This window comes from Antechinus flavipes, chromosome 2 (genome assembly GCF_016432865.1).
Source record: "Antechinus flavipes isolate AdamAnt ecotype Samford, QLD, Australia chromosome 2, AdamAnt_v2, whole genome shotgun sequence".
In the NCBI taxonomy this organism is placed as follows: domain Eukaryota; kingdom Metazoa; phylum Chordata; class Mammalia; order Dasyuromorphia; family Dasyuridae; genus Antechinus; species Antechinus flavipes.
This window is the reverse complement of record NC_067399.1, coordinates 139,118,525-139,190,613: the sequence shown is the minus strand read 5'-3', so window position 1 is coordinate 139,190,613 and position 72,089 is coordinate 139,118,525. Positions and strand designations below refer to the sequence as shown.

Here is a 72,089-nt window from a genome sequence, read left to right as displayed (position 1 = left end):
TGCACAGTTTGATAACTTTTGGGGCATAATTCCAGATTGCTCTCCAGAATGGTTGGATTTGTTCACAACTCCACCAACAATGCACCAGTGTCCCAGTTTTCCCATATCTCCTCCAACATTCATCATTATTTTTTCCTGTCATCTTATCCATAATACATTTTAAATAAATATGGGATCTTAATATTAAAGGTCATATAATTTTAAAAAATTGAATAGAAGCAAATCATGTATCTCTCATAGATATGGGTAGAAGTTATATTGTGTGTATAAATTTTTTATTGTAAATTGTGTGTGTAAAATATTTTTATTTTCAACTACAGGTTTACCCTCTCCCTTTAAATCCTTCCCCATCCATTGAGAAGGCAAGAAATGATAACCATTATAAATATGAAGTCATATAAAACAAATTTCCACGTTAGCCATGTTCTGAAAAAAAATAAAGAACAAGAAAAGCAAGAAAAAGTAAACTTCAATCTGCAGTGAGTCTGTCAATTTTCTATCTGGAGGTAATTAGCATTCTGTAAAATGAATCCATTAGAGTTATGGTGGATCATTGAATTGATCAGAATTACTAAGTCTTTCACAATTATTGCTCTTCCTGTACAGATTATTCTCCTGGTTTTCTTTACTTCTTTGCATAAATTCATATAAGTCTTTCTGGGTTTTTCTGAAATCATCCCCTTTGTCATTTCTTATACAAGAGTGTCAACAGGACCTACATGTCTCCTTGAATCAATCAAATCCATTATGTGAAAGACTGGGTTAGGTCTTATGCAATTTGCATAAAAGGGAAAAGTTATCTCAGAATTAAGTTAGTGATTCTGACTTTCTGGATTCTAGATACTGGAGCAAGCATGGAACAAAGAAAAGACTAGGACATAAAAGAAGAAAGTTCTTGATTCTAAGAGAGAACAGTCCAGACAGAAAAAAGTTCCACCAAAATACTGGCTCTTTCTTCTCCATTCTTTCCTTTTTTAATATTAGTTTTTGTTGATATTTTGTTTCTTATATCATTCTGTATGCCATATATGCCTCTGCCTTCCTCTCTCAGAGAGCCATTCTATAAAATAATTTTTTTAGAGAGGAAAAAAATCATCACAATATATTGAAAAAATCCAAAATTATGTACAACATGTAACATCTGTGGACCTCTCACTTCTACAAAAGGACACAGTGAGAATGTCCTCTCATATCTCTTCATTTGAGTCTGTTAAGGACCATGTCTAAGCATGAAGGGGTGGGTCAGTTCTCTGAAAGCCCCTACAGCTGTGAATTACAACACACTTGAAGGAATTGCAAATCATCCTTTAGTAAAGTAGACGTTGCTTGTGAATTGGGAATGAAATAAATGAAAGGCAAGAGAGAAGAGGAGGGAGGTCAGAGAATCCAACTGCCTCTCAGTCTCCTTGTATCATTATCATCCTCTCACATGAAGGGATCTAATCTGCTATTCAGAATTAGATCCCCAGCAGCCACTAGTAGATGACTCCAGTAACACAAGATCCTTATAATTTGCAATACTTTTTCCCTTGACATTGTACTTCTGGAGTTTTACAATCATGTTCTTTAGAGTTTTCTTTGGGGGATCTCTTTCTGAAGATGATCAATTTATTCTTTCAGTGACTATTCCCCCCTCTGTTTCTAAAATGTTTGGGACAGTTTTTCTTGATAATCTTTTGAAGAGTGCTATCCAGGCTCTTTTTTAGTCATGGCTTTTAGGTAAGCCAATAATTTTTAAATTGTCTCTTCTGCATCTATTTTCCATGTTAGCTGTATTTTACATTTTCTTCCATTTTTTTTCATTCTTTTTAGTTTGTTTTATTTTTGTTGTCTCATAGAGTCATAGCTTCCATTTGCCCTATTTTAATTTTTATTGTGTGATTTTTCTTCAGCTACTTTTTGTTTTTCTTTTTCCATTTCATTAATTTTACTTTTGAAGGTGGTGTTTCCTTCAGTGGATTTTTTTTTTTTTTTGTATTTGGCCAATTGTATTTTTTTAAGTAATTGCCTTCCTTTTTCAAACTATTGACTCTCTTGCTTGTATTTCATTTCTTTTCTCATTTTTCTTTCTAACTCTCTTATTTGCTTTTTAAAGTCTTTTTTTTTTTTTTTGAGCAACTCTAATTTGGGCTTCAGACTAATTCATATCATATCAAGAGAGATGTCCTCTGGAGATATCTTGTCCTCTTTTAAGTTGGTGTTTTGGTCTTCCCTGTCACCATAGTAATTTCCTATGGTCAAGGTTTTTTTTCTGTTTCTTGTTCATTTTTTCCCCTTTTCTCTTGGTATTTCTTCTTTTTTTTTTACTTTCATGGTCAAGCCCTGCCCCTGAAGTAAAAGGGGCATTGTCACAAGCTTATTGTGCAGCTCTGAGCCTTGGCTTTGAGCATAGGGGCCCTTTGTGTTTGCAGGGGGTATCTTTATCTGCTCTTTCCAGAAAAACAACCTGATTTCAAAGAATTTGCTTTCTGAGCTAGGACTGGAGGTTGTCCCACTGGTCTGCTCTTCTGCTGAGCCAGGACTAAGGGTCTTGCTTGATGATTTGCTGTGATTAAGATTCTCTTACTGGCTTTTCTACACTCTTTCTGAACTGGGCTGAACACCCTTTTTACCTCAGTGAAACTGACTTTTCTTGAAGTTTTTCCAATCTTTTGGAAGCTGGAGAGTAGTTTCATTGCATCAGACTCTGTTCAGAAGGTTGGTTTCATGTGGTTTTCGAGGGGAAATTGGGAGAGTTCGAACAGCTTCCTGGCTTCATGCCACCCTCAGAATGTCTTGCCTTAATTTGTACCAGACAAATTTTCATTTTTCCTAGCAGGCTTTTTAAAAAAAATCAAATAGGGAGTTTTTCCTAAGTAATTTATGTTTTCTATTTTGTCAAGCACTGGGTTTTTGAGTTTCCTTGTAATTAAATCTCCCCTGGCTAGTCTGACCTATTGATATCTTTATTCTTCAAACATTATTGAATGATTTTGATGCCTGATATTTTGTAATGTAGTTTGAGGCATTGAAATGCAACATTCCCTTTATCTTTACTTCTTTTCATCATTTCCCTTGGTATTAGATTTGTTGTTTTTTTTTTAAATGAATTTTGTTATTATTTTATCAAATTCTGTAAAGTATATTCTGATAATTTGAAAAGTAGAGCACCAAAGCATAAATTAATTTGGTAGTACTGTCACTTTTATTATATTGTTGTGTCCAAACCTTAAGTACTCGATATCCCTCAAGCTATTAAAGTTGTTTCTTATTTCTTTAAGGAGAAATTGTAATTCAATCTATAAAAGATTGTTTCATGCTTTGGGAGATTAATTTCCATTTTATGTATTCTGTAGTTATTTGGAATGGGATTTCTCTTTCTAGCATTACTTCTTGTATTTTCTTATGTAGAAATGCCATTGATTTTTGAAGACTTATTTTGTGGACTCAAACTTTGCTGAAGTTATTAATTGTCTCAATCTTTGCTGCTTTTCTGGGGTTTTCCAAGCAAACCATTACATCATCAGCAAACAAGGATAGTTTTGTTTACTCTTTACCTTTCTTTACTTCTTGAATCCTTTTTTCTAGTTTTATTGCCATTAATGCCATTTCCAGAACTATATTAAATAATGATAAGAGTGGGCATCCTTTCTACACTCTTGTGTTGACTGGGAAAAATTCTAGGGTATACTAATTGCATATGATACTTGTATTTTAGTTTTTAGAAGGATTTTTTTGTGAAATTTTTAAAAGTCCCTTTATGCCTATACTTTGTATAACTTTTAACATAAAAGAATGTTTTCACCAGCCCTGAAGTCAGGAAGACCTGAGTTCAAATCTGGTCTCAGACACTTAACACTTCTTGTCTGTGTAACCGTTGGCAAGTCACTTAACCCCAGCTGCCTCAGCAAAAAAAAAAAAAAAAAGTTTTACTTTGTTAAAACTTTTTTTCCTACATTGACTGAAATGATCATGTGCTTTTATGTTTTTATTTAATTCAATTATGTTGTTTTCCAGATGTTGCATGTCTATTATTTCATTTGATCATAATGAATAATTTCTTAGAAAAATCACTGTAATCTGTTTGATAGGATTTTATCTAAAATTTGAGTCAATGTTTTATTAGTGATATGGCCTACAGTTTTCTTTCTGGGATTTCTCCCTGGTTTAAGTATTAGGACTATATTTGTCTCTTAAAAAGATTCTGGCAAGGTGCTTTCTTTACTAATTTTTGAATAAATTTGAATAAAAAAGTATAAGTATTAATTTTTCTTTGAGTCCACTAGAATTCTCTTACAAGTTTATCAGAATCAAGAGATTTTTTTTCCCCCTTTGGTATTTCCCTTTACAATTGGAACTATCCTTTTTTTGAGATCAAGTTATTTAAAATTTGTCTGGTCTTCTGACAGTTTGAGTATTCCATATTTTAAGGTATTTCTCTATTTTGTGTTTTCAGCTTTGTTAGCATATAACTGTGCATAATGTTCTCATTATTTTAATTTTTTTCTGGTTTTAACATGATTTCACTTTACTTATTTGCCATTTTATTGATTTGATTTTTCTGTTCTTTTTTTAAAAAATCATATTAGTTAGGAGTTTATCAATTATTGTTCTTTTTAAAGGACCAACTTTTAGTTTTATGATTTACATGGAGCTTTTTTCCTAATATTTATTTCCTCTCTAATTTTTAGTAGCTCATCTTTTGTGCTTATTTTGCATTTGATTTTTTTTTAATTAAAAAAAAATACACCATTCATCTGCTCTTTTTCTGTTTTGTTAATGTATGATTGTAAAGATAAGATTCCCCCCAGGCCTGCTTTAGCTACATCCCAGAAATTTTGACATAATATTTCATTTTTATCATTTTCTTTATATATAGTTATTATTTCTAAGATTTGTTTTTTGACACATTTATTATTCATTATCAAGTCTCCATCTAAGTCTCTACATTTTGTTTGTGGTTCTCCATGCTTTTCTTTCCATAAATATTATAATATAATCAATTTCATTATCTAAATATTTCCAACAAACTGTAAACCACAAAGAGATATATCTCTGCCTATGTGTTAGAATTTCTCAAACTGAGTTTCAGAGCAATTATAACTGAACTCAAAACTTTCATCTGAAATAAAATCACCACAGATACATAAAAAAGAATCCAATGAACCTTAAAGACCATTTCCTAACTTCTAAGTGTACAATGAACTACCATAAGAGTGTTGGACCTTGATAGGTCAAAGAGTCCAATCTTTCTTTTAAAATTGAAGAAACTGAGTCAACGAGAGTTTAGGTGCTTTACCTAAAGTCACAGCCACTTAAATTTTGAGGCAAGATTCGATCTTAGGTCTCTCTGACTTTGGGTCTTATACTCTATTCACTCAGCCACCTGCCTTCCCTTATTCATTTATTCACAGTCAGGAAAGGAAGAAACTATAGGCAATGTGGGAGAGAGAGCTTGTAAAAGAAGAGAGAGGTGAAAGAATGGGAAGTTTCAGTAAGCAGGAAGAATAGGTTTGGGGATTACAAAGTAGAGAAAAAGGCGGAATGACAACAGATTGTGATCAAATAAATGAATTTTAGAGTTCATAAACATGAAAGTAATAAATTTGGGGGGGATAGCAAGATCAAGGACTGGTATGATTATGTCTAAGTATAGTTCAGGAAGTAGCTTGTACCTAACATTGTGTTTAATAAATGTTGAATTAATTCAATAGACTGAAACAAATTACCTTTCTTTCAAACAATTATAGAATTTTTTAAGTTAGAAGAGCTTTTAGATCTAGAATTCTAAATCTGGGGGGGTCCATGGATGAGGTCTATAGGTAATCATTATCACTACCACCATCATCATCATCTATTATAAAATTTGCAAAACATTAAAGATATTATCTCAATCAATCCTCACAATAATGCTAAAAAGTTAGAATTTTTACTAACCCCAATTTACAGATAAGGAAATTGAAGCTGAGGGAAGTTAACTGACTTGCCAAGATCATATAGCCAGTACATGTGAAGCTGGATTTGAATTCAGATCTTCCTGATTCTGTCTAGCAATCTATTCATATTACTAGATTGTGCTGTTTTTTTTTTTTTTTTTTGGGGGGGGGAGGAGGAATTCATGAACTTGGATGGGAAAAATATATGGCATATTTAAACATAATCTATTTCCTTTATAATCCCATTTATTTTATTTTATATATTTGAAAATATTATCTTGAGAAGGCGTCCATAAGCTTTACCAAACTGCCAAAGGGATCCATATCACTTAAAAAAAATTAAGAACTGATGCCTTAAAAGTTATAAGTTCAATTCTTCATTTTAGGGCTGAAAAAACTGAGGTGAAGCAACCTAGCAAAAGTCCTACAACTAGTTCAATAACAAAAACTAGACTAGATGAATGCAGATTAAAACATTATTTTCACTGTTACTTTTTTTCTTTCTTGTGGGTTTCCCTTTTGTTCTAATTTTTTTAAACAATATGACTAATGTGAAAATGTTTAACATGATTGAACATATAACCTATATCAGATGGCTTGCTGTCTTGGGGAAGAGGTATCAGAGAAATTTGAAACTCAACATCTTATAAAAATAAATGTTGAAACTATCTTTCCGTGTAATTGAAAAAAAAAAATACTATTAAGAGGCAGGGAAGGGGGAAAAAGCCTGGATCAGAATAGATCTGATTACCAGTCTCACCTTTTTGATCCTTCCACCTTAATAACAATACTGATGATCGTGAATATCAGCATTGTTATTACATATTCATTTAGACAATTGATTAATTAAATGATTAAAGATTTGATTAAAAGAGTTGGGGAACAGAATTCTGGGAAGATGGCAGAGTAGGTCAGAATTTCAAGCTCGGTAAGTTTCTTCCCCAGAAACAGAATAAATTCATACATCAGGGTGAACATAAACTGGTGAAAAACCAAGAAGATTTGGGAAAGAACAGGGGTTCTCCAGGCACAACCCAATAGCTGAAAAAAAGATCTAAGGCTGGGAATAATCAATGTGAAGTGCACATACCTCCAGCCTAGCACCTCTACCCCGTGGGGCTAGAGTCCCAACAGGAATCACAGAAACCTTCACCTCCCAGACAGCAGGTCTTGAGTCCTGAAAAACTGGGGGAACCTGGGCTGATCAGGAATGCCAGGCCCTACTGTGCTGTTGCCATGTAGCCCTGGGTGAAAAAGAAGCAGCACCCCTGGAATACAGGGGCGGTGGGGCAGGGATGCTGCTGGCTGCTGGCACTTGCAGGAGAAGGAAGTTCTTGGTTTGGAGTTTCAAGGCAACGGGGAGAGCTAAAGTGATGATGGCAGAGACAGGATTCCTACCTTCCACCCCACAATTAAAAGTGCTTACACTAATATTTTTCATTTTTTAAAAATGAGCTGACGAAGGAAAAAACCCAATCTTAGAAACTTGCAATGGGAACAGGGAAGAAGACTGGGATTTATCTTCAGAGGACACTGAAGTTTAAAAAAAAAAAAAAAAAAGTCTTTTGACTTAGAAATGCTTAGTGATTAAAAAAAAAGACTTGCTGCCCTCTAGTGGTGATGGACGACTTATTTTTAGTTGCATGCTAGTTTTAGTTTGAAACACCTGAATCCTTGAAGCAATTTCAATTTAATAGTTTGATAGTTCAATTCTACCAATTAGCTGCCCCCAATAGTTCAATTCCTTTGAAAGGCAATATATAAGTTCATTTTGTGGCTTAGAAAAGGAAAAAAAAAAAAAAAAAGAAAAAGATTACAAAGTATTCAGTCACATGAAAGAATGATCAAAATCATTAACAATGAAGGAAATACAAATCAAAACAACCCTGAGGTTTCATTTCATGTCCTTAAAATCAGCAAAAAATGGCAAGGGTTGATGGTGGAGGGATTGTTGAATGATAAAAATATTAATACATTGTTGGTAGAGTTGCAAAATGGTAAAAACTATTTTAGAAAGTGATTTGGAATTGTGCAAAATACCTAAAATTGATGTATCTTTTGAACCAGATTCCATCACTATACTTTTATCCCCAAAAAGCCCTCATATACATCAAAACATTTATAACAGCATTTTTTATGATAGCAAAGAATTGAAAACAAAATAGATGTCCATAGATTGGGTACTGCTAAATAAATTGTGGTATATAAACGGATGCAGAGAGCAGAGCCACACACACACACACACACACACACACACACACACACACACACACACCAACACTGTAAAACAAAAAAATGAAGTGAATGTAAGAAAATTATAAAGATCAAGTACAACTTGAATGAAGAGATTGGAAAACATTTCAAATCCCTTAATATGGAAGTAAAATAGATATTACACATTGCACATGTTTTCAGAGTTTTTTGATATATTGTTCAGATGTTCTGATTTTTTTTCTTTAAGAAATTTTGTTTTTAGAATGACTCTCCAGGAAGTGAATTAGGAGAAATATTGGAGCTAACTATGATGATATAAAAACAAAAACAGAAACAGGAAACTTCAAAAAAAACTTATTTTTTAAAAGTCAATATAACAAGGAGTGAATCCATGTAGAGAAACAGTTGAGCTCTCCCAACATTCCCCTCCAAACAACTTAAAAAAACAACAAAACCACCAAATCAAATTCAAGAGTGGCCAAGCAAAGGGTCACCATGAGACATCTTCCAGCCTAAAGCATCGATGTTGGAAGGAAAGATCTGTGACATGGGATAGAAGACTGGCCCAGAGTCCATATGACTGAAACACCAGTGGTAGAGACAGAAACAGCAACAGCTTTGAGATGGTAAGGGGACATGGCAAGTGGTCAGAGATTAGAGGGTGTCCCTGTGCTAGCACCAGACACAGGATCAGATGGTGTTTGGCAACACCATTATCTATACCCACTTCTGTGTTACAATGGAAGGATGGGGACAGGCACTTCCAATGGGGGAGTGAAAACCTTGAGGGGTAGTATCACTTTTGGCCTCAAGGGATCAGGGACTTTAAAAACAGTATGATTTTCAGTCCCAAGGGAAGAAGATCCCAGAAGAGTAGTATCAATTCTAAGAGCCCTTTCAGTGTAAGAATGAGAATGAAGATCAAGAGAGCAATTACCATACCTCTCCCTAGATCACACCAACTTGGAAGCACTGAAAACTTCCAATCCTCAGAACTAATTAAAAACAGCAGTACAAAAAAGCCTGACGTTTAAGACAGATCCCACACACAATAAAGAAGGTAGTAAAATGAGCAAACACAACAATAAAAATAACAAGACCTTTAAATGCTACTATGGTAACAGGGAAGATCACAACACAAATTCAAAAGAAGAAAATGGAGTCAAAGAATCTACAAGCAAGGCTTCCAAGGGAAAACTGTGAATGAATACAAACTCAACAAGAATTCTTGGAAGAGTTAAAACATTTTTTTTTCAAAATCAAATAAGAAAAATTAGGCAGAGGAAGGAAACTTTGGAAAACCAACAGCTTAGTAAAAGAGGCATACAAAAGAAATACTGAAGAAAATAACACCTTAAAAGAAACCAAATTGATCAAATGGAAAAAGAGATACAGAATCTCACTGAAGAAAATAATTCTTTAAAAATTAGGATTGGGCAAGAAGAAGCTAATGAAAGGGATGAGGGATAAGGGATAAGAGAGAAAAAAAAGGAAAAATGATTAAAAAAAAAAAAAAGATTTTAAAAAACAAAGGGAGCGGAAGCAAAATAGACCTTAGAGGAGGGATAGAAAAAAAGAGAGAAGAAACAAAAAAAATGGGATGAAGAGAAATGCATAATTAGTGATCATAAATGTCAATGTGAGTGAAATGAACTCCTCCCCTAAAGTGGAAGCAGACAGAAGAATAGATTAGAAAAACAGTATTTTTTTTTAATCAAAAAAAAATCTAAAACTGAAATTACAGAGTTAAAATAAGAGGCTGGTACAAAATCTGCTATTCTTCAGCTGAAATTAACAAAAATGACAGAGCTAACAATCAACCTCTGATGAAGCAAAAGCAAAAAGATAATCTTAATTAAAAGGGATAAGCAGGAAAACAATAGCTTCCTAATGGAAATCATAGATAATGACATATAACATCAATACTAAATATATATAGACTCCAGTTCTAAATATGCATTCCAATACTAAATATGGCATCTTAATTCACAAAGAAAAAGTTAAATGAATTACAGGAGGAAATATACAGTAAAACTATATTGGGGGGGAAAACTTAACTTTTTCCTCTCAGAGACAGATAAATCTCACCTTAAAATAAACAAGAGTTTTAAGGAAAGAAATAGAATCTTGGAAAAGTTAGATATGATAGACCTCTGGAAAAAAACTGAATGATATAGAAAAGAGTATACCTTTTTTATACATGCTTGTATATGGCTCTTATATTAAGACATAAAAACCTTACAACCAAATACAGAAAAGCAGAAGTGTTAAATGCATCCTTTTCACATTATAATGCAAAAAAAATTACATTTAATAAAGGATCATGAAGCATAGATTAAAAGTTAATTAGGAATGAAATGATCTGATCCTAAAGAATAAGTGAGTCAAAGAACAAATGGAAACAATCAATAATTTCATTCATGAAAATGAGTGAGACACTATTACAAAATCTGTGTGATATAGCCAAAGTAGTACATAGGGGAAATTTTATATTTCTAAATGTGTAAATATATAAAAGAGAGAAAAAAAAAATCAATGAATTGGAGATAAAACTAAAAAAAAAAAAAAAAAAAAAAAAAAAAAAAAAAAGCCCTAACTAAAAAAAAGAACAACAAATTAAAAATCTTCAATTAAATACTAAAATGGAAATCCTGAAAATCAAAGGAAAGATTAATAAAATTAAAAGAAAAAACTATTAAAATAAATGAAACTAGAAGCTGAAATTATGGGAAAAAAGTAAATAAACTGTTGGTTAATTTGATTTTAAAAAAGAATGCCAAATTGCTATTGTCAAAAATTAAGAGTGAATGCACTACCAATGAAGAGGAAATTAAAATAAACTATTAGAAGTTATCTTGCTCAAATATTTGCCAGTTAAATGGATAATCTAAATAAAATGGATATTTATAAAAAATATATAAATTATCCCAATTAACAGAAGAAATAGAATACCTTGTCTGAAAAAAAATAAATTAAACAAGCCATCATTAATCTCTCTAAGAAAAAAACTCCCCCAAACCAGATGGATTCATAAGTGAATTCTGCCAAACATTTAAGGAACAATTAATCCCAATGCCATATAAACTATTTGAATAAATAGGTAAAGAAAGAGTCCTACTAAATTCCTTTTATGTTTGAAATGGAGTGCTGATACCTAAACCAGAAACAGCCAAAATAGAGAAAGAAACCATAGACCGATTTCTTTAATGAATAAAGATTCAAAAAATAAATAAAATACTAGCAAGGAGATCATAGCAATACACCACAAAGATCAGACAACAGGATATTTTTACCTTCTGAATCCAATTCTTCCTGTGCAACAAGAGAACTGTTAAGCTCTGCACACATATATTGTATCTAGAATATAATATAACATATTTAACATGTATAAGACTGCTTGCCATCTAGGGGAGGGGGTGGAGGGAGGGAAGGGAAAAGTTGGAACAGAAATGAGTGCAAGGGATAATATTGTAAAAAATTACCCATGCATATGTTCTGTCAATAAAAAGTTATAATAAAAAAAGAAATAAGAATTGTGGATTAATGGAATAAGTTAGATATATAATCCATAGCAGTAAATGACCATAGTACTCCAGTGTTTGATAAACCCTCAAATCCAAACTTTTGGGATAAGAACTCAGCATTTGACAAGGAAAACTGGAAAGCAATTCGGCAGAAATTAGGCATAGACCCAAATCTCATAATACATGACAACATAAGGTCAAAATGGATAGATGATGTAGACAAAAAGAATGATTATCATAAATAAATTTGGGGAGTATGCAAAAATGCACCTATCAGATCTATGAATAAAATAAGTTTATGACCAAATAAAAGACAAAGATTACTGGAAATAAAATAAATAATTTAGATTATATGTGCTTAAAAAAAAAAGTTTTACACAAATACAACCAAAATTAGAAGGAAAACAGTTAACTGAGAAAAATTTTAGAATAAGTTTCTCTGATAAAGGTCTTATTTCACAAATATATAAGCAATTGAGTCATTACAATAAATGGTCAAAGGACACAAATAGACAATTTTCAGAAGAAATCAAAACTATTAAGCTACATGAAAAAGTCCTAGGATGAGAGAAATTAAAACAACCCTGTCTGAGATACTATCTCATTCATACTCCTCCAGATTCGCTAACATGACAGAAAAAGAAAATGATAAGTGCTGGAGAGAATTTGGAAAGATTGGAACACTAATGCACTGTTGGTGGAATTGTAAACTAATCCAACCATTCTGGAGAACAGTTTGGAACTGTGCACAAAAATTCACATACACCCTTTGACCAGCAATACCACTACTAGGTCTGTAACCCAAAGAGATCAAAGAGAAGGGAAAACAACTTATTTGTACAAAAATATAGCAGCTATTTTTTTGAAGGCAAAGAATTGGAAAATTAGGGAACGCCCATCAATTGGGGAATGGCTGACCGAGTCGCAATGTATGATGGTGATGAAATATTGTTGTGCTAAAAGAAATTACAAGCAGGATAGTTTCTGAAAAACCTATGAAGTCTTGATTTGATTTTTCTGCAAAACAAAGTAAGCAGAACCATGACAACACTGTACACAGTAAGAGCAATATTAAAAATATGATCAACTTTGAAAGACTTAGCTATTCTGGTCAAGACAATAATCAAAGTGATTCTAAAGGACCCATGACAAAAATACTATCCACCTCCAGAGAACTGATGAATTTTTAATGTAGATTGAAGCTTATTTTAAAATTTTTTATTGCTTTCTCTTGTAACATGGCTAATATGGACATGTTTAAAATCAAAATACTTGCTTTCTCAAGGAGGTAGAAAGGATAGGAGAAAGGGAAAGAATTTTGAACAGCTTACAAAATGAGTAAATTTTTTACACTAAACAGGTTAATATTTAACAAAACAAGGAAAATTTTTTAAAAAAAGAAAAATTTTAAATTTCAAAAGTTAATATAAAATTAGAAAAATCAGACATGACTCAAATGAAGAGATGACACTGCCCGAACATGCATTGCATGTCAGACTTGTTAATGTATTGCTTCAGTTGTGACATCCATTTCCCCATTTTTGTCTTTAAAAAAATGATATTATCTCTGGGAGAAGGGGGGGAATGCTGGAGATAACTATAATGATGGAGAAAAAAGATACTAAAGAAATTTTATTTTAAAAAAATAATTAAAACATGTATGGAAGTTTAATGACTTTTGGAGTAATTTTCTAAATTGTTTTCCAGAAATGGTTTTATCATAGCTCTGTAATAATGTACCTCTTTTCCCATAGTCCTTCCAATATGTCATTTTCCTTTTGTCACCTTTGCCAATGTAATGAAGGCAAAGAAATAATCTCAGAAGTCTTTTTGTTTGACATCTTAAGTATTAATAGTTTTTTTCATATAGCTACTGACAGCTTGGATTTCTTCCTTTCAAAACAATGTTACTAATCTTTTGACCAATATTAAAATCCTAATATTAAATTGATCTACAAGATCTGAGAAAGCCCTATTTCAAAATGCTTTTGAAAAAAGCAAGAGATTGTTTTTACAAACAGAATATAGAGGAAAGGAAAAGTCTCCAGGACCTGTCATCAGGCAGCACGTGATCAATTGAGTCACTGATCTCATGTGCCAATTCCAAAATTCCAGGTTTGCTTACAATGGGTGTAGCAGCTGCCTTCTTCTGAACAACAGTTAGAAGATTGAATACAGGGACAGTAATTCTGCAAATGGCAGGATCAAGGCCCCACACCTCAAAAACAGGTTGTACTAGGCAGGGAGCAATGAGCACCTCTTGTCAACTTTCTCTTAAGCAACAGAAGAACCCAAATCACATAATATAGTGAGATTGGAAATTTCCACCCAAGTTTTTCCCTGACTTTTTCCATTTGTGCTAGGTTGCCTCAACTGAATGACAGTAATTCTGTTTTTGAAGTCAAAAGACAATGATTAAGCTTCCATTCACTAGTGTAGTAGGGTTTAAAATTTCCATAAACTAGCAATGTTTTATTTATCTAAATCATTATGACACTAAACTGCCTTTACATGCCAGGAATTGGCTGAAAAATGTCTTTCCTTTGCTTAGTTGCACAGACTGGATTGACAGTCACTTGAAAACAAATACCAGTTAACAAGTCCTTTGAACAGCATCTTTATTAAAGCCTTGAAGAGAAAAAAAAAAATCACTTAAACCTAGTTAGGACAGAAAAAAGTCTTGAAATTAAAATGATTGAAACAAATAAATAAAATAAATAAGGAATAAAATAAAGAACTGTTGCACAATGAATACAAAGTATTGATTAGTTTAAATATAATGGTATATTTCACTGCCCAAATTCTAAGAGTTTTACACTGTATATACAGGAGATCTAAATGAAACTGTTTATTATCTAGTATGGTCTACGAGGAGGATAGTACTAAGAATAACTATCTCCACTCATACTCATACACCCAGTAGGGTCTGCAATAATCCTATACTTGTAGTCTGATGTTTAAGTGGTAATGTTCAATTGATAATGCTCTAATAGAGCAAAATAACTTTCATTCATCCAATGAACTACAAAAGAGCACCCCCTCACCATTTGTGGCTAAAAATTGTAGATACCACTACTCCTTATTTCCCACCCTTTCTGCTTCCTCTGTCCACCCTGAAAATGGAGCCATCTATAAATACTGTGCTAAGCCTTAGGAAGAAAGTGAACTGAGGACTAACATCAACTAAGGACCAAATTCCAAAGTAGAATATAGAATATAAGAGATTAGGGTCTACTAAAAGGTTCCCTCTGATATAATTAGAAAACTGAAAGGTGAAAGGTTAGTATGGATAATGGGAGTTTTGTGGAGGGAAAAAACAACTTCTGTATTTATAGCAGTTATGCAAAATCATAATGGATTTTAATATTCAAAAGTAAGTCTCATAAAACTTTGAATCTTAATAGCTTCTTATATTGCAGTTATTGTGACCTATTAATTCTCAAGTGAGACAAGGGATATAAAATAACTTTCAGTCAACTTCCATTTTATTTAACATTTATTTTTCATATTGTAATATTCAGATGTCACATATTCTACATTGATATTTTCATGCTAACAACCCCCTCCCATCCCAAGAAAAATAAAGGATTTTACACAACTTTAGGATGGAATGCACTAGAAATGAAATTGCAATTTGCACCCAAGTTACAAAGAACACAAAGAGACCAAACAACAGAAAAGCTGCATAGAAGACAGCTGCAGGGGATATAACATCAGAAAGGAGCAAATCAGAATCCTGAAGAATCTCAATGTTAATAATTGTGCCACGGGATAAACCCAGAGGCCAAAGTGATCAGAAAGCAGGACCAAACAGAGGATTTCAACAGAATGCTCTATATATTAATTCAAAATATTCATTTACACGTTTCAGCATTTTCTTTTCTTTCACTTAAGCTTTCAGTTTTTGGTAAACATTCTTGAAATTTAAACACTGATAGCATGTCAGCTTGTCAGAACACTAGCATGCCTTAATTTATCAAGGTGGAATGGATAGTGTGTTTGCCTGTTCCTAAGCTCTTTTCCAAATTTTTTTTTCAACACAGATAATTGTAGGACCTTACAAATCCTCTGTATGGGGGCTTAATAAGGATCATCATGACAAAGTAGGAAACTCACTGTCACCAGATAAATACCAATTGTGCAAAAGTTGCAAGTTTTTATACCCAACTTAGAAGGAGTAGCAGCAAAACCCAAGAGTTTCTCCTCCCTCCAGAGTCAGAATCAAGACCAATGGGTTGCCTATGCTCTGGGATGAATATGTAGATCATCCTCATTACAGACATAGTAAAAGTCAGAGTTAAAAGGCTTCCCTTGCTAGTTCTGTCCATAAAACACGTAAAAGCAGGTACCATCTGTTCTGGGCAACAACAGGGGAACAGTGGTATGCAGGAGGACTAGAGATGTTCTCAAGTAAAGGGGATTATATATATATCCTTCTTGGCTATTCCTAAAAGACTTACACAGACTTGGGTTTGCCCTTTATTTGGAGGCCAAGACATTATAGCTTCATCTAGCCACACTCCTGAAGAGATTTAAAGAAATAAGGTCCAGGAGACCCAAATAATTAGGGTGTAATTAGATGAATAACTACACCATTAAGTACAAACACACATCAATAAAAGACAGCTTCAATTCAATCCCTGCAGCCACTTTAACAAAGCATTGAAGATACAGGCTTTTGGAATAGAGAATATTTTAAAGTCTATTATCGGTTTAAAACATCAGGAACACTGGCACAATATGTTACCTATTCTTTGTTTTAATTACAGGGTAACACGTAAACCCCAACACAAAGAAGGAGGGAGAGGGGGAGGGAAGAATAAAACCAATATTTCACAGAGATGAAATCGAAGCTAGTGCTTTATTGAAGAGTCTCGAGGGTAAAATTCGCTCAGGGTGCTTTGAGGGATTCTCTTCAACATTTCTTTGGGGAAGATTCGAAGGAGTTGCCAACCAATGTCCAAAGTTTCAAAGACAGTACGGTTTTCATAAGGACCTAAAACACGGAGTAAAGGGAGAAAATGATTAATTACATTATAAAAATGACTACCTGGGGCAGCTAGGTGATGCAGTGGATAGAGCAAAAGCCTTGAAGTCAGGAGGAGCCGAGTTCAAATCTGGTTTCAGACACTTAACACTTCCTGGCTGTGTGACCCTGGGCAAGTCACTTATTGCCTCAGGAAAAAAAAAAAAAAGCCTGCCCTATTCACTCAACAACTATCTATTATCACTGAGTATCTATTATATGCATAGTACTAAAGCACAAAACAAAAAAATCCATTTATTTATTTATTTATTTTTGAAAAAAAAAAAAAAAAAGGCCATTAATTTTGTCAAGAGTCTAGACATTTTCAAGGGTATATAGTTTAGTAGAGAAGTGGAGGTGAAAGTCATGATATAAATAGGGATGCTTAAAAGAGAAGGGATGGTCATTCATTTAATAAACTTGCAGTGGAAGAAGACCATTAGTGTACCAGGTAGAGGGGGAGAACATAACTAAACTCCTCTTCAAAATGAGAACTACCATCTATGGAAGAAAAGAAAAAGGAGAGAATTAATGTAAGACAAAAATTCCATAGGAGCCAAGACCTAGAATAGAGTCTTAAACAGCAAGAGATATATCTAAGAGTAAAAAGGGGGATATATAATCAAATCAACTACATTCTTTAAATCAAACTACATCTTCAGAATCCTTAATGAAGTTTTCTATAAATTTTTTAAGTATAACATTTTTATCTTACCCTGAGTAATAAAGTTCCTTTCAAACTTCTGCAAAAATTCCAGATAAAGGAGATCATCTGATGTGAGGGCTTCTTCTCCAACAACTGCTTTCATGGCTTGTACATCCTTACCAATAGCATAACATGCATACTAGGGAAAGCATAACAAAAAAAAAAATTTTTTTTAGAGTGGAACATTTTCCTTTAACAGTAGTTGTTAGCCTGGCTAATTTTAATAAAATCATCATCTAAAGAAACTACCTGGAGCCTGATAACAGATAATAGAGTGGAAATTAATGCCAGATATGTCTTGCTTAGAATTATCCAAAAGGACATTGCTCTTTTCAACAATGAGAAGATTCAGGAAAATCCCAATAGACCTGTGATGTAGAAAGCCATATGAATCCAGAAAGGACTGTGGAGACTGAATGCGGATCACAACATAGTATTTTCACCTTTTTTGTTTTGTTTTGTTTTTTCTTTTTCATTTTTTTCCCTTTTTGATCTGATTTTTCTTAGGCAACATGATAAATATTGAAGTGTGTATAGAAGAATTGCAAGTGTTTAACATATTGGGATTACTTATTGTTTAAGAGAGACGGTTGGAGAGGGGAAAAGAGGGAGAAAAATTTGAAACAAGGTTTTGCAAGGATGAATGCTGAAAACTATCTTTGTAGGTATTTTGAAAATAAAAAGTTACTTAAAAAAAAAAGAATTATTCAAAAGTTTTATGTACTAAACTGTGATGACCGTGTTAGCACCCTGGATACCTTAGAATCAGCTGGAGTCAGGATTAGCAAAAGTCCTTGGTCTTTATAGGTAGGATTGAATTGGATGGAAGCAGAATCTCTGCAACCTTCCCTTCTTTGTCTCCCACCCAGAAGTGACCCTGGCTAGTCTTACTCCACCCCCTAGTCCCTCCTACAATTCTTTGTATACACCAATTATCCAGCCAGCACAGGATAGTGGGAAGGGCCATTTTCCAAGCATATACTTATAGAGTATTGTCCAATTGGTAATTAGCCTTAAGTGCTTGGTTGTTCGACCTCAGTGCATCAACTCAAGAGTTTCAGCCCTTTACACTAAAGCATGCAAAAATACTCAGCATAAAGCAGTCTCACTTGAAAGGTTAACTTCTTTATACATAGTCTAAGACTATTAGTTTCAGAAATGTATAGACTTCTACATGCAAGGAAACACTTTTATTGTCATTAGAATTGCAGAATGATATTTAATTATTTAAATCTCAGCAGTGTTTATTTCAAGAGTCTTAATATATAGAATGCATACTCCAAGTCTGGGTTCAAAAAAAGATTTTATAATGGAGCAAGCCCCAAGGGGTCTCACCCATACCCTATCAATAATGCACATCTATTAGTTATTTGACTGTCTTTTATGGGAAAATTGTATTCTAAACCCAGATAAAAGTAAATCATTGTTAATGTGATTGTCTAAATAAGCAATATATACAAGTACATAAAACTATATTCTTCAGTGTTTCTAATGTTTATTGTTTAATGTACCAAGAAATGTTTTACTGAATGCTTTTTAGGATAGTAATAAAACTACCAATAAAATTTACAACAGTTTTGTTACTTGGTTTAAGATTTAGAGACTACTGTCATATTAGACATGGACATTAAAGAATGTGATATTTAACTGAAAAAAGGTAACTACCGTTTTCAGAAAAAGGCTACTGCTGTGCTTATCCAAAAAAGCCTACAACGATTTCCACTTACCTAAGAGAGCTGGAAAATTCTGATTTCAAAGTCTATAGACTAATGGAATTTGGGGGAGGTGAAAATGAGAGAAAGGGAAAAGGTGTGTATTTTTCAAAAATTCAAAAAGTATAACGACATACATACCAGCTGGTTAGATACATCTGCATGATCTTTTCTAGTCATACCCTCTCCAATTGCAGACTTCATTAACCGGGACAAGGAAGGCAACACATTAATAGGTGGGTAAATCTTGGGTGGAATTAGAGGAAAAAGAGAAAGAAATAAGAACTTTACTTCAAGAAGTCTGGAATACTCTGATACAACATTTTGATGGTTAAAAATTCCACGATTCAGAGTAGGGAGAGAAATTAACTAATCCAACTCTCATTTTAAAGATAAGGAAGTCAAGGCCCAGAGAGGTTAATTAACTTTCCAAGGATCACAGAGCTAGCAAACAGCAAAGCTGGATAATTCAAATGTGGTTCATCTAATGTCAAATTCAATGTCATATCACACATGCATGAAGAACTGATATATACTTATACACTTAAGAAGCATCTAGCCAAAAAGGTGAGAAAGAAGTTATCATTTTGCTTAAAAATCCATTCCACTTTGGGATAGCTCTAATGTTAGGAATATTTCCCATTTATATCATGCCTAAATTATTCTCTTTTCATTTTCTATCCATTTCTGCTATTTTTTCCATATTAAGCCAAACAGCCTAAGTCTATTTCTTCTTCCATATCAGACTTTCAAATATTTGATGACAATGATCATGTTTCTCCTAAAAAGTATCAAGTGTCATTCCTACTGAGGCCAATACCAGATAAGAATTGGAATTATGACTCCCAAACCAGTGCTCTTTCCAGATTACTCACATACGAGCATAAATGTTTGTAATCATATTAGAGATAGAGCATTATTTACTTTATAAGAGATCTCAAAGCATGTTTTTTCAAAGAGAGACACAAAGTCATTCAACTAGTTACTACTATTGTAGAAAACACTTTTCAGAATATTATATAGTCTCTTATATACCTGTCTGTTATGTAGCTGCCTATCCACATAGATTTGTCCTTCAGTAATATATCCAGTCAAGTCAGGAATAGGATGAGTGATATCTGCCAGAAAAAAAAGTTAATTCAGGGTTACTTTATTGAATATGAATAATTTTTATCAGAATAGCAGATTCCTGAGGCAATCTGAACTATGAGAATTGTTTACTAAGTTTGTAAGATTAATAATCACTGCTACTGTAGAGTATGATCATTTCATTAAGTACAAAGTATCCCAAAAATCTTGGGGAAGAACACTTTAGGAACACTTCATGTTTCGTTAGCCACATATGATGACATTGTAAAAGAGAAACTAACTGGAAATATATACTATACTCAAAAATAACTGCCTTACTAAATGTATGATTTTCAGAGGAAACACAATAATTTGGTTTCTAAAAAGTAAAACTGTTTCTGATATAGAAAGTTCTTGAAGTTTATGAAAACAATGCCTTCTGGCAAAAAAAAAAAAAAAAAAAAAGTACTATAAAGGAAAAAGCCAAATACCATCTTTTTACTTACATTTATGCTTCTGCTAATTAAAAATTAGGTAAAACATCCCAGAAGATGAACAAATACAAAACATTAAAGAGGCATCAAAAAATTATACCAGATCATGACAGCTATTTGAATACAAATAAAGAAGTTAAAAAATAAACTATTACTGTGTTAAAAGGAATAAAGTTATCAAGGAACCAAGTTTCTTTCTTGAAAAGTACCTTCTGACTTATTTATGAATGACCAAGATAATTAAAGTTTTAATAATTGCCTACAAATGTACTTTAAAAAAAAAAAACAACTTTCTTTTTCTTGTTTTTAAGTTTATTTTCTTTCACAACATTACTAATATGTAAATATTTTTTGCACAACTGCATGTAATCTATATATAACAGCTTACATTCCCAATGAGGGGAAAGGAAGGGAAAGAAGAAGAAAACTTAGGACTCAAAATTTTTTAAAATTTAAATTTTTTACATGCAATTGGAAAAATAAAAATAGTACAATTTTTTCTTAAAAGCATGATAGACAGTATATACATGCATTCAAATCCTGCTTCTGACAATGACGAGATGTATAGCCATGAAGCAAGTGGTTCAGCTTTTGTTTCCTTTGTAAACCTACCTCAGTGTTGTTATGAAACTCAAAAATATATACACAAAATCACTTCAAAAACTTTCAAGTATAATATATACATATTAATTAATAAGGAAACAGTAACATATTTCTTTACCAGCATCAAATATAATGGTCTCTGTATCAGAGGCATTTGATAAAGATTTGTTGTTTAGAATATCATAAGCAACTGATGAAACTTTAAGGGTAACAGCTCATCCCATACCTGGGGGAGGGTATGGGAGATACAAGAGAGTATAGGTTTTAAAAGGTTAGATGACTTACCCAATGGCATGTGACTATGTCAATAAAAGAGCCTAGGTTAGTAAGATTTCCCAACTCCTATTTCACTTTTTATATTTATTTATATGTGTGATTAATACATTTATGGGGAAAAAATGTGTTCAGTTAAGAACTTCCTTTCTCAATGCAGATCAGTATCTTCAATTTTTAATCTTAATGGAGTTGTCTAGGGATAGATATACTAAGAAATGACTTGCTCAAGGTCTCATATCCAGTACTGTGTCAGAAATGGAATCTGAACCCAGTTCTTTCTGATTCAGAAGCCAGTTCTCTATATAATATGTCTATGTTTATGGTAGTATACATGGTGTATTGTTCCTGATAATAAAAAAAAAAATCAGTGCTAAAATAAACTCCCATCCTGTCACAAATAAGATACTTATAGTTGGATATAACTTACAAATGAAACAAAGTATTTCAACTAAGACTACTTTTCAGCTACTTAGCAAATAAAAACCATCAACTTCCAACAGTATGATGGAGACTTTTTCAAAATACAAGATCCTAGAAAGATTAGATAGATTATAACTAAAAAACAAAAACTCACCATCGTTAGGCATAGTGAGGATAGGGATCTGAGTAATTGAACCATTCCTGCCTTCCACACGACCAGCTCGTTCATATATTGTAGCTAAGTCTGTATACATATAGCCTGGGAAGCCACGACGACCAGGAACTTCTTCTCGGGCTGCTGAAACCTATCAGCAATTCAAGACAATTTACACTTGTAAAAAAGAAACTCTCATTGAAAAGGTAAAATCTATTCATCAATAGATTATTTTACAGCTTAAAATTTCAAAAAAAGAGAATACTGCCTGTTTAAATTTTTTTCCTACAACATAAGCACAAATTATTTCAAATGGGAAACCAAAAACCTAATTTTAAGCACTGAAATTCAATCAACATAATAATAGCTTAATATTTCAGACTAAAACATACTGATACATGAAGATTTAGGGATATAGCCTTGGAAGTCATCTAACATTAGAACACAGGCATACACAATGATCTTCTCCCTTCCACAATCAACAGCAAAAAATAAAGGAAAGTACTAAAAACAAATTTAATTACACATCTACTTCTGAAAAAGTACAACCGACTTTGTTTGTCATAGGGAAGTGTCATGAGAAATTTGAATTTAAATATATTCTTTAAATGTCTTACTTAAACTGTGACAGTAAAGTAAATATTCTAATCCTAAAACTTCTGGACAGTTCTACATTGCTCCTTTACTATCTACCAAGAGCACATACATATGGGCATGCGTGTGCACACACATACACACTAAGAATTCCTCTAAGGAACAAGGCATACAAAAATGAAATGCATTAAATGTATGTTTATATGTTTAAACTCTCATCTCAAATAAGGTTTATTAACAGCAATATTAACTGGTTTTTCTCTTCTTATCCTTTCCTTTTACCCTCACTCTTTATTGGAGGTTTTTTATGAAGAAAAATGCCTCTCCCCCCCAAAAGGCACACAAACACAAGGCACAAAAGACCAATACAATTCAGAGATGATAATTAGTTCCTGAATCATTTAAAAAAGACTTCTTTTGCTCATTCCTGCTGACTGGCATGATCATACTTAATGAAGAACAACACTAAAAAAAAATTACCTCTCGAAGAGCTTCAGCATAAGAACTCATATCTGTTAGAATGACCAATACATGCTTTTCACATTGATAGGCCAGAAATTCTGCTGTTGTTAGAGCCAGACGAGGAGTGATGATACGCTCAATGCTGAAAATGAACAAAAGTTCTTCAAATATAAAACATAAGCTAAAAAGTTCAAACTATGTAGACTTGATAAGTTCAAATTTATACAGACTCTAATTTGAAAACTACACAAATTTTAGAAATGTAGCAAAAATTACTGAGGGCAAAATAAAGTGATTTTTAAATTGCTGAATAAACTCAGTGAATTTTTGACATTATGTATATTTTCTGCATATAGATCAATTCAAATATGTACTAAATGCCACCATGATCCTTATCTTCTCAGATCAATAGATCAGAGACCAAGCAACTGAGGTTGGACTCCTAAGTCTTAGAAAGCAGAGGGATATTCTAGCATTGAACCCAAGTCTCCAAATAAGCATAAAAGAAAGAGAAATAGTTGTCTTTACTTACGTTGGGTCATTAGCTAAGTTCAAAAAAAGACAGACATTATCCATTGAGCCATTTTCTTCAAAGTCGGATTTGAAGAATCGAGCAGTTTCCATGTTTACCTAAATAATAATATTTTCATTAGCACAGGAGATGAAAATTTTTGAAATATGTCCAAGAAAAGTCCAATTTGGATCTGAACTGATTTTTTCCAATTTTACTCAAATATCTGTAACACATTTTTCTCTTAAGGTCAACAAGGAGTAAAAAGCCACTATATTTCAAGGGCTTGGCTTTTTGAAGAATAGATCACATGCAATTTGGAACACTAAAGGTCAGCCTTTATTTTGTCTCTCAGTGCCTAGGGCAAATGGCAGAACATGGTACAATTAACTTCAGTCAATTCAAATTTTTATTCATGGACATTTTAAATCAAATAAAAAGTCAAAACAATCCACCTGCTAAAATCTATGGTAGTGATAGACTATGGCTATACTTCAATATACAGCAAAATGCAAGTTTTACTAAAAGAATCATTTTTAACTTCTTCCAGAGTCAACTTGATATTTAGTCCACCATTTCAATAACCAAAGTCAACAGCTTTAAATGTTTCCACAGACTAGAAATTATACTTACACCCATAGCAGCAAATACAATCGCAAAATTTTCTTCACTATAGTCCATGACATCTTTGGATTTCTTCACCAAACCAGCCTGACGACAGATCTGAGCCGCAATCTAATGATTATTATAAAGAAATCAAGAAATAATGATAATTATAAAGAAATTATAAAGAAACTCTGAGATTCTATATTAGACCATTAGAATTTCTTTTAGATGGCTTAAAAACTAGTAAGATATTGTAGATCTTTTTTTTTTTTTTCCTGAGGCAATTGGGCTAAGTGATTTGCCCAGGATCACACAGCTAGGAAGTGTTAAGTGTCTGAGGTCACATTTGAACTCAGGTCCTCCTGACTTCAAGGCTGGTGCTCTATCCATTGCACCACCGTACCTGCCCCATGTAAGTCTCTTCTTAAGACTGGCCAACCTACAAATATTTTATAAGACAGCAGAACTGAAACTAAGGCAGAGTTTGATAGACTTCACAATATGGTAATTTTTTTAAAAAATCATGTTTCTCTTATTCATTAAAATAAACTTCCAGAATTTCTTTCCTAATACAATTCTGGTGCTAGGAAGTTATTTAAGCACTCACCTCATTATGGGGTAAGCCAGCAGCAGAAAAGATGGGAATTTTCTGCCCTCTAGCAATGCTGTTCATGCCATCTATTGCTGAAATGCCCGTTTGAATCATTTCCTCAGGGTAGATTCGACATTGAGGGTTGATTGGCTGTCCTATTCAATAAACATAAAAGAAAAAAACCTATCTCCATAATATTCAAAAAAAGATCAATAATCAGAGAGGCAAAGCCAAAATCACAGAGAAAAGGCAAAGAACCTCCTGAGATCTCCTCAAGACTCCACCAAAAAACTTTAAATAATGCCTCAAAACAAATCTTAAAGCAGCAAAAGGCACAAAAAGATAGGCTGAAACCATTTTCCAACCCAAGACACTTGGGAGGTTGGCAGGAAAGGTCTGTCGCACTGAATTGAGAATAGAGCATAGTGCATGCTATACCCCAGCAAACCACCTGTAGATCTGGAGGGTGAATGAATCAGTAGTTAATAGTGGTGATTCGTAGACTTTTCTACCCACAGCCATTAAGGAGGTTAGACAACTGATCAGAAGGAAGATTACAGGGGTTCCTCTGCTAAACCAGGAATTAATCACAACTGAATCTAGGCTAGAATCCTCAGTACCAAGACAAGGAGTACTAGTACCTAGAGCTAGTGGTTCCAGGGGAATTGGAACCCTGGTCACAATTCTTGAGCAGAAGAGTGCTTGGGGTCACTCACAAACCAGAACACAGGCCTGGAGAACAATAAATACACCTCTCCCTAAATCATACCATCTTAGAAGAATGGAAAACTCATAGGTGCTTAGAATTATCCCTGAAACAGCTACGCAAAAATCCTGACGCTTGAGACAGTAACCCTTCTACACTGGAAGCAGAGTCCCGTTTTAATACAGAATTAAGTCAAGATATAGACTGGAAAAATGAGCAAATAACTGAAAAAGATCCTGACTATAAATAGAGTGTAGTTACTATGGTGACAGAGAAAAATGAAAGTGCAAACTCAGAAGAAAACAAAGTCAAAATTGCTACATGCAAAGTCTAAAGAAAAAAAAATATATTGATGAATTGGTATAAGGCCATAGAAAAGCTCAAAAAGGATTTTAAAAATCAAATAAGAGAGACAGAGGAAAAATTAGGAAGATACAAGAGAGTGATTGCAGGAAAATCATGAAAAAAAGAACCAACAGCTTGATAAAGAAGGCATAAAAAATCTAGACTAACATCTTTAAAAACCACAATAAGGCAAATGATTCAAAAACAAAAAGGACACAAAAATCCAGTAAAGAGAAGAATGCCTTAAAAAGCAGAATTGATCCAACAGAAAAAAAAGTTATAAAAGTTAAATGAAGAAAAGTATTTCTTGAAAAGTAGAATTAGCTAAATGGAAAAGAAGAAAAGCTCACTGAAGAAAATGCCTTAAAAATAAAATTCAATAAGTGGAAAACTAATGACTACATGAGTCATCAAGAAACAATAAAACAAAATTAAAAGAATGAAAAGTTAGAAGAAAATGTGAAGTATCTCATTGGAAAAATAAATGATCTGGAAGATAAATCCAGGAGAGATTGCTTAAGAATTTTCAGATTTAAGGGCAGCTAGGTGGTACAGTGGCTAGAGGACCTGCCCTGAAGTCAGGAGGACCCGAGTTCAAATCTCGTCTCATATTTAACACTTCCTAGATGTGTAACCCTGGGCAAGTCACTTAATCCCAATTGCCTCAGGGGGAAAAAAATTTTTTCAAATTATCTGAAAACCATGATAAAAAAAAAGATGCTATACATCATCTTTCAAGAAATTATCAAGGGAAACTACTGATATCCTACAACCAAATGGTAAAATAGTCATTGAAAAGATTCTACACCAATCACCAACTGAAAGATATCCCAAAATGAAAATGCCCGGGAAAGTTATAGCCAAATTCCAATGCTCCCAAGTCAAAGAAAAAATATTGCAAGTAAATCAGAAAAAAACAATATAAATATTGAGGAGTCACCGTTAGGATACCACAGGATTTAGCAGCTTAAAGGATCAGAGGACCTGAAATATGATATTCCAGAGAGCAAAGGAGCTAGAATTATAACCAACAATCAACTATACAAAAAAAAAAAAAAAAAAAAAACAACAACAACAACAAAAAAAAAAAACAGAGTATAATCCTTTGGGAGGAAAATGATAATTCAATGAAATAAGAGGCTTTCAAACATTCCTGATGGAAAGACAAGATCTGAATAGAAAATCTGACTTTCAAACACAATACTCGAGAAGAATATAAAAATAAAGAAGAGAAATCATAAGAAATCCAGTAAGGTTAAACTGTTTACATTCCTACATGAGAAAATGATATTTCTAACACTTAAAAATTCTCTTATTAGAGCAGTTAGAAGTAAACATAGACAGAGGGCATTTTGTGAGCTGAATATGATGGAATAATTATCTAAATTATAAAAATTAAGGGGTGAGATAGAGAAATGCATTGTAAGAAGGGGAAATGAAAAGCCAGGATGTGGTAAATTATCTGACATAAAAAAGGCATAAAACGATTTTACAATGGAGAGGAACGTGGAAGAAAAGGGGAGTCCACTCTCATCGGAAGTGGCTCAAAGAGCAAATAATATACACACTCAGTTGGACGTAGAAATCTATATCCATACAGGATCTTACCATACAGGAAAATAGGAAGGGAAGAATATAAGGGGGGAAGAAAGGAAGGTGAAGGACACTGAAAAAAGGAGAGGATTGAGGGAAGTAAAAGTCAGAAGCAAAACACTTTTGACAATGGCCAAGGTGAGAAGAGAGAGTAGGTTACAGGAGGAAACTGGATGGAGGGAAATACATGGTAATCATAAATGTGAAAAAAAATTACAGTTGAAGTTTCTCTGAGAAAGACTTCACTTATCAAATATATAAAGAACTGAGCCAAAATTATAGAAGAACCATTCCGCAATTAATATATGGTCAAAGGATATGAACAAGCAGTTTTCAGACAAAGTAATCAAAGTTATCTATAGTCATAAAAAATGCTCTAAATCACTATTAATTAGGAAATTATGCAAATTAAAATGACTTTGATCTAACACCACATACCTATCAGATTGGCTAATATGACAGAAAAGGAAAATGACAAATATTGGAAGAGATACGAGAAAATCGAGACACCAATGTACTGCTGGTGAAATGTAATTTATTCAACCCTACTCTAAAGCAATTTGAAACTATGTCCAAAGGTCTATATACCCTTTGAACCAAAGTCCTCCTGATTTCAGGGCCAGTGTTCTATCCACTATGTCATGTAACTGTCCCTAAAATATTAAATTAAAAGGAAAAAAAGAGAATTAAAAGGGGGAAAAAATTAACAATCAACTGTCAAGATAGTAAAAAAAACTTCCACAAGATCTTAGTACACATGATGCACATGATCATTTTCCTCTACATTTCAGTTCACTTTTAGCTTTCCAACTCAGCTTAACAAAAAAAATATAATATAATTCCTTATAGTGTAACAAAATGTATGTGGTTGCACTAACCCATTCCCATGAGAAAAATAAAAGCTAAAACAGGAACATATTCCTGATTTCAAAACTATGGTTGTAATATCCATGATACTCATTTCAAAAACATCAATTGTGAATATTACATAGTGTTTTGGGGGTAAATCTCTTAAAAAACATTTCAGTTAAGTGTTTTCTGTTCTCACATAGTGAATTAAATTAAAATTAAATTCACGCTTCTTATGGAAAAAACAACAGGGATTTTTCCCCCCTCTGCACATGTGATTTCATATATCTAGAACAGTGGACAAGATTTTGACATGCATCCAATCAGTAAAAAAATATTTAAGCACGCACCCAAAATACTGTATATTCACTTGTTTATGAATAAGATGTGCATTACTATACTAACAATTACATTACAAAAATAGAAAGAGACAAAATGAAATAATATTTGTTCCTGTCAACAAGTAACCAAATCATTGGAATTTATTAAATAGGAAATTGTTTAACATGGTCAGACCTATGACTTAGGAATATCATTGGTAGCTGGGTGGATTGTAAAGGGGAAATACTTGAGAAAAGAAGCCTAATTAGAAGGCAACTGCAATAATGTAGGCAAGAAAGAATGACTTGAATTTGGGAGTTGGCTATGTGAATAGCAAGAAGTGGAAGAGACAAAATATGTCAGAGAGAAATAACAAGATATGACAACTGATTAGATACATAAAGTAAGAGAGAAAAGGGAATTCAAGAAAACACCAAAGTGGTGAACGTGAGTGAAGAGTAAAAGGATAAAAGTACTAAAATAGTGACGTATGGAATACTGGAGATTTTTTTTGAAGGGGAGATATTGTAGGTCACTGATGCAGACAGCAATTCATCTATGCCTGTTTATTCTGTGCAAGCATCTGTCTCACTTAAACAAAACCAAAAAAGGGGGAGCAGGAGAAGATGATGGGGGAAATGATGATGAAGAAACACAAAACATTACTAAAAAACTTATTTTAAAGAGGGAAGAAAAGAAGAGGGCCCTTATTCACCTATCACTACACTGAAGGGCATCTTAGGTGATGTTGGAGGGGATGGAGAGTGGAATTTTCCCAATGTCACCAAAATAGCTATAGCTTTAGATTCCCAAGGAGATAAAGTTATAACACTAACTTCCCTAAAAGGTCAATTTATTCTACTTCCTGAAAATTAATACCTACCCATAATGTCAAGAAAGTCTTCAGCTAGAACAACTGGGCCTCTGTCAATAGGTTTCCCAGAACCATTAAAAACTCGACCTGTATAAAAAAAGAGTAATAAAATAGCTACATGAACTAGGTATCTGGTTTCAAAAAGCATAGTTCTGATAAGGAAAAAATAGCTCAACTCAAAATAAGAAATACTATTTATTACATACCAAGCATATCTTCAGACACTGGTGTTCGAAGAATATCTCCCGTAAATTCACAGGCAGTCTTCTTGGCATCTATACCTGAAGTCCCTTCAAAAACCTACCAAAATAAAAGAGATGTAACAGAGGCAATAGAATACGGGTTTTTTTTATGCACATTTGAGTCCATCTATATTATTAATTATGACATAAGGCAAAATAATTTATTGCGAGCCAGTTTCCTACAAAAATGGGAATAATACTAAGTGCATTACCTACATCATAGGGTTCTGGTTAATGAAAGTGTTTTACAAAATTATGTAATATAATGTGCTGTAACAACTGTAACCTCACCAGTCCAATACATTTTGGTCAGTTCTAACAATCTGAAAATTCTTCTATAGATTAAGCAGAAATCTGCCTGCCTATGATTTCCATTCTCTATTACTGTTTTAATCCCACTTTCCCAAAACAAACTCTCAAATAAGGCTCTTTCAAAGAGGGGTATCATGAATACCAAAACGTTTTCCTCAGGTCAATGTTCTCAATTATCCTTAAGTTTCTCCTTGTCCCCATAAATTACAAGGGCTCTAGACTTTAATTCCCTTTGTGATAATCCAGTTCATTCTTCACTCACCCCCCACCATTAGCACCACCACTCCCTCCCCCGAAAAAAATGTATTTTACTACCTAATGGATAGCAGATAAGACTACAGATGACAGTTTCTTGGCAAAAGCAAAAGAATGACAACTTCTGACCTTTAGTACCCTTCTTTCCAAGCTGATTTTTAAATGATTACAAACAAAAATAAATTACTAAATTGACTGACTACAAAGATATGTGAAGAAAAAACATCACTGACCAATTATGGTGCTACTTACCTGAACTACTGCTTTGCTACCACTAACTTCTAAAACCTGACCACTTCTCTTTGTGCCATCAGGTAAGGTTAAGAGGACGATCTCAGCATATTTGGGAAACTAAAAAGAAAAAATAAAGTTTAAAAATTAAAAAAAAAAAAATCTAAGTTCTAAAGCTCCTGAAGGTTTTCTATATATCGTACTTAATATATGTTCTCAACCAATTTAAAATCTTAAGAATTCTGTCAAAGGTAAATTCATAGACATACTCATATGAATAAGAGTCAAATTTCATCTGTATGTCTAGCCAATGGCACTTTCTTCTTTAACAAGAATTATGGCTTATCGTGTCTAAGACAGTTATCTTGGAACCTTAACTTATGACTAGAGCTCTTAAACTATCCAAATATGACTGAATTTATAAGAAAACAAAAGCTAAAATATAAAATGTGATCATACCAGTTTAAAAACAATTTAAATACTATGCTGACAAACATTCCAAAGGAATTCTTTTTTTTGTTGTTGTTATATATACATATATAGTTAGTTTCTTCTCACCAAGAAATATATTATAAAAAATCATGTGTATTATATGCTGTTTTGAAACTAGACTGTCCCCTCAAATCTGCCTTATGTAAAATAAGTCCTATCCTAAACTAAGTTACATAATTCTTTACCATAAATTTATATTTTTCCCTATTAGAAATTATGCCATTATATGTGGCAGAGAAGGGCAAAGCTTATATTCAAACTATGACAAAGGCACAATAATCCATATTTATAGATGTACATAAAAGAAATCCATCTACCATGGAATTTTAATCTACACTTTAAAAACTTTTAAAAAATTAACAATTTAATTATTTTATTTTTTCATCCTATGTATTTTATTTTGTGCATTTAAAAATAATCCAAGAAGAGGTTCATAGGCTTCACGACACTGCTAATAGGGACCAAGTTACTCAAAAGATTAAAGATCTTTTACATCATACCCACATATTTATCTCTACTTGGAACAAAACTAAGGAAGCCAGAAGAGATCCATTACACAAATTCACTTACAAAAACTGTTCCTTTAAAGTCCTTATTTCTGGTTCCTAAATTGAAAGATAAGAACTTAAAAGAAAATATTTGTATATTATACATGAACACTTTGTAGAGCTGTATTTCAACAAAATAATTGAAGCTTGTAAATAAATAATATTTGCCTCAATGAAATGAGAGCCAACTAGCTAACAAAGTGTTTAGAGGATAGGGCCTTAAGTTAGAAAGAATGGAGTTTAAATCCAGCCTCAAGACTTACTAGCTGTAAGACCCTATTTTGCCTGTTTCCTCATCTTTAAAAAAGCTGGAGAAGGAAATGATAAACCATTACAATATCTCTGCCCAAGAAAACCACAAACGGAGCCAAGAAGAGTTGGACATGACTAAACAATACATACTCCATTTGTCTATAAATATTTGAATGGATCTAAAAATTTTAATATGATTGCCTTTTTATACCTGACTTGACAAAAAATATGGTTCTTTGACTCAGAATTCAACATTCTGTTAAATCATGTATTATTTATTAGCTACATGGGTAACACACTTTGGGGAATTTTCTGGGTATCAGTTTTCACATTTGTAAAAATAAATTAGGTCAAATGAATCTGAGGTTTCTTCCAATGCTAAATATAATCTTTTAACTTTTTAACCTTCAGTAATAAAGTTGAAAAGACAAACTCCCTTTTCCATTCCTCTTTCTAGAAAGACATGAATTGCAATTTATAGACTTATTTCCTTGATAACATTTAAAAAATTTTTTTTCTGGTTATACATATATATTAACTTTCTAAAATACACATTTCTTTATGAATCATGGGAGAGAAAACTCAGAATAAAAGGGAAAAACCATGAGAGAAAAAAAAAAAAAAACAGAAAAAAGATGTGGACATAACGTGTTGATTTACATTTAATCTCCATAGTTCTTTTTCTGGATTCAGATAATGTTTTCTATCCCAAATTTATTGGGATTGCCGTGAATCACTGAAACACTGAGAAGAATCAAGTCTTTCATAGTTGATCATTGCACATTCTTGCCATTATTGTATGCAATATATTTGTGATTCTGTTTATTTCACTCACCATCAGTTCATGTAAATCTTTACAAGCTTTTCTAAAATCAGCTTGCTCATCATTTTTTATAGAACAATAATATTCCATTACCTTCATATATCACAATTTATTCAGTCATTTCCTGATAACATTTTATTCTTGCAATCTGAGACAGAATGTTTAACTCAGTTTTTTATTACACTTTATAGAGTAATTTTTTTTTTCTGAAGCTAATAATGGTAATAAAGATATATACAGCTGTGTTTGGATGAAATACCAATTTATGATTAGCTTAATCTTACCCAATTCATATATAGTCACTTTAGAAAAAGACTTGTTTAAGTCAATCACCAGTTCAAAACCATTCATTTATTTTTTCTAATGTGCAAATTAGGATTTAAATATACCTTTTAATTTCTTTAAAAACCAAAAAAAGCATCAGAAAGAGAGCAATATTTACCTTAACTTGATCTAAGATTACCAAAGGACCGTTGACTCCTGATACTGTTTTGTATGCTGAAAAGAAAAATGGTAACAGTTAACTACAGCAGACCAGGACTGCAGGCAGAATCCAATAAGATAAAAACACAAAAAACAGAGGGAATAGGAAGCCCTACAATTTGAAATTATGAGACAAAAACATGGCTATACAATCAGTTGATGTGAAAATAATCTTAAGTAAGGTTTTAATGGACTTCAGGTTCACTATGAATCCATAGAATTAAAAACCTGTCGAGAGAATGCGGCATTTTAATTCAATCTCACATTTATTTACTATGTCCCAGGGCAGATAGAATATAGGGCTTGAAGTAAGGAAGACATACTTCTGATTTCAAATCTTGGCCTCAGATACTAGTTATGTGACCTTAAGCCAAGTCACTTCCCTCTGTTTACCTCAGTTTCCTCATCTGTAAAATGAACTAGAGAAGGAAATGGGAAACACTCTACTATCTCTGTGAAGAAAATCTCAAATGGTGTCACAAAGAATTGACATGACTGAAACCACTGAACATTAACAAAAATATGTCCTAGTTGGTGGTACCAAACACATTCATTTATTAACTATCTACTACATCTTAGGTATTAAGAGTAAATAGAAAACAGTCCCTGTCTTCAAGGAGTTTACAATCTACTTGAAGAAGGGGTTCTGAATATATGTAAAAAAAAGTAAATATAGACAAAATAATTTGAAGAGAAAAAAGAAAGCACTGAAATTATCATGTATGTATATATCATATATAAACAACTAAAAGACTATGAAGAAGCCTTGAGGAAAGCTAAAGATGGGGCAGCTAGGAAGACCAAAGTTCAAATCTGGTCTCAGACACTTAACACATCCTGGCTGTGTGACCCTGGGCAAGTCACTTAACCCCAATTGCCTCAGAAAAAAAAAACAAAAACAAAAACAAACAAACAAACAAACAAAAAACCTTTTAAAGAAAGAAAAATAAATAAAGCTATTTAGGTAAGAAGAATCGTTTCCATAAGAAAAGTAGGCCAGTTTGGCTGCAACAAAGCATTTATAAAGGTGACTAATATGTAAAAAGCCTAAAAAGGTAGGTATAAATCAGACTGGGAACTAAGTAAGGCCTTTCCTTTCCAAATATGGCTCATCTCTAAATATGGTCTGTTATAGTTAACTGTTCAATCACTCAGTCACATCCAACTCTTTGTGACCTCATGGACCAAACAGACCATGGACATTCCTTTAGGATAGAGTGGTTTGCCAATTTTTTTTTCCCAATGGATTAAGACAAACTGAAGTTAAGGGTCTTGCTATGTTAATTTAGGGAGAGCCTAACGCTTCAAGGGAGGTTATATTTTGTTCTGGGGCTCTGACTGCCTCCATTCCAGAATATAGTTCTGGGGAAAATGTCTAAAATAATACTTGAGTATTCATGTCTAGAATCTCCCCCAAAATGTAAGCAACAGATATTCTTCTAAAAATGGTATTCAATGCACAAAACAGACATAGCCATTGGTTTATCTCCTCCACTATGAAAAATGCTTAGGGAGATCCCTCAGCAAATGGTAACATAGAAATGCCATCATTCAGTTATTAAATGGGCTTTAAATACCAAAGCTTAAAAAGATGTATTTTATCCAAGAGACAAAGTTTTTTGACTAAAATCATAAGATTATAGATCCATAATTAAATGGGCTCTCAGAAGCCATTTGGTTAAACTCTTTCAGTTTACTAATGAGGAAACTGAGGATCAAAGATTCTGACATTTTTTAACTGTATCCCATTAACATATCCTTAGTACAATTCAAGTTAGCAGCCTTCATTTTCAGAGATTAAAAAAAATCCTTTAATCTTGGCAATTCAAACTACAGAAGCATACCATGAATTAAAAGTACAAAGGAAGAATTGTGATTTGCCCAAGACAATAATCAGAGACAGGATCTGAATTCAGACCTTTGATTCCCAAAGCAGCAAAAAGTACCATGATGCCTCAGAGATATGCTAAAATTTATGATTTAAGATTATGCTGTCAATTACATGAAATGAACTGAAGGAGAAAAAGTTTCTTATGTCCACTGACAATTGCTACTGAAATTGAGGAGTGAAAAGAGCCTGAGTCTCTTTAAACAACATTTGCATCTTTACCTTAATACAGATCTCATCTGAAAAACTATGAAGAGAACAGTCCTTGCCCTGGGATTAGATCATATCTAGAGTTTGATGTGACGGTTAAGTGGTTACATTTTAGGAAGGAATTAACTTGTACATCTGAGGGTAAGATGAATGATACTAAATGATGAAGTTACTAAAATTGTGCCATACTGAAATTTGAAGTAAGGTATTTATCCCAAAGTATAGAACACTTAAGGGTAATATGATACCATGGAAATCAAGTATCTGGAGCTGTAATATGGATGTTTGACCAGACTACTTTATGGTCCCAGAAGGGAGAACCAAGGAGCAATGAATGGGCAGATTTTGGCTTCTAAAGGAAAATTACAACTAGCTGAAAGTGGAGGTAAAAAGCTTACCTTCTGTGGAAGCAAATTCTATCATTAGAAGTCTTGAAGACCACATGACTGCTTCCCCAGGAAATATTTCCCAATCAGGTAGTTGGACTAGGTGACCTCTGAGGTCCCTTCCAACTCGTCAGCATATCTAGACTGCTCCATACCCACCATGTTGCCTTGTCCCAAAGCTAGTCAATAATCTGTCCCTTTTCCCCTTCTAATTACCACCTCTTGATCTGAGAACAAAGATCAAATCCATACTATTATCCCTGAAAGAAACTAAACAATTGCTAGTAATTCCACTTACCCCTTGTAATTTCCTAGACCAAATCAATCTCCTACCCCAAATCCCTACTCCTAAATGTATAATGTTCTCTCTTTAGAATGTAAACTTCTAGAGGTAAGGGAGTGTTTCTCATTTAGACTTTATATTCCCATAATCTAGAAAGGGATCCTCAAACTACAGCCCCGCAGGCCAGATGCAGCAGCTGAGGATGTTTATCCCCCCTCACCCAGGGCCTATGCAGTTTCTTTATTTAAAGGCCCACAAAACAAAGTTTTTGTTTTTACTATAGTCTGGCCCTCCAACAATCTGAAGGACAGTGAACTGGCCCCCTATTTAAAAAGTTAGGACCCCTGATTCTAGCACATGGCAGCACTTAATATGTCTTTTTACTAATTCATTCACTCTATAACATGATTCTGACATTTTCCAGCTATGCCTTGTTTACAATATATTCTTAGTATAACTCAAATTAGTGGTTTTCATTTTAAGAAATTAAAAAAAAAATCCTCCAATCTTGGCAACTCTTTAACTACAATGGAAAATAAAAATATAAAGAATTCCATAAAAGTTTCTTACTATAGATCTCTGATAAATACAAATGTCAGCAAGCTACATAATCAGAAAATGTAAAACAAACACATTTTTAAAGTTCTAGAAGGCATGAAATAGTTTACAAGAAGCTATTAACATGTTAGGAATTTCTCACTTGCTTAAGTTCTCTGAAGTCTAGGAATTTTGGAAGAAGACTCCAAGCAAAAATAAAAGTGTCTAACAATAGGAGCAAAAAATTTTAACATCAGCATTTGAATTCTTGAGGACTTCAGAGGTAAGATGTGATTTACAGCTGGGAAATGGCATTTATTCTGGTCCTTGTTTCTAACTTTCTTACATAATATCCTCTACTCCATCCATTATGGTCCAGCTACAAACTGGTCACTTTGCTGTTCCTTCCATCTTCCACATCATTTCCTAATCCCATGTATTTGCTGTTGCCTAGAATCCTTTCCCTCTTAATTTCTACCTATTAAAACTTACAGCCAACCTAGAAAGCCTTTACCAGTCTGTTAGCCCAGTGTCTTCTCTTCTAAAATTACCTTAAATTATTTACACACACACACACACACACACACACACACCATTTAATCCTCTTATCTTCTTAAGCAACTCTCTTCAGAAAGGTGTAGAGACAGATCTGCATTAGTAAAGGGAGTATGCTTATTTGAGAGCTGTACCTACCACTGAAACACAGTTCTAACCCCCATCACTAAATACAAATATATATATACAAACTGAGCTCCCATTAGAACATAAGTTCTTTGAGGGCAACACCTATTTTCCATTTTAAATATGTATTCCAAGAACAGCTATTCTTAGCACGGTGCTCCTTGGTTGATATAGCTTATCATCTATTATGAGCTCACTCCTACCCTCCAAATAGAAGGTATTTTAATATAGTACTTGCTCTGAGAAGAAAAAAAAAAGTTTAAGTATAAATACAAATATCTATACAGATATATACATGTAAACATTCTTGTCAAAAAAGGGGCCAAGACCTGCTAACTCTCAAAAAATCCCAGCAAAAACATAAGCAGATTATGTTGACAATGTTCTGAGATTTATAAAGTTTTAAGTTTTTATATATTCTATCTTATTTGAATCTCAGAATTACCAGTAAAATAGGTACTAAGGATATTATCACTCTCATTTTGCAAGAACATGAGACTGGAAATACAAGTGTCCCTCTTTAACTTATACAATTAAGTGTGAACTAAGTTTTGAGCCACCAGATTAAAGAATGCCATTCTTCAATGAATGCTTGTTGAACTGAATGGTGCATGTAAACTTTGTATATCACAAAGGGCTTAACTTTTCCCCTTAGAACATAAAGAAAATTATGAAAATTTCAAAGCAACTTGCATTCTCTTTAGAAGATCTTCAACAATTTTTTTTATTTCTATAACAAATAATGCAAAAACGATGTTCAAAAATTTCATTCACCAGAACTCTAAATGAGTGAATTATCATAGAAAAAAAAAAAAAAAAAAAACATTGCATACGAAGTAGGATGATTTGAATTCAAATCCCAGCTCTGATCCATAGTTATCTGTGTCACTAAGAACAAAAATCACTTTACCACTTCTCTAAGGCTCAGTTTCTTTAACTATAAAATATTTGCAGTAATTATCTCATCAAGCTATTATGTGAAAGTCATTTTTTTTGCTCCAAAAATTCCAACTTTTATTTTTCTTTTCATTTTTTTTTATTTCTATATTCCTCTCATTTAAAAGTCATCTTTTTGAGGTAGCTAGAAAAAAGCAGAGAGGAATGTTTAAGATTTTGCCTAATTTTGGTATGCCATGTAAGTTTCAAGGACCTTAGCTCATTTCACTTAACAAACTAACTTTTAGAGATAGTCACAATCTAAAGAGTTAGGCCTCAAAGGGATTCTAGAGCTCAAATAATCCAAAATAAGCTCTTCTTCCCCATTTTACGGAGTTAAACTGAGGACAGCTAGGATCAAAGTTGTATGCACAAATTCAGATTTCATATATGGGAAAACTTTTAAATTCAAGTCATTCAGGAATGAGCTATTAGTAATATGACTGTTAAATGTTTTGTGTGAGCATATTTATACCTTTGAGAACTGAGAAGACTACAAATCAATGTTTGTGTTGATTATTACTCAAGACTTAAGAAAGTGAGGGAAAATGTGTTAGTAATGCAAATTAAACTTGAAGAATAAGAGGTGTATTTTTTGCTTCAGAAAATCCATTTACCTGCATACACCTGGAACTAATCCAAAGTGGAAAGGGTTGTTTTAACAATTTCTTTCTCAGTCATCTTTAAAATCAGGCCCAATGACACACAAGGTATAAGTAAGCAGAACTGATATTCAAAAATCAGTCTTTCCAAATAAGACTGTGTGTAGGTTTGTGTGTATTTTTTTTTTTTTTTTGCTAAGACAACTGGGGTTAAGTGACTTGCCCAAGGTCATACAGCTAGGCAGTATTAAATTTGTGAAGCTGGATTTGAACGCAGGTCCTCCTGACTTTAGGCCAGCACTCTATCCATTGCGCAGTCTAGCTGCCCCCAAACTGTATATTTTTTAAAAACAGATGACACCAATCATCAGCTCTTTCAGGATTTGAAGAGATCTGTTATTCATGACTTCATTTTTCTTAGAAAAAATGACCTACCTCTTAAAGACACTTTATAAAAAGAATGCTTCAGAATCTCATGTTCAGCAACTCATCTGATCTGTGTCAATAGAGGAAACAGCTGAGAAAAAAACCCACAAGGTTTTGCCAGTCACAAGAAAAATAGTATGATCATGAAAGAAAAGAAAAAATGAGTCATGGTTATTTCCTGGAAATGGAGAACATGAGTAGGTTTCCAGAAGACAAGAAAGGATTACTAGTCCATCAAAAGGAATCTCAGGGCAAACAGAGCTTCCAGTTGCTTCTGATCTGGGCTCATTATTTTATAGTTACGCTTTGTACTTTAGTATAACATTAAGTTTGCAATGATCATGTACAATCAGCCACTTTCCCCATCAAGTTAACTACTCATATCTAATTAATTATCAACTATAATTCTAAGTCCTTACTTCCATTTTACATTGGATAATGTCATGCTGGAATGTTTTTTCCTGATATGAACTTGCTGCTTATTTGGCAAGATTTATTGTACAGATATACCTAAGTAAATTTGGTGTTACAAGTCCATAAAAAAGCAGATTTGTTAGCACCAGCCCTGAAGTCAGGAGGACCCAAGTTCAAATATGACCTCAGACACTTAACACTTCTTCCTAGGTGTGTGAGCCTGAGCAAGTCACTTAAGCCCAATTGCCTCAGCAAAAAAAAAAGAAAGAAAAAGAAAGAAAAAAAGACAGATTTATTTATAATGGCTTGAGTATGAAACTGTTGAGAAAATAATGAGACTTTTATTTGTAGAAATTCATGCTATTTCAATGTTTCAGAGTTTTAAAATTGCATTTTCTTAGGAACTTAAAAAAGGCAGCATGATGTAGTGGGTAGAGAGCGGACCTTGAAATAAGAATGAGCTAGGTTCAAATACCACCTCTAAAAAAAAATACTGGTTATGTAATGATCCTGGGAAATTTGCTTAACCTCTCAATGTTCCAGGCAACTCATAAGATTGCAGAACAAGAACTGATGTGCAGTAGTATTAGAAGTTCCATAGTGAGAAGTCCATCAACTGATGAAATCACAGATCCAGTCAAAAGAAAAAAATTAATGAACTTAAATCACTAACAAAGAAAAATGTTCCAAATCAGTAGTTTTTATTGTATTTAATTCAATTGCAGAACTATTCACTGAAATATCAATTTTATCATTATAAAAAGGATTTGTTTTCCAAATATAGTAACCAGTCCCAGTACTCCATGGACAACAGAATAATCTGACAACCTGCAAATCTCTGGGTTGACTCAAGTGGGTGCTAAGATAACTCATAGAAGCTAGACCTAGGACCTGTTTTGAGTTAGGGACTGGGAAAAAAAGGAGGAAAGTCCAATATTTTTGACAAAATACAATCGTGGGAGAAAGTAAAGTATATTGACATTTTTCCTGTTCATGACTACTTTTACTACATAATAACTTGAAAAGAATAAAACTAAAGCAATCAGTGTGTTCCTGCTCCACTCAGACTTAGGTTCTTAAAACTTGTTAAAAGAATAAATGGAAATTACCCTGGCATGGATTCTGTCAATATAAAGTTATTATGAAATAAAATAAAATAAAATATTTAAAAAAAAAGAATGAATGGGCAGAAGAACTGAAAATATTTGGAGTTTATAGTTAAGGCTCCTCTTTAGGTTGGAAATCAGTACCCTAGAGCAATATGTTGCCCTCCTTAAAAATAAATAAATCAATAGATAGATAAATAAATGTTTTTCTTTGCTTCTAACTGGAAAAAAAATTGGCTCCTAATTTTAGGGTTTGGCTTCAAGAACTTAAGTGCCTGTGGGACTATTCATTTTTTCTTTCTTTAAATCCAATTATCTGAATATGGTCTCAAATCATAAGAATAGTGCTTTCTCAGAGGCTTAATTTTAAGATGAAAAAAAAAATTAAAGCTAAAATGATTAAGAATGCTCTGCAGTTAAGTTGTTGATGAATTAAAAATAACTCAAACACTATTAGCTAAACTGAATTCTATTCCCACCACCTTCTTAAATATGTTGCACTTCATTTTGAAACATGTAGGCTTACATTCTGTTCCAAAGAGAATGCAGTTAACTATTGGAATGGTTACACTATCTATGGGAAAGTCATTCAGTCTCTCAGGGTCTTAGTTTCCTTATCTGTAAAATGTCTCCCAAGGCCCATTAAGCCCTGTTTTAGATCTAAATCTATAATACTATCCCAAAGGTAGAAACACTGACTTATATAGTCATGTATTTAAACAGGCGGAGTAGAGAAAGAGACCTAACACTACATTTTAATCTATAACAATATTTAACCAGCACTTCTTTGCCACATGATAACTTCTCTAAGAAAAGATTTCAATTACCATGTTGTCTTAAAAGTTAATGTCAAAAAGGGGGGAAGAGGAAGGCAAACCCTATTTGCAAGTACTTCCATTCATTTCTCATCCAAAAGGAAAAAAAGAAACTTTCTTCAGAAATGTTCAGCAAGAATGTGTTGGGATAGGACAGCTAGGTGGTGCAGTGGATAGAGCACCAGCACTTGAGTGGAAAGAACATGGGACCTGGAATCAGAACTTCCTGGCTTTGTTTATGTGACCAGGGACAATTTACTTCCAATTTATCCGGTTTGTAAGTCAACCAATAAATATTAATTGCTTGCATATTGTCTTCCCCCCATTAGAATGTGAGCTTCTTGAAGGTAAGCAGGCTTGGTTTTTTATTTTTATGCCCAGAGCTTAGCTTAATGCATGGCACATAGTAAACACATAATAAACAATCAAATAAATAAATAAATAAATCTGTTTTCATTTCTTTGGGCCTCAGTTTCCTCATTTGCAAAATAATGGGGTTAGAACAGATACCCTCAAAAGTTCTTTTTAGCTTGTGATCCCAAGGAATTCAAGATAAGAAAATGTACAAATAAAAATTTAGATATTCAGTGATCTAATTCGAAGAGGCATACTATTACATATTTAAATCTAAACAAGGAACAATTTACCCAGCCTTTTTCAAAGTCTCAAGAAAGTTTGGTCAGATGACATTTTCCCACTTCCCCACCCTAGGCAGGGCAAGAGTTTTTCCCAACAATACCCTAGCTACTTAATGATTGTGAAATTTTCAAGGGGGAAATTCTGTGGCAATTGCACAATATAAGACCCACCCTTTTAACCTCAGACTCATTATTCAAACAATATCTACAGCAATTATGTATCTCATAACTTTTCTATAATAAAGGGGAATCAAATACCAAAGTATTAGAAACAATACTTTGAGGGTTCTAAAAGATTGCAAGTAAAGCTTTGGTTATTTCTAAATTTTAACAAAGTTGACTCTGGGTTATGATCAATAAAAGAAACGGATCTATTCCAAAAGAATAAGAACCACAAACTTTATGCATCTTAGAAAATCACTCAAGATCTTAAAATAATCAAGTTCTAATTCTCCTGTGGCATAAGAGAAACCTAGTACACAGCTAAGTGGCACAGAAGAGAAAATACAGGGCCTGAAATCAGGAAGATCTGAGTTCAAATACAGCCTCACACACATACAAGCTGTGTGATTTTGGCCAGGTCACTTAACTTCTTTTTGTCTCAGTTTCCTCCTCTGTAAAATGGGCATAATAATTGCACCTAAGATTGCTGAGAGGATTAAATGAAATAATGATTGTACAGGACTTACCACAGTACCTGGCATACAGTAACTGCTATAAAACATCAGCTACTATTTTTATTGTTATTGGTATCTCATCACAGCACAAAAACTGCTGGGTGAAGCATTGGACCTGGAAGCAGGAAGATCTGAGTTCAGGTCTAACTTCAGAAATTTCCTATTAGTATGACCTAGGACAAGTCACTTAACCTCTGGTTACCTGGGTATCCTCATTAGTAAAATAAGGATGTTAATGGCAGCTATTTCCCAAGGTAGTAGAGAAGATAACAAATATCTGTTAAGTGCTTCGTGAACCTGAAAACACTAGATATTATTCAGCTGGGAAAGTTCATATCCTTGACTCTTTTGGTAATTCCTTCCACTTAATTTCTGGCTGACCATTTCTTCATTGATTACCTTCTATGAGAAAGATCTCAAAAGCAATAGAGGTCTTGGTCATCATCATCAGGAACCCCCTTTCTTTAGCCACTAAGAATTATCAGTTAATCAGAAGAATCAAATCAGTTCTGTATCAACTTAAGATTTACAAATGACTTCTCTCATAACAATCCAGTGGGTTGGGTATCAGTTTTCATTTGCTTAAGTGAGGCTCCCAGAGAAAGGACTTGAAAATACTCATAACAAATATTTGTTACAAATTTCACTTATGGTGATATTACTAATCAAATTTAAAAAGGAAAAATTCAAAATTCAATATGTTTCCAAAAGTACTGGTGACTAGCACTAATAATATGGCCACTATTTCTTTAAAAATTATTTTAGCATTATTTTTTAAACTACATGTGATATCCATCCAAGCTTTTTGATAGTCCAGGCGAAACTTAACTTATACTAAAACCTCTAAAGAACAAAGCATGCTCAAACCTCAGTTTCCACATCCATAAAATGAGAAAGTTGGGAAAGAAGGTCTCTGTAATCCTTTCCAGCTCTAATTTCTGTAACCAATGGATTAGGAGGTTTAAATGGTTTTATGACCTATGACCATGAAGTTTAGATAATGCTCCTAATATAGTGTTTATGCAACATTTCAAACTCTGAAAACTGACCAGATTTACAATATATAATTTCTGGTTAAAAGTTTCAATCTCTCTCAAGAATCTAAAGGAGATATTTAAAACAAAGTATAAACTGAATAATTACTGCAAATCCCCCTTTGGGACTACTTTACCTTACTAATGCAATTTTTTTTTTCTTACAAACACTCCTGGAAATAAGTTGACAAAAAGAGGGGGAAAAGTATATGAACATTATCAACCAAAAAAAGAGTTTATTTAAAGATTTACATAGCTAAAACAGATCTTGGAAAACATCTAGTTCAAATCCCTCATGAGGGCCAGAAAATATAATTGACTAGCTCTAAGACACATAGCTAATTAGTACCAGTTTTCCTGACTCAAAAGGAAAGATTCTTTCCATCAGGAGACACAACAATTCTCCAGCTGAATGTTAAATTGCATTGAATAATAGTAGATTCTTACATCACAGATATGTACTAGCTGTGTGACCTTGGGCAAGTCACTTACCCTTGTTTGACTCAGTTTCCTCATCTGTAAAATGAGCTGGAGAAGAAAATGCAAACCACTCTAGTGTTTGTCAAGAAAACCTCAAATGGGGATACCAAGACTCCAAAACAAATGAAATGAACAAAAACAAGGCTTCTTAAGCATTTCCCAAACCTATGAAAAAATTAATGCAACATTTGTCAAGGATCCCTCACTTTAGATAATATTGGGCTCCAAAAACTGCTTTCTATTTAATGAGACTTCCCTTGAAAAGGGCCTATCTCGGATGAGGCCAGCTTTGCTCTCATTCCCGGTTACTCTGCAGTGCTGTCACATGACACGGTTAAGTGATCAGGATCTGATTAGTCAGACAGGAGAAAAACCCTGGCAAAAACCCTTCTTGTTGTTTTCAGCAAAGAACCACTCAAGGACGAGAACTGCTTTAGCAATTGGGACAAATTTTAAAAATTCGATCTCACCAATTTAAAAAACACCATAATAAAAAAACAAAGCATTGCCAAACAATCCTAAATATGATCCAGTCGGTTCATCTTCAATCCTAGAACATGGTAGTTATTGTGAAACTGGACTCTTTCACCCAACGAGAACCATCTCCTCTGCTACGAATCTGGTTCACCTAACATGGTGTATTAAGGCCTTGACAGCAATGACAACAGCATGGACCAACGCAAAGCACGCCTCCCCCACCCCCACCCCCACCCCAAAAAAAAAGAGTATGGCAAATAAACCTCTACGTGTATGGGGTGAGGATGAGGAAAGAACTAAGACAATCAGGCTACGAAAAGACTACAGATAATTCCAATCAGATCAAATACCCTACTAGGAGGAGGTGGGGGGAGGAGCACAAGTGCAAGGAGATCTGGGTCCCAGTTCTGTCACTGTTTTGCAGAATGACTTCAGGTAAATTCCTTGTCTGAGGGAAGAGAAATCGCCACTGAGCCGAATGGCCTCGATGGCTCTTTCCAGGTTTATCTTAAGCATCCTCCGGGACCTAGCTTCCCTCCCCCACCGAAGGCCAAGCTCAGGCTCTCCAGTCCCCACCTCCGGGGAGAACCTGTCCACTCTGCCAGGAAGGGCAGCTAGAGCTCAGCGCACCCAGAGAGCCCCGAGGTAGGGGACAGATCTGCGGTCCCTGAAATGGCAAAGCACAAACGTACAAGGCTCAGGGGAGGGCTGAGAGCAGGTGTCGCCGAGGCCTGGACGGGGAAAACTCCCCTACTTCGTGGAGGGCCCCGGGAACGAGAAGGAGCGAGTCAGGCTGGGGGTGGAAGGTGCCGTTCCTCTCCAAAACCTGGACCAGCAGCGCTGATACACTGAGGGAGGGTGAAGGCGGCTCCCGCGGGAGCACACCTGGGGCTCGCTCTGAGCGCAGGAGGGAGGACGCAGAGAGCTACAGAGAGATGGAGTCCCTCCGCCACAGCTTAGACAGGTGAGGGGGTGGGAGGGGAAAAGGGTCGGCGCTCCCTGCCTTCAGGTACTCACTGAGGCGGGGTTGAGAGAGGTAGTCTCGGTTGGCGGCCAGCATCTGCTCCCGGGCCCCTGGGTGTGGCCCCAGGTTGGGTTTGGACGTCTTGGACATATTGGGCGCGGACCCGTTCACGATCCCCCGAACCGCTCGCACCGCCATCTTGTCTCCTCCGTCCCGTCGGGCCCCAGGAATCCCACTGCGCAGGCGCAGATATAGCCGGGAGGTCCGCACTCCCGGTTTCGTCTACGCGCGCGCTCCCGACTTCCTCCCTTCCTGGCTCCCTTCCTCTCTCTTGCCTTCTCTCTAGCTCCATCCCCCACGCCGTTTCTCCAGCACCGCCCCCTAACGCCTACACTCAGGGGCGGGGTCGAAGGGAGCTGGCCAGAGTGCTGGGATGGGCTTGTTGATCTGGAAGGGGAAGACTAGGGGAAGAAAAACGGAAGGTAGAAAGTAATGAGCTGAAAATCAAGGAACAGTCAGAATATAGACGAGGGAGGAGGGTAAAACCGAAGGGGAACCAGAAGAAAAGAAAAAGAAAGGCGTGAGAGAGGAAAGTAAAGGAGATAAATGGAAGGAAGGAAGGAAGGACGGAAGGAGAGAGAGAAAGGAAAGGAAAGAAGGAAGAAAAGGAAGGAACAAAAGAAAGGAAGAAGAAAAGAAAGAAGGAATGGAGAGGAAAAGAAAGGAAAGAATGGGGAAGAGGGGGGAAAGGAAAAAGAAAAGAAAGGAAGCCATTTTAAATGAAAGCCATTTAAAATGGAAGTAGAAAGGAGTTTTCAAAGATTCCATTAATATAATAATTAGGTTCTTTAAAAGATAATATCTACATACTTCTAGAAGATGCTTTGCACACAGTATTTCATTAGGATCAGGCCCAGATTATTTGTATTATAAATCACTGATACTCTTTTATCTCCTTGCTTTTGTATACTTTGCTAAAAAGATCTCCCTCTTCACCTCTACTTCTCTATTTTCTCTTGAGGTTGTTTTCTGATTTTCTCAAATATTAGTATTCTTCCCATCAATATGGACATCCATATATACACACACATACACCCACACTTACTTTTTTTGTGTGTATGTATGTATGATGTATGCATATATACTTATATAATATGTGTGTATATATATATATATATACACATATATATATTTATATGTTATTTTTACCCCAAATGGAATGTAAGCTTTTTGAGAGCAGTGATTTGGATTTTTTTTATCTTTGTATACTCAAGGCTAGCATAATATCTTCCATGTGTATTGAACTAATTGCATTGAATAAAAAGCAATGCAGTCTTAGTTGAGAAAATAAAAGATATAATAATAGAAATGTGAATGTTAAAATGATTATTCTGATCTATTAAATTTTTTTAATCTTAAGAGCTTGCACTGATATTTTAATGGTGGCAATATTCTAAATTTATAGTTACTTTCTATGAGAGAGAAAATGTTTTCATTGTTCCATTATTCGATATCTAGTTACGATATAAAACTAACCTACAAAAAGAAATTTAAAATATAGAAGCCAGTAAATAATAAAATATTAAATAAACTCTAATTGCTATATGTGTTCTGATGAAAATTCAACAAATTAAAGCTGAAAAAAGCTGAAAATTGGATGGGGAAGTCAGGGAATACTTTGGCTTAGAGTTGTGATATTTCTCATTAAATGATGTTTAGGTTTTAGGTAGCTGAAGATAAAAAGAAAGGATGTTGGAGGCATGAGAAAATACATGAATGAAAAAGTGAATCTGAAACTTTGCACTGTGTGTTTAGAGTACAGTGAAAAAAGGCAGTTTGACTAAATAAAAGAGTACATGTTGAAGAGTGGTAAGACGTTGTTATAGTAGATGGAGTTGTAATACTATTAAGCAATCAAAGCTAGATAAAGGAGCTTGATTTTATGTATAGGAAATAGAAAGCCATCGTAGATTTTAGGATATAGGAGTGATGGGATAAAAAGAGTGTTTAAAAAGCATTTTTCTGGTAAAAGGGTAAATTGGATTGAAGAAAGCCTAGAGTTTTGTGAGATCAACTAAGACATAATTGCTGTAATCCAGAGTTGAGAAAATGAAAAAAAAAATTACTTAGTATGGTGTCAATATAAAAGAAGAGGAAAGATTAGCATCTACAGAGAGAAAAATACAGAGAACTTGATGACCAGACATGAAAGATATATGGCTGCGTCAAAGATTACTACAAAACTTTGAAGGCAACAGCACAATAAAATAGATTTGTGTAATTTATTGCCCTCTCTAGGTCTGTTCAAATGTAAATGAGGAGAATGAAATAAATCTGTTCACCTAAAATTCCTTTCAATTCTAAAACTATGATTCTAAATCACTTCATCTCCATAATCTCAGTTGTCTTCTATTCAAATGTAGGTACTTATACACTGATTTGTTTAGAAGAAGGTGCTTTATAAATTTCAAATTGCTATTTAAATATGAGCCATTATTATTAGTTTTGTTAATTTTTTGAAAATCTTTTCCTATCAAGTGCCTATTATAAAGACATTTTCCCCATTGGTGATACTGAGGAAATCAAATATATGCTAGAATCCAAATACCTGCTAGAATCCAAATACCTTTATCTTTTCTTAACATTGATCTATTAAATAATAGATAAATAAATAAATAAAAAATAACTGAGAAGTTATTATATAACTTATATTATTAATATATTATATAACTTATTACATAACATTATATAATTTTCCCCACCAAAAAAAAAAAAAAATGATGAGAATGGGGAGGACTAGGAAAAGAAGTGGGATAAGGAATGTAGTCTAAGCATGAGATTCAGATCAGAACACTGATCTGTTCCTATCTATGCCACTGACTCATTGAGTAGCTTACCAATGACTCAATCTCAAGTGAATATACAATGTCACTAAGAAAAATGTGGTATACTGAGGTTCTTAGAAATCTTTCTGGAAAGCAAGAGAATTTATGGAAAGAAATAAAAAAGGTTACAGTGATTTTTATTGTCCACTTAAATAAGACTTTTTGCATTCTCTGGAAAAACTTGGTCAATAGAAAACATGCTTTTGAATAGGAGTGATAAAACATAAATAAACATAATATTGCATGCATCTAATATATTAACTAATATAAGCTATGGCCAAAGAATTTGTATATAAATGCAACGAATGCTGGAATATTCTTCCTTTCTCCTCTCTCTCATCCTTTTAATTACTTGGAGAAGTTTCTCCTAAGTCACAAAAATTTTTCTGTTTTAATTTTTTCCCAAATACTAACTGCTTTTGAACAGAACAGAATGATTTTATAGGCACTTTAAAAACCTTGCTGGAATATTAGCAGTAGTAATGAATGAAGAACTGTTCAAAATCCATCTGGGCTTTGGATACTAATGTGCATCTTCCCTGTGGATGCAAAATTAGAACAAGATGAAAAACAACTTCAGGGACTATATATCATACTAAATAACTGGAGAGTTAAATAATATTTGGTCTCAGCTTCTGGGTGGGGATTATGGATCAACATGGTCACTGTCAGCCTTTGAAATAAGGTCTGGCTACAAAAACACATTATACATATTGTGAGAATTATTTCATTTCTATTTAAATCATCAATTTCAAAGCAAATATTATTGAATAGTTTTTAAATTGTGCTTCTCATTTTCTGTTTACCCTAAACCTGTTACTTTGGCCTTGTGATGACTAAAAATGCTGGTTAAATCCGATGTTGTTTTCTAGCATGCTATATGTTACAACAGTAGGGTCCCTGAGAATTTTGACAGCAGAGGGTTCCCCATACCTACTGGTTACATAATTCTAGACACAGAAATATAAATACAGAAGGAGAAATCTGGTTTGCAGATCTCTCACCAACTGGCATCAAGCTGCCTGTGAAATAAGAGTCCCTGAACCACAAATTAACAACATAAAAGATTCATTAAATATATCTGGAAGGCATTTTAAAGATTATCATCTGCTGAGTGAAATGAGCAGGACCAGAAGATTATTATATACTTCAAGAACAATACTATGTGATCATTTCTGATGGACATGGCTCTCTTCAACATTGAAGATGAACCAAATCAGTTCCAATAGAGCAGTAATGAACTGAACCAGCTACACCCAGTGAAAGAACTCTAGAAGATGACTATGAACCACTACCATGTTTCCCTGATAATAAGATCAATCCCGAAAATAAGCCCTCCCCTTACTGTGTATGTAAGATTCCTCTAAAATAAGCCCTCTCCCGAAAATAAGCCCTATTGAGATTGCTACTGTAGTGAAGGTGATCTCCTGCGCTACATGCTACATTACGGTACCCTCTGTATGCACCGTACTCTTCCTCCCCCCAGTGAAATGCACACTGTGCTCCGAGCTGCATCCAATCAGAGCTGCAGCAGTGAGCGCATCATCCTGTTCTTCCTTTTTTTTTTTTTTAATAACTTTTTATTGATAGAACCCATACCAGGGTAATTTTTTACAGCATTATCCCTTGCATTCACTTCTGTTCCGATTTTTCCCCTCCCTCCCTCCACCTCCTCCCCCAGATGGCAAGAGTCCTTTACCTGTTGAATAGGTTACAGTATATCCTAGATACAATATATGTGTGCAGAACTGAACAGTTTTCTTGTTGCACATGGAGAATTGAATTCAGAAGGTAGAAATAACTCGGGAAGAAAAACAAAATGCAAGCAGTTTATATTCATTTCCCAGTGTTCTTTCTTTGGGTGTCGCTGCTTCTGTCCATCTTTGATCAATTGAAACTGAATTAGCTCTCTTTATCGAAGAGATCCACTTCCATCAGAATACATCCTCAAACAGTATCATTGTTGAGGTATATAATGATTTCCTGGTTCTGCTCATTTCACTTAGCATCAGTTCATGTAAGTCTCGCCAAGCCTCTTTGCATTCATCCTGCTGGTCATTCCTTACAGAACAATAATATCCCATACTGTTCATATACCACAATTTACTCAGCCATTCTCCAACTGATGGGCATCCATTCATTTTCCAGTTTCTAGCCACAACAAACAGGGCTGCCACAAACATTTTGGCACATACAGGTCCCTTTCCCTTCTTTAGTATCTCTTTGGGGTATAAGCCCAGCAGAAACACTGCTGGATCAAAGCATCCTGTTCTTCCCCAGTCATTTGCTTGCTGGAGCCATTGAGAGCAGTGGAGGAGAGCTGAGGCAGGACAACATAAAAACCCAGTATGTAAGTGGGAGTGAGGGGGCATGATGGAGGATAAAAGAAGAACTCAGCCAGCACTCACCACGCTAAAGAATTGAAGAACTTCCTTGCAGAGAGAAGAATAGATCAAGTAATGATTCATGCAGGAATGACTGCCTATCTCCAGACCCTTGCTATAGCAATAAACAAGCCATTCAAGGACCATTTGTGCATGGAAGTCAATGACTACATTGAAAATAGAATGGAAAGAAATCAGCGTGGAAACTTTGTGAAGCCCTGTCTGCAAGACGTCGTGACTTGGGTGAAGAAGTCATGGGATAAAATTACTGACAGCTGTGTCGCCAAGGCACTACAAGCAGGTTACCTGGACAAGACATGTTCATTTAAAGAGAGCTATATTGCTGGACATGACAGATTGGGTCCACTTATTCTGAAGGAAATAGAGGTACAAGACATCCAGGACAGAATTCAGGGTATGGACACTTATGACAATATTGTTGAAGAAGATGATATGATCATTATTGAATAAAGGTACTTTTTTTTGTTCACATTTACCTGTTTATTAAAATTGCTGTCAATGTTCATTAAAATAAGCCCTCCCCTGAAAATAAGCCCTCTGGTGTTTTTCTGTCCAAAAAATAATAAGATAGTGTCTTATTATCGGGGAAACATGGTATATAGATTTTCCCAATCCCTCTATTTTTGTCCACCTGCATATTTTATTTCTTTCACAGGCTAATTGTACACCACTTCAAAGTCCGACTCTTTTTATACAGCAAATTAATTGTTTGGACATGTATACATATATTGTATTTAACTTATACTTTAACATATTTAACATGTATTGGTCAACCTGCCATCTGGGGGAAGGAGTGGGGAGAAGGAGGGAAAAAGTTGAAACAAAAGGATTTGCAACTGTCAAAGTTGAAAAATTACCTATGTACATATCTTGTAAATAAAAAGCTATAATTAAAAAATAAATAAATAAATAAAGATGAGGAACTTGAGACACAGGAAAAAAAATAATGATTATCATCTAGTCCAGGATTTCTTAATCTCAGGTTTGTAAATTTTCCCCTACCCCAATATTTTGTTAATTACATCTTAATACAATTGATTTCTCTTATTATCCTATAGATTTAAAATACAATCTTATTTTATGCATATAAAAACATTATTTTGAGATGGTATCTCTGGGCTTTATGAGACTACCAAACTGGTCCATGATACACTCTTATCTTGCCAGACACCTTAACTATAGTTAGGAATTGACATCTTGAGAAGGAAAGTGACTTGTTGAATATCATATTTGTTGAATAATGGCAGAGCTGGAAATTGAACCTGAAGCTTCTGATCCAGGGTTCTCCAATATATTACAATGTAAAAGAATTCCCACATACATTTGAAAGTCATCCTACTGGGAGCTAATGATCTGGGAATAACTCTAACTTTGGGGCTTTTTCTTTTTTCTTGTTTCCTGCCATAGAAAATCCCAGAAATAGAGAAATAGAGACAGAGATATGTTATGTTATATTATATTATATTACATAGTATTGTATTGTATTTTCACATATTCCACAAAAACCTTCCTCTGATGCCTCATCACAGAATGGAGGTCACAGTGAACTCTTAAAGATGTCAAAAAGTAACCACAACTTCACAAAATTTACATGAAAAAATAGGATTATTGCAAGAGAAATAAACATTCATGAAGAACACTAAGCAAGTACAGAGTTCATAATCCAAACAGAAATATCTGTGAAATTACAAGAAACAAAGGAGGAGAAACAGAAATCTCCAACTAGATGGGAATAGTAGGGAAGGAGAAATAATGAATAATTAGGATGGCAAAAGGAGCATTCTTTTCCCTTGGGAATTGCTGGACCAAGCCTTCTTAAACTTTTTCCATTCTCAACCCCTTTTTTTTTCCAATAAATTTTTATGCCTCTCAGTCTGGAATCTGAGCTGAAGTGTTTCTGGCAGCTTTGTGCATGTACAGCGCAAAGTATTGATGTTATATATTCAGAACTAAGGCTGAAATGAAGTTTTCTATTGCAACCTGGGCAAGCACTGCCAGAAATACCTTGGATTCATTATGTTTGATTTTGTATTAATTTTTGATTGTTGCATTCAGAAAATTTTTACTGTTGCCAAATTTTTGTGACCCCCACAATTACATGATGGGGTCACAACCCACAGTTTAAGAAGTTTGTATAGACTAGGAAGATAAAATGGTCTATATATCTACAAGGATTCCATGTGCACACATAGTTTCCTAATCTAGTACAGAAACTGGTATCATTCTTGACTCCTAAGAATACATAATGAATCCAGCTTAATGTGCAAAAAGCACATTATGTCAGGTCCAGGTTGTATTGAAGAGACCCTCATATATTCTGGTTCTAGTGTTTCTGGAAAATATGACCACTCAAAAGGATAAGTTCAGAGGACTTCTTAGCAAAGGCTCAACCAGGGGAATCCAATCTCTGGCTAGTCCAATTATGTTACAAACACTTAGAATATGGGTTCAATGATGACAGAGACACAGACATAATCACAGGCAAAGTTACACTGAGGAGTCAAAACTGAAAAGTTTATTCAGCAACCTCACATTTTGATGTAATTACTATCAATCTACTAGAATGTAATAGTACCTCTAAGTTATTTTTTAAGTCTTTGTCAATATATATTTGTCTTTTGTGTAAAGAAAATAATTCGCTATCCTGTTTTGTGTGTGTGTATAATTTTAACTTATATATGAAGCTTTTTTATTTAGCATTTCTAGAAATGAGCCTAACTTAAGTTATAGATAATTTTTCCTGGGAATCCAGAATAAGTATGTAATGAGTCACCTCTTGTCCACTGATCCTCTTTCTCAAATTTGATTTCTTATCTGTAGAGGGTCACAGACAGTGGGGGAAGTCTGGGTGAGGTATAAGATCCTTCAGCCCAGAGGGAACCTGCTGACAATGTCCTAGTATAATTCTTCTACAAACCTCATTAGCATTTTCTTTAGCAAGTTGGCTTATCATAATGTCTGTTACTGCATTTTCACCAGTAGTTCATATGACAGCTGTCTGCAAATGTACCACAAAATCAGCAAAGGTTCATTTGGCTCTTGGGCAATTTTTGTGAAGGCTTCACCCTTCTTGTTTTTACTGGGGAAAAAAGCCCATGCTTTGATAGTAGCAGCAGCAATTTGTTCAAATGCTGCTATGGGGTAATTAATCTGTACTGAAATATCTGCATAAGAACCTACACCTATTAGTTGGTCATAGGTGATTGGACTATTAACTCCACTATGACTATTTTGTTGGGCTTGTATCCTACAGAGCTCACTATATTCAGAAAGCCACAACAAGTTTTGTCCAGGTTCTAAGCATGTCCTTGTTATAGATTTCCAGTCACTAGGGGTTAAAATTTCATAAGCCAAATTCTGTAATAACATCTTAACATAAGATGATGTAGCCCCATAAAGAGTGCAAGACTTTTTCAGGTCTTTGAGGATTTCTATATCAAAAGGAGTATATCTTCTACTTTCTTGACCTGAAGAGTTAAACTGTTAACTTTTCCTATTTTTCCTATTTTCCTATCAGCTATACCCTGTTTTTTTTTTTTTTTCCTGTGGCTTTAAGTACTGCCTTTTGCAATTAGTCATAGGAGGGGGTGATTGCTGGGGAGGAGGTGCTGGTGGTATCACTGCCCCTCCCACTACTCCTCCTCCCTCTATCCTGGAAGGTGGAGTTGATGGGGGCATATCAAGAACCTGCTCTGGTTTAGGCTGGGTTGAAGCTGCACCGTGAGAACAAGAATCACCACCCTTCAACCTCATTTAACTCCTCATGCCCTCTGATCATATTGCCATTAATCTGTCCTTTGTCTTCCTCTTTTTCCTCACACTTCCTCATCTGGCTGTTCTTAAAACTTTTCTTTTTTCTATAATTTGCAGGATTCTTTAAGGCCAATTGTATTATATTGTATGTATAGAATGTTTCCTTGGAAATTGAATCAGGACCTTTATCATGGTAATATTCACATAGGTGATCTCCTACTAGTTTCCAATTATCTGGCCCTATATCTTCTTCCTTTAAGAACCAATGGGACTTGTGTTCTAATGTACTCAAGAGTCCAGCAATCTGCTCCCAAGTTACAAGTAAGCCTTGTCCCTTGATCAACTTAAGTATGCTTTCCCTTAGGTCCTTGGTCCACACATTGGGCACCAAATGTGAGAACCAAGTTAGCACCCTGGATGCCTTAAAAAATCAGCCAGAGTCAGGATAAGCAAAAGTCCTTGGTCTTTATTCTTGGTCTTTAGGGGTGGAAGTGAAGAGGATAGAAGCAGGATATCCATGACCTCCCTTCTCCTCATCTACTGCCAAAGTGACTCTGGCTTGTCTTATTCCAGCTCCTAATCCCTCCTACAATTCTCTGTATACACCAAAAGATAGAGCTAGCACAGAATAGTGGGAAGGGCCATTTTCCAAACATATGCTAACAGAGTATTGTCCAATCAGTAATTAGCCTTAAGTGCTTGGTCATCTGATTACAGTGCGTCAAGTCAGAGTTTCAGCCCTTTACATAAGAGTATTGGGGTATAAAAAGGGGAAAGAACTGGGAATAATGGACTCCATTTTTCCCACCATCCTCAGGAGTCCCGCCTCATCACTTCTCTACTAGGATGGTATATTTTAATCACCTCAACATGGGGGCTCTAGAAAATATGGTAAATTTTGTCACCCCAACTTGGGGGCTCTAAAAAGTAGGATATTTTAATCATCCCAGCGTGGAGGCTCTAGAAAGCAGGATACAACATTTACCTGTTTTTCAACATTAAACTCTTATAGCCTGAAACCCAAACTTTTCCATCTCCCCACTCTCATCTCAGACCTGTTCAGTAATTTCTGTTTTGGGCTCTGTATCTTCGGCTTTTTTCTCCCCTCTAATTCATTTACTTATCTTTTCAATTCCTGGTATTGGCTTATTACATTGAGCTTCAAACTTTTATTTGCACTACAAATGCCAGGCCTTCTTCATCTTATCCTGATTACCTTCCCCTTCATTGTCTGCACAAGAAGAATTCAATCAGCATCATGGACCCTGACAGTGACAGCAACAACCTAGTTGGCACTCTCTTTGGGCACTTTAATTTTTATCAAAGCCACATTGGACTCAACATCACTCAAATTTTTTTTTTTTTTTTTTGCTATATTTATTTTAATTGATGGACTAAAATCATGAAAAAAAATTGTGGGACTTTATCCAACATGAGTTAGAATTGAAGACTATATAGGTGAAAGAATGTCTTGAGGGATAACCTAGCTATCTCAGATGCTTTGGGAGAATTGGTACAAGGGATAAATGAACAATTTGGGGGACAACATCCACTATGGCTTTGAACTGTTACCTTTGTGCTGGCAGAAGTACTGTTGTTGATTTCCAAAAAAGTGAAACTATTTCCAGGAACAGTTCCTCTGACCTTCTGTATTCTGACCATAGCTTCCTTCCTTTTTATTGCCCCTCCTACAATACTGCATTCATGGTGATTCTCAATTGCTGCTTATTCCTAGGAAAGTAATAACTAAAGTGTTTTTCCTTTAGAGTCCTTCATTCAGGAATAACCTCCACAAAACTAGTTGACATAAAATCTAAGATGGAGTCAGTAAAATTTCTGGGGGACTTCAAAAGATCTTGATTAAACTTGTGTGTATTGCCCTTAAGGCCGCCTTAAGAAGACAGCAGGGGTAGGGAGGTAATCTTGATTATAAATGGAAGATTTCATCAAATATGCCTTGTGGAAGGGGAAGAGTACAATTTGAGAGTAGTGTCTTGTGTGAGCTGTTTATCAATTTAGTTTGGTGAAATTTAGGTAAGGTTGCATGGCTTAGAAGTTCTATAGATGTAATATTGCTTATGTGTGGGACAGTATCAACTACAAAAACAGAGACTCTCAGAATAAAAAAAAAGCAATAGGACAGCTAAGTGGCACAGTGGATAGAGCACTAGCCCTGAAGTCAGGAGGACCTGAGTTCAAATGTGGCCTCAGACACATTACACTTCCTGGCTTTGTGACTCTGGACAAGTCACTTGATCCCAATTGCCTTGGGGCGGGGAGGGAGAGAAAGAAAGGGGGAAAAAAAGCAAAAAGGAGTTTATTATGTTCTCAAGAGAAAGGGCACCGCTCATCCGACAAGGTATTTGTCAGTAAAAGGAGTGCAAAATAAAAACTGCAAAACACAAGATTAAATACCCTGAAAGCAGAAGTCTCCACCCCTGCCTTGCCTTTTCTCCCATTGTTTGGGGGAATCCAGGTTTACATTCTAATCACAGAAATCTAACCCAGAAATAAGATTCAGTGTCTTATCATCTTTTAATGGAGCACTCACCTGATCTTACCAAAGGAAAATAAGAAAATCCTTATGGACTTGAACTGCCTAGGATTTTCTCATTATCCAGATGGCTCACCAGTTGTTTGGCAGAAGAAAGTTCACTTTATAAAGTCTTTCTCCCCTCTTTCTACCCCCCTCATAAATTCTTGCTAAGCAAAGGGAAATGGGAGCTTTTTACAGACTCTAACTGCCTAATTCTTCCAATCCCAATCTCAGTCAGGCAACTCACTAATTGCTTGGCAGAGTCTCTCTTCCCCTGACCAGTTCTTGCCTTTATGGGGGTTGGGCTGTGCTCCACAATTTATCTGACTGATTTAAAACTTTTCTCAGATGACTTATCTCCTGGGTCATATTAATTATCCATCTTTGCTAGTGTTGAGGGGTGAGAAATACCCTAACAGCAATGGAAATCACAGGCCAGTGTTGCAGGTTTTGGGAAAGAATTTGCAGTTCCAATGTCCAAGCGAGATTTTTGGCAAAATGTGTGTATTTTCCTCAATAGGCTGCTTCCTGATTAGGAAGATAGCAAAAGTATGGGTACAGAGTTTTGTTTTTTATTTAGCCTTCTATGATTTGGGGCAAGGGAGAGATTTTTCCAAATCAATAAAGGATGATGATTGTTTCACAGACCAAAGTGATTCCCAGATCAATTGGAAGTGGGAGTTTCCCATGGGAATCAGGTAGGAGGGTGGGGATAGGTTGAAATTCAGAGGGGAATCATTTTTAGGAATTTCCCCAGACCAGGTGGCCCACCCTCCACAAAAATCAGCGGGGCACAGAGTCTTATTACATCATTAGCCTACTTCCATTTTTGCTTTCTCCATGTCTTTCTTTGGAACTTTACCCAGATCAGAGAGGGAGTTTCTTTTTTCTTTCTTTCTTTTTTTTTTTTTTTTGGTAGGTTTTTTTTTTTTTTCATCCCTGATCTTTTTTTTTTTTTTATAATAACTTTTTATTGACAGAGAGAGGGATTTTCTGAGCCACTTCCAAGGACCACTGGAGAATTCTTTGGAGGCACCTGCCTAAGGATTCTGCACAGGAGAGACCCCTCAAGAATAGGAAATATCCCAGAATGAGACCCCAAACTGTGTGAAACAGTAGCAACCACAAAAACAATCAGAGACTCTAAGAGCAAGAAAAGGCAAAAATGGGGTTATTACGAGCTCATGAGAAAGGGCACCTTAATCTGACAAGATGTTTGTCAGTAAAAGGAGAGCAAAGTAAAAACTGCCAAACACAAGATTAAATACCCTGAATGCAGAAGCTGCCACCCCCACCTGGCTTTTTTTTCCCCACAACGGAGGAATCTGGGCTTACATTCTAATCACAGAAATCTAATCCAGAAATAAAAGAATAAATTGCCTTTAAAAGAGGTACTTCAATGCTAATTAAGAGGTGGTGGGAAATAGGAGGGGATAAACACTTGCAACTTTTTAGGTATAGCCCTATTTGTTATTATAAAATATCAAGTCAAAATTAAGATATAGTTTAAGATTATATTCCCATAAGAGATCTTCACTCAGTTTATCCCATATACTTATTTGAGTGACTATCTAATCTAGATAGATTAGATAGATAGGAATTAATGCAGTCTCTTGATTATAGAGACTACATGCACATACTAGAGATAATTTAAAACAGCTTTAAAAAAGTGATGTCTTTGTCACTCCTTGAATTTTTCAACCTATTCTAGGTGCCCCATATTTTTGTGATCTGGACAAACCACTGTGGTTTATCCATCAATATTATTTTGATTTCATTGATACCAGTTCTTTCCCCAAAAATAATACATTTATTTTTGACTGCTAAGAATTTTTATGAACAAGATAAAATATCTGAGAGGGTGGCCCATTTGGAGCATTACTCTCATTGATACATTAGATCCATCGTTCCACAATGGTGGACTTTGATATGATGCTATAAGGTTAAGGTGAACCATATCTTCTAATTCCTTAAAGTAATATCAGTAGCAAAGATCCATTGACAATACATTTGGTACTAAAGAAAACCTGTGAGAGTTTTCTCATAACCAGGTAACCAGGTCATAAAAGTATAGAATACAATGTTGGTAGTGATCTACAAATCCTAAAAAGTTGAAAATCCTGTGGTCATGAGTGTTCCTTGTTGCCAAACTGGATTCACCTTTCTAGATTTACTACCACCCTTCTCTATATGCTACAAGGACTTTATTTCCTCTTACTCAATTTTGCATTTCTCTACTTTTATAAATAATTGACTGTGTCCCAGCTCTTAGGTTATTGAAGGATAATTTTTAATCAAGGTAACATACTGATTGGAGTTCTAGGATTAGATCACAATTCAAAGTAAATTTCACAGAAAAAATTTCAAAGAGAACACACACACACACACACACACACACACACACACACACACCCCCACACACCCACACACACTGTTGGGAGCTTGTGAAATAAGGTTTTCATTGTATGCTGGCATTCCATCTTCCTTGCCCTACCCCTCCACAGTGTTCCTCAAACTTAGAATGGTAGTTGTAGACCCCACCATGTGAGGGGAGTCCCCTGGGGCTCTATGTAAATTTGAGTTTGTGAATGGCTAAAACAAACAAACCAAAAAACAGCACACTTCCAAACTCTATTTGGCACACTGCACACTGGAAACAGCACTCTCTCAGCACAAACTGGGAGTTTTGAAAAGCCATCATATTCTACCACATTCCACCAAGAGGAAATATGGCCTAGAGGATAGAATCTTGGATCTGGAACCAGGAAGACCTAGCCTCAAATTCCAGCTGGAATATTTATGTGTACAACTACAGGTAAATTACTTAACCTCTCAAAATCTCAGATTGTTTTTTTTTTCTTTCATCCTTGTGAGGGATGTAGAAGACCCTTACCCAAAATGACTACTCAGAGATCACTCAGTAGAAGGCAGAAAAATTGTTTATTGAAAAACCTCCGGAGGATGAGCCGTCCCATCGCAAGATAAGCTCGCGGTAGGAGGGCTAAAGGAGTAGCAAAGATACATAGCTTTTATACAAGAAATTACATCACAAGTAAGAGAGCATTGAGAAGGGGAGGGGGAGGCATCTAATTGGTTGTTGCTAGTTGGGGAGATTGGAATGGAAGGTTTCTGTTTCCCTGAAATCTCCTGATTTCTGGGAAACAAAGTCAGGCCTTCAGGCTTAATCAAGCAGACAGTGGTCCAGCTAATAGACTAAATATTGATAAATGTCAAATACCAATAAATGTCATCAGTTCAGGTTAAGTAAATATGTTTCTAGCTGGCCAAGGCTCAAGTAGATATGAGCCTGCACATATTATACAGGTCATAGGGGAGACACAGAAATAATAAAATACAGAAAAAGAATTCATACATTCCTGTAAGTTCTTCACCTTATCTATTCCCCACATCCTCATAAAGACAATAATAAATTCTATAATAGATTCTCTTCACAGAGCTGTTGTGGGACTTAAGTGAGATCATGTATATAAAATACTATGTGAATTTTAAAAGGTCATAATATAAATGTCAATTATTTTTATTATCTGAAGAAAAAAAAAGTTGTAGGCCCTGTTTATTTATAATTTAGTGAACTGAATCTTCATGTACCTCTCTAACCATAAGGAGCAGAGTGTGTGCTGAGCCTCTACTATAAAGGCATCATGAATCTGATAGTCAGTACATAATCTTAGCCATCTGATCCTTCCAACCCCAGGTCTTCTAATAGCATAAAAGGCCCAAAAAGGGAAGTAGAAGGACTGATAAAGCTCTGTTGCAGGGTTTTTGCCCATAGTTCCTGGTATGCTTCCTTTCTAGACCTTTGTTGTTCAGTCATTCAGTCATACTCAACTCTATGTGATCTCATGAACTTTGACCAAGAGGTGTTCTTGGAAAAGTTACTGGAGTGGATTTCCATTTCCTTCTCCACTAAGTCCCATTTTTACAGATGAGAAATTAAGATAAAAAAGGGTTAAGTGACTTGCCCATGTTCACAATGGGCTGCCATTGTTTACTATGGGGATTAGATTTGAACTCAGATTATTATAGGCTTGAAACTATTATATCACCCAATTTTCTCTTATCTAGGTCTGTTCAAAGGATAAATAGAATTTGAAGGTATAAAGGTTCTTGGGACAAGATTAATCAAATAATTGCATAGTCAGAGATGTTCAAAAGAATTGAAAAATATTTTGAGTCTATCAGATGACACCTTTAGAGCACCCACTATCCTAGAAATTCTTGGTCAAAGATCAGGAATATGTGGTTTGGATTTCCAAAAAAGTAGAACATTTGCTTTTGGAGGCGCCTTCATCAAAGAGCTCCATCTCTATTGGCCTTTGGCCTTATAAGTACTCTTCCTCTGCAGTCCACTAAGTCTCTTTTGCTGATGTCTATTTGAGTCTGAGTTATGTAGTTTTTTTGAGAGATGAAGTTGTTTCAATTTGTCTAAATCTCACCCCAATATGTGGTCCTTGTTAACCTTCAAGGAAGCTATATCCTGATCCCTCTAGGGATCAACTAGGAAGTAGATTAGTGATAGACTTGAAGGAAAAGCCAAATTAAAATTCCTGCCTTATCTACTTACTAACAGTGTGATTCTGGGCAATTAACTTAATCTTTCTCAGACTCAATTTCTTCATCTGTAAAATGGGAAAAATAATACCACAGACCTCTTGGGGCTGTTATTAGGTTCAAATGAGGACATATGTTGAGTGCTTTGTAGACACAAACTGGAAAATGTAGAGAGTGTGACCCTTGAAGGGGTGTGTTATTGATCTGGCTGGAAAATGAAGTCAATCTAGACTCCAGTATGTTATTTAATGAACTCTGAGAAGGGTTTTGCCAGCTTAATTCTAGATGGCTCAATTCAAATCATAATAGCCAGATCCTCTGTTAAATTGATCTATGAGAACTAGTTGATTTTATTAGCATTTATGAAAAAACATGGAGAAATTGGTGGGAAAATCTATATTAGTGGCCCCATGTAGTTTACAGATTATTGATTGAAATGTCTAAATAGAAGGCATCATAGAGTGCTGCAGAAACCTCCCCTTCTATTCCCCTATCCACATAACACTTCTATGAACTGATATAGGTAACTAGGTGGCACAGTGGATTGAGTTCCAGGCCTGGAGTCAGGAACATCTAAGTTCAAATCTAGCCTGAGACACTAGCTGTGTGAGCCAAGCTGTTTGCCTCAGTTTCTTCATCTGTAACATGATTTAGAGAAGGAAAGGTAAATCACTCCAGTACCTTTGTTAAGAAAACCCCAAAAGGTCACAAAGAGACATGACAGAAAATGACTAAATAACAATAAATGATCCAATAAACAATTTTCCCCACAATTAATAAATACTAGGAGAACTATTTCCTAATGACCACAAACAAACATGGAAAGGAAAACAACTGTGAAAAATCGCAAAACTCTAATCAATACAGTGACCATTCATGATTTCAGAAGATTTAATAAAGCCTGTTTTGGCAGAGGATTGATTGACTAGAGACTTGGGATAAGACAAAGCATTTTTAAACACTGTCTATATGTTGATATGTTTTACTTTACTACATTTCATAGAAAGTTGGGTTTAATTGGTAATGCAGTGGGACCAAAAGAAAAGCCAAAGAAAACAATAATGAAAGAATATCAATGAAGCATTAAAAATACAAATGGAAATAAAAAGGAAATTTAGAATGGGAGACAAACAGTACAAATTTGTAACTTCCTCATAAAATATAATGTACTCTTAAAAACAAATCATGTGATAGAATTTCCCTATTTCGTATACAATATTCTTTTTTTTTTGTTCATTTATCAAACTATTCCTGTTGTTACTTCTAAAGGCTATATTCTCAATCATAGAAGGGTCTGGTTCCTTTGTCAGGGAAGACTTTAAACCTGTATATCTGAAAGCTCCATTTGGAGGGGGCTCACCATGGAAGTCAGCTCCCCATACCAGTGTGGGGTCACATAATGAGAGTGAGAAAATAGTGGGCCATGATGTTCAGCCTTGGGCAGGGAGCAAGGGGATTAGGAATCTAGAAAGAACTACGAAGTAATAAGAGCTAAATATGAGAAGTGAAGTCATATTGGAAGACTGATGGAAAAATTGAAATTTGAGGCTTCAAAGAGTTCAGTAACAGGTGACAAATAAAGTGACATATGAGTTCAACAAAGAAAATGGAGTCAGTTTATTGAATCCAAGTGGTATGTAGATGCATTTGATTTTTTTCAGCTACCTTTATGCTCTGTTCTCTGAATTGTCTAGTTCCCACCCCAATAAGTAGCACATATTAACCTTCAAGGAAATTATAACCTGATCCCTGTCAACTAGGAGGTAGATTAGTGATAAGACTTGAAAGAGAGATCCAAATTCAAGTTCCTGTCTTATTTATTAGCAGTGTGACTCTGGGCAAATGACTTAACCTTTTTCAGACTCAATTTCCTCATCTGTAAAATGAGAAAAATAATAGCACAAAACTCATGGGGTTGGTATTGGGTTCAAATGAGGACATATGTTAAGTGCTTTACAGAGCTAGCATTTGTGGAAGGCATAAGACTATAAATTGCCATACACAAAAAGTCAAAAGTCCTAGATCCTTTCCACTACCTGTTGTCTAAGACTTCTTCCTGTCAATGAGAGGATAGTTCAATCACCTACCACCTAAAGTGCTAGGGAACAGAATAACAAGAGTCTGCATTAATCTTCAGACCTTTCATCACGTACCTTGCACACAATGCCCCATTTGCATAGGCAAGAAGTCTGTGCAAAGACAAGTCTTGTGCAAACTTGACCCTTGTGGTCTGTGGCTGGTTGGATCTCAGTCAGCTCACTCTTGGGAATGGATGTTGAGGCCTCGGGTGTGAGTTCTGCTTCATTAGCTGCCGGTCCGGGGTACACACCTTGTAGACACTCCAGGACAGGCATCAAGCATGCACCAGCTCGAGATCACCCCCACCGTCTTAGAAGTTGGGCTAAACACATACTTGTTGTTGGGGCACGTTGGCAAGGGAGATGAGAGGCGTATAAGAACAGGACAGCAGAGGGAGAGAGAGGAAGCAGGAGGAGAGATAAGATGATGTAACCAAGTAATAAAGCTTCTTTAACTGCATAAGTGGTGTCAGAACTGCTCTGTCTGATCCGGAGCTGTCCAAAGGTCATGGAGGCAATGATAATTGTGGGTAAGTGCTCAGACTCCAGCTGGTGTCAGCAGGTCTGCACTAGCTGAGGACCCCAACAGTAGGTGAATGGAAGAATATTGCCTTCTTTTAGAAACTGAGTTGTTTTTTTTTTTTTTTAAAGCAAAAAGCAATGATTTAGAGCTGGATGGGACCTGAGAGGCCCAACCACTTTACAAAGGAAAAAGCTAAAGCTTAGAGTTGAGGAAGAAATTTGCCCAAATTAATATAGAATATGATCTGACCTAAAAGGAAGGAGGGGACGGAAACATAGGGACTTGTTAATAAGAAGGGGGTAGATACATTAGTTAGAAAAACATAAAGAATATTTTTTTGGGAAACACCCACTCCCTCATTTCATTTTTTAGTAAGAGGTTTTCCTTCTCATTCTCACCCCCCATTCCCTTAGGCAATTGGGGTTAAGTGACTTGCCCAAGGTCACACAGCCAGGAAGTGTTACGGTAACAAGGCAGATTTGAACTCAGGTCCTTCTGACTTCAGGGCTGGTTCTCTATCCACTGCTCCACCTAGCTGCCCCTCCTTCTCACTCTTGAAAAAATTAACATCTTTCATACAGCATAAACTGATGATTGGGTCTCATTAAGGATGAGGACATATACCAAATATAGGAATTAAAATACATCATCTCTAATTATAAGTCATTTTATAAAATACTTTAAGGGTTGTGAGGCACTTAACATACATGATCTCATTTATCTTCACAACAACCTGTTGAGGTAGTTGCTATTATTATTTTTTTCCTTTAAAATCTTTTTTTGAGGGGAAGCTAGATAGTGTATTGCATAGAGCACTGGTTCTGGAGTTAGGAGGACCTCAATTCAAATCTGACCTCAGACACTTAACACTTACTAGCTGTGTGAGTCTGGGCAAGTCACTTAATCCCAGTTGCCTCACCAAAAAAAAAAAAAAAAAAAAAAATCTTTTTTTTCAATTAATAAACATTTATTTTTTTTCTTTCCCACTCCCAGTTACAAAAACATAACAAAACAACCACCCTGGTAACAAATATGCATAGTCAGATTGCTATTATTCTTGTTTTTCTTTTGTTCAGTTATGTCTGATTCTTTGTGACCCCATTAGGAGTTTTCTTGGCAAAGATATTGGAGTAGTTTGCTATTTCCTTCTTCAGCTCATTTTATACATGCAGAATTGAGGCAAATAGGCTTTGAAAGTGACTCTACTTAGGGGCAGCTAAGTGGCTCTGTGGATGAAGTATCAGACCTGAAGTCAGGAAGACTTGAGTTCAAATCTGGCCTCAGACACTTACCACTTCCTAGCTATGGCACCCTGGGCAAGTCACTTCATCCCAATTGCCTCAGCAAGAGAGACACACACACACACACACAGAGAGAGAGAGAGAGAGAGAGAGAGAGAGAGAGAGAGAGAGAGAGAATGAGAGAGAGAGAGAGAGAGAGAGAGAGAGAGAGAGAGAGAGAGCGCTTCTACCAAACCCAGCACTCTACTGCAGCCACTTGAGTTACATAGTCAGCAATTCTCTGAACTGGGATTTAAATCCAATTCTGGTGGAATTTGATCCACCATTCTGCGATGCTATTCTCTAGAATAATTCGATAAACAAAAGGGAAACTTTTGAACATTGTCTTAGTCAGTCCTCCAATTTTCACTGTGCCACAGGAGACCTGAGTTATTGTTATTGTCCTTCATAATTTAAAAAAGACTAAAATAATATCATGATGCAGGATCAAGGGGCAGTATGTCTGACTGTGACTAATTAGTCCAATATGAGCTCGAATGCTCTACCACAGATTGGGCACAAATAGTCCATTTGAATGTTTGGGAGGCAGATGTCTCTAAATGTGCACATCTCACATTTCTTTTGAGTTACTGCAGTTCTACTTTATTTATAGAGCACAGCACCATCTCTGATGTGGACATACCATATTTAATGGTCATATGTCAATGTCTACCATTTCTCACAATCAATAGCAAAGTTCTTCAGACCTTGTACTATTTCTTCTGACCTTCATATGAGTGCTTACCTTGTGTGATTTCTCCATAAAATAGTCTTTGTGGGAAATGTACATTTGGCAGCCCATCAGAGTTTTGATCTTTACAATATTAATGATCAAGAAAGGACCTTCAGGGAATGTTATCTTATCCTGCTAGATGATCTTCAAAATCTTCCTAAGACAATTCAAATGGATGCAGAATTGTTTCCTAGCATGCAATCAACAAGGAGGTCAGCACAACCTCTTTAGATCTTTAGCTTTGTAGGTAGCCTAAAACCTTTTCTCTTCCATGGTTTCTTTGGGTGCCTACTAAACAATGGACTTATTCTGGCCTTACAGCCAGAAAAAGTGTGTGGGGGTAAGGGAGGGGGTGGCGGGAGAGGGGGATTAAAGAAATCAAAACTGAGAGAGGGTACAATTTTCTCATTCTTTCCCTAGGCATTTAAGTCCAAGGTAATTATAAGTCTCCTTTAGGGCCTCAAAATTACTAGGCTCCAGAGACTTTTGGGGAGGAAAGGTTGAGTCACTGTTATCAGTTATTACTGAGCACTTTCTATTTACAGAACTCTAATTGGACTGTGGAAGACTCAAAGCTTAAGATAAAATCTTCAGTTGCAGGTATTTACATTTTAGAGTGTGGACTCAAGTTTTAACTAGCAACTAGTGTTTTTTCCATACAGAAGGGCAAGTATATGCTCTCAAATCAAAATTTTAACATAAATTACCTTTAGGGAAAAGAGCCCAGTATATGAGGTGATGAGAGAGAGAAAGAGAGCCTAAGAAGAAAGAGATCCTAAGAAAAAAAGAAAGACAGAGATTCCAAGTCACCAGTTCCTCTGAGATGAGAATCCTAGAGGTTGGGAATGTACTGTGGGTGAGGCCTCTTCCAGGGAATGACCTGGATATCTCAGTTACTAAACTAAGCTCAGTAGCTAAGAAAGCACAGGGGGCAAAAAATGGACTGCCATATCTTAGAATTATCAAGAAAACCAGTATAAACAGATTCTCACTTATGTGGACAGTGAACAAGGTCAATCAGTCAGTCAATTAGTACTTATTAAGTGGGGAAAAGAATAAGTATTTATATAATATCTATTATGTGCCACAAAATTAATGTGCCTCCTTGCTAAGCACTTTCTTTGGTTTGATTCCCCCAACAACCTTAGAAGGTAGATGCTATTCTCATTTTATAGTTGAGAAAACTGAGGCAAGCAGAGGATAAATGATTTCCCAGTATCTCACAGTAAGTATCTGAGACTGGATTTAACTCAGGTCTTTTTGATTTGAAACCCAGAACTTTTATTAAGTTTTACCAGCTGCCATTGTTAATAAGCCAGAACTAATCAGAGACAGGTTTTACTGTAGTTTATTCAATCAGTGAAGATAGTACTGATTAATGATAACTATACAGCACAAAGATATCATAGTCTCTTTTATACCATTCAGTTATATAAGTAATTCAAAGGGATGGGTTCAATGGAATTATACAAATAGCAGAAAGAGAGGATATAGATTTCTATATCATGAAAAACAGGAAACAAGTTAGTTTAAACTGGAGCTCTCACTGAAGACTCAGATTTGATTTTGCAAACTGCAGCCAGAAGTTCAAAGTGTAGTCTGAGTGAGAGTTTTTCTTATTAAACTATTTACTAGGTTTCAGGCATTGTATTGGGGATACAAAGACAGGCAAAAAAAAAAAAATAGTCCCTTTTCTCAAAAGCTCACAGTCTAATGAGGGGAAGAATATGCAAACAACTATGTAATAATAATGATATTTATATAGTACTTTTATATAGCACTTGCAGAATGCTTTGCAAATATGAGATCTCATTTTATCCTTACAACAAACCTGAAAGGTAGGTTCTATTATTATCTTCATTTTACAAATAAGGAAACTAAAGCAGACAGGGAATCTTAAAGGGAAAGAACTAAGATTAAGGACTGGGAAAGGCTTCTTTTTTCTTCTTATTAAAGTTTTTTTATTTTCAAAATATATGCCTAGATAAATTTTCAACACTGACCTATATAAAACCTTGTGTTCCAAATTTCCTCCCCTACCCCCCATCCCTTCCCCTAGATGACAGGTATTCCAATATATGTTAAACATGTTAAAATATATATTAAATCCAATATATGCATACACATTTATGTAATTATCTTGCTGCAGAAGAAAAATCAGATCAAAAAGGGGAAAAAAGAGAAAGAAAACAAAATGCAAGCAAACAATAACAAAAAGAGTGAAAATGCTATGTGGTGATTCTAACTCAGTTCCCACAGTCCTCTCTCTGGGTATAGATGGCTCTCTTCATCACAAGATCATTAGAACTGGCCTGAATCATCTCATTGTTGGAAAGTCATGTCCATTAGAATTGATCATCATATAATCTTGTGGTTGCCATGTACAATGATCTCTTGGTTCTGCTCATTTCATTCAGCATCAGTTCATGTAAGTCTCTCCAGGACTCTCTGAAATCATCCCCCTCATAATTTATTATAGAACAATAATATTCATACCATTTATATATCATAACTTATTCAGCAATTCTTCAACTGATGGGCATCCACTCAATTCTTGCAAACGACAGGACTTCAAATGAGATTTGAAGGAACCCAGGAAAGCTAAGAAGCAGAGGTAAGAAGAGAAAGATTTAGACTTAATGAACTCAAAATTCTCTTTCAGTTTCAAGTCTATGATGTTCTCAAATGCATATATAAAGTCTTATTACTTTTTACTTTTTTGGTAACCTTTTATTGTATTTTCAATCTATGCTTTGTTCATCCCAGATTATTATAATGAGCTCTGTTCAATTTACTCTTTTTTCTTTTCTTTTCTTTCTTTCTTTTTTCTTTTTTTGCCAAGACAATTGGGATTAAGTGATTTAGGAAGTTAGGAAGTGTTAAGTATCTGAGATCAAATTTGAACTCAGATCCTCCATGACTTCAGGGCTGGTGCTCTATCCACTGAGTAGCTGCCCCTCAATTTACTCTTAAAGTATTTAATACATTTCACAATTCTCCCTTCCCCTTCTGGTACAAATTCATATCTATGATGTCCATGCAACCTATATCACGTCACCCTAGTCTTCTCTTTGATAGTCAAAGAAGAAACCTATGTTTTCTTGCCCACATCAAATGAGTCTGGGACAAAGACATCTGTTTGTTGATATAAGGGGAAATTCAGGCTAGCTGGCTAAATATTTGACTAGTAGCAGCAGCAGGAAGTAATAAGGAGCAATAGTGTAACTCCTGATCTAAGCAAGACAGTCATTTACTCAGCAAGGTATCAATTAAAGACTGTATCAATTAAAGCTAGAGGTGAGTGTAATCCAGTTAAACAGGTTGCCAGGCTTCGGAGGAAGAGAATTTGAGAATATCATGTGAATTATTTCAGCTGCTAAGACACCCAAACTACTCTACCTCCATGGAAGACTGATAACTGAGCATCTGAACTTCCTCTCACATAAACCATCAAATCCTGTTCTCTTACGATTAATCCTTATCCAAGCAAATAGGTCAGTGGGAGACTGAAACTTTGAACTCAATGTGAGAAGTACTGAACATTGAGAACTATTCCTAAAACTGATTCTCAAAGCAAGAAATACAATCCCTGTTTACCTCCACTTCCTATACTTTCTTCAAACCTCATTTCAGGGGTCACTTTCTAAATAAAGCCTATCCTGATGGCTCCATTTACTATTCCCCCTCAACATTCTTGCATATTTAATTTGTTTATAGTTTGTATTCATCTACATATGTCGGAAACTAACATTATTTGATTAGTGGAAATGAATTTCTCTCTGCTTTCCCACTGCACTTTCATCTATGTGGAGGTGACTAAGGACTAAGCTGCTAATTTTTTTTTTTTTTGAAGAAGAAGAGACAGCAGAAACATAACTGTCTTCAAAATACTTGAAGGGATCTTTTGTGGAAGAGGGAATAAGCTTATTCTATTTGGCCTCAGAGGGCAAACTTGGATGTATCCATGAAAGATACAGATATAGAGTTAAGTTCAACAGAAAGGAACAGTTCTGTACAATTAATGGTATTTCAAAGTCCAATAATACTTTGGAAAAGAGTAAGTCTTTTATTACCTGAAGTTTTCAAACTGAAGTTGGAGGACCACTTGTCAGACATATTGCAAAATGGATTCCTATATAAATACAATTTAGACTAGATTATCTCCAACATCTCTTCCAGCTTTTGGATTTTGTAAACCATAATGCTTTTTGAGCCCACATCTCAAGCTAATTGCTGCAGGGAAATTATTTGTTAACTTTTTTATTCTTCTGCAAACCTGAATTCAAATTCATTTTCACTGGTAGCTCACTTATTGCCTTGTGAGGGCAGTTGAGCCTTTAAAATATCTCATCTATTTTAAAAACCCGTATGAAGAGAAATTGGGGCAATGGTTATGAGTTTGTTGACAGATGAGCATTGATAAAAGCCAGCCCAGAGTCAATATATCTTTGTTTAGGATAATTACTCTTTTTCTCCCCCTCTTTCCTGGTCCTGCCTTCTTGCTTCTGACGTAGGATGTTGAGAGTCTAAAGGGAACCTGTTGGAGGTTTCAAATAATTCTTTGTGGAAGAAAGACACTCACTGTCAGATAAAAGGCAATAATAAACCCATCCATGCTGCCAGTTTCACAGAATACAGTTTTTGTTATTTATAGCTAGAACTTCAGGTCACAATGTGCTTTAAGGTAAGAATTTTATTCTCTTGGATATAATGTGATTCTTATTTGAGATTTCCTTACCAAAATGCAATAAGGACTTGACTTTAAATTTGAGATACTCTTTTACTCATTACCTAATTCACTCTTGTCCCCTTTATTCTGGCTATTTCTCATCTCTCATTTGTCTTTTCTTTGTATTTTTTCTTGCATCTCTCTGTATCTCTGCTTCTTTGTGTTTTTCTGTCTTATGTTTTTGCATCTCTTGGGGAACTTTTTTTGAAGATGGATTTATGTAGATAAATGAAAATCACAACCAAATTCATGGAGTTCTCTACAAAACTTATTTATTCATTTATTTGTTTAAGGAAAGGATTCTGATTCTGGCACTGAAGTCAGTGTCATAATGTTGCATAGTAGATGTCAATTTTTAGAATGAACTATATTTGCACCTGAGGAAAACAAATTATTGTTGGAATTTTAGGGGGAATCTAATGCAAGTTTGAGGCTGCCTTATTCATTTAGATCCCTGCCCAAATAAATAGTTGATTTAGAGTCTGACAAACCCTAAAATTGATCTGATCTTGTTTTTCATTTTTAAATCATATCTTTGATGCTACCTCAGTCATTAAAATAAAAAGATTTACAAGGAAAATGAAATTTGCCTCAGAAACCATTCAATCAAAGACATAATGTGTGACTATGAACCAGTACAGGATAATTAGATGAAATATACTTACTTAAAAAAAAAACTGACTATGAATTTCTGTATTTTAGCTACTCCAAATAACAAAATCTATTTGAGGAAGGTCTTATAGTAAAAATAGGAAATTGAGATTTTTGGCCTCTGCGTGTAGCTCTCTTATGACTGAGAAGCACTATGATATAATGAAAAGAGAATTGGCCTGAGAAG

At 34.9% G+C, this 72,089-nt stretch overlaps 1 protein-coding gene across 1 annotated transcript; it reads right to left on the bottom strand.

Annotated features, from left to right (window-relative positions):
* Positions 1 to 15,131: 15,131 nt before the first annotated feature.
* ATP6V1B2 (ATPase H+ transporting V1 subunit B2) lies at positions 15,132 to 46,068 on the bottom strand. The gene is made up of 14 exons (XM_051975656.1): positions 45,811 to 46,068; positions 33,163 to 33,218; positions 30,627 to 30,725; positions 29,772 to 29,865; positions 29,575 to 29,652; positions 24,893 to 25,032; positions 24,313 to 24,414; positions 23,701 to 23,798; positions 23,187 to 23,310; positions 22,113 to 22,263; positions 20,133 to 20,215; positions 19,239 to 19,343; positions 17,395 to 17,524; positions 15,132 to 16,649 (listed from the first exon to the last, which is right to left on the bottom strand). Exons 1-14 carry the CDS (start codon positions 45,953 to 45,955, stop codon positions 16,507 to 16,509), a joined length of 1,548 nt encoding a protein of 515 aa, XP_051831616.1. The 5' UTR covers positions 45,956 to 46,068; the 3' UTR covers positions 15,132 to 16,506.
* Positions 46,069 to 72,089: the final 26,021 nt, after the last annotated feature.

Excerpts from the sequence above, each read along its gene's own strand:
- ATP6V1B2 (XM_051975656.1), bottom strand. The coding sequence starts at position 45,955 with ATGGCGGTGCGAGCGGTTCGGGGGATCGTGAACGGGTCCGCGCCCAAT. Across the intron at positions 23,799-24,312 it reads TTGTATTTGCTGCTATGGGT|GTAAACATGGAAACTGCTCG; the intron begins GTAAGTATAATT and ends ATTATTATTTAG. Across the intron at positions 20,216-22,112 it reads CCTCACTATGCCTAACGATG|ATATCACTCATCCTATTCCT; the intron begins GTGAGTTTTTGT and ends TTTTTCTGGCAG.